This window comes from Pithys albifrons, chromosome 10 (genome assembly GCF_047495875.1).
Source record: "Pithys albifrons albifrons isolate INPA30051 chromosome 10, PitAlb_v1, whole genome shotgun sequence".
NCBI lineage: Eukaryota > Metazoa > Chordata > Aves > Passeriformes > Thamnophilidae > Pithys > Pithys albifrons.
In genome coordinates this window covers 4,614,452-4,686,540 of record NC_092467.1, presented here as the reverse complement: position 1 = coordinate 4,686,540, position 72,089 = coordinate 4,614,452, and positions in this window count along the sequence as shown.

Here is a 72,089-nt window from a genome sequence, read left to right as displayed (position 1 = left end):
GTCAGCCAGTATTTACCCCACAGGGAAAGGCAAACAAGTTAATTTATAAGCAATGCCCATTTTTCCAGAATTCTTTCCTATTTCTCAAGTGCACCTCTCTCTTTTCCTGCTGCCCAGATGGAGAGTCTGGAGGGAAGGTGCACAGGGGCAGGAAGGCTGTGTCAGTGCTCGATGCCCAAGCAAGAGCTGTGTGCACTGGTGAACATAAAAAGACTGTAAAATACAGCTGGATAATGTCAGATACAGATAGCACTCTATTCTAAGAGGCAAGATAACAGAAGACAATGACAGGACTTAAAGGACTTCTAAGAAGGATGTGGAAATCACCCCTTCCAACTGGAAATAATGACTCTCCAGGCAAGAATATCTATGGTCAAACTTCATGAATGCAGATTTGAGCAGGGCTCTCCCCACGTGCCCTTCCAACCTGCGCAGAGAATTGGTTTTTAGGTGAGGCTCAGTGTGCTCAGAACTGGCCCCACTGTTTCAGTCCCAAGGTCCATCTGCCACGGCCGAGCGAGCTTGGACAGTGACAGGGAAGTCCTTGGGACTGTCACAGCCCTGGTTACTGACCAGGCTGACCCTGCTGAGCATCCCAGATCTGATAGGATTGGATGGCAGGGAGGCATTTAATGCCAGGGGATGGTCCCACTGAGACTCACACTCAGGTCCTTGGGATTCAGAGTCCAGAGTGTTCTTCTTTACACCACGGGACGGCCCCATCCAGGCAAGAATAGATGTTTGCTAATGGACAAGGGCTCTTTCAAAAATGTGAAAGATCTCAACGTGCAAAGGTTTGTAAAACCATAACATAAAGTCTTGCCTCCAGTATATCAGGCAGGGCTCAACCCTGTTCCACCTGCTGACATGTAACAATCCTTTCCTCCTGTTGAATTACTCCTTCATCCCCTCCTGGGGAACCAGAGGGAATTGAGTCTGTGCTTAATTTGTAAAGCTGCAGCATCACAGAGATTTCTTCCTTCCCTTGTGCTCCCTCAGCTTCCCACCTGCTGGCATCATTCCTGACAGCTCTTGCCACTGGAATGGCACCTTTTGGCACTCACACAGTACAGGCAACTGCATTAGGAAAGGCATCATTGAGAGAGAAAGGTCCATTTATCCCATTTCCAACTGCTGATTTACTGGACTGTATAACGAAGGAAGCTTTCAACGTGAACAAGTTTAAGGGAAGCTGTGAGTGGAAAGCAATTTCCATAGATTATTTTTCAAAGAAAGAGATTTTAGGCAGCAGGAGGAAATGATGAATCTTGCATGCAATTTACCTTCCTATGCCAGAAATAATGAGAACTAGGACAAGCTGTTCCACAAAAGGATTAGACACTTATCCAAGATTGGAAAACTGTCAGTATCTGTAAACAGCTTCAGAAGTTTACATTACACCTGGGAATCCCACTCTTTTGAGGCAGCTTGGCAGAGATGCTCCTTTTCTTACAAGTTGTTTGAAAAGGTCTAGGAGCTTCTATTTCCATAATTTGTGGGGGTTTTACGAGAAAATTATTAAAATGTTAAAATATGTATCAGCAAATACAATGTGGAGAACAGACGAGAAGATTTCCTTTTACTGACTATAGGGAATGTTAATTATGTCTGGGTAATATTTTCAACAAATGAGGAAGGCAAATGCATTGGGTGTAGATGGCAAGGCTCTGGCAGCAGGGGAGGTGTGTGGGGGGAGAGCTCTGCAGGGATGCCACAGCTGAATCCACCAATGAAACTGGTGGTGCCTTTGGCAAAATACATTTAAGAAAGGGCAAAACTGTGTCCAAGACTGAAAAGCAAGGAAAGAAATGATTGTAAGGATCAGTCCTACAATACCAAGGTTAGACAAGAAGGGAGGAGGTACTCCAGGTGCTGGAGCAGGGATTTTAATTAGCTCAGTTAGTTTTCCTCAAATCAAGTCTGTTTTGCCCATGATGGTAATTGGCAAGTGATGTCCTTGTCTTTATTTTGACCCACAAGTTTTTTTGTATTTTTTTGCCTGCCTGTCCTGCTGAGGAGAAGTAGCTGGAGAGCAGCTGGGTGGGCATCTGGCAGCACATTGAGGTCAACTCCCCATAGCAAGAAATGCTCTTTTCCTAGGGAGTCTTTTTCTTTTGTGGTCCTTCTATATGTGTCACAATGAGCTTTGATTCCTTGGGTATCTTTGCCCATCATTTGTTGTAAGAGCAGAACACACCACAGTGAGCCATAACCTTCCCAGCTCCCATAATAAAGGCAGTACAGAAACATCAGGTTCACCTCTGTGTGTATCACCAGCCAGAATATTAGAGTTCTAGTCCTTAAAAACCAAAATTCTCATTGCAGTATGACACAATTTTCACGATGTTGTTACTAATACTGGTTGTTATTTGCAATTTGCAGAGCAAACCTCACACGCTGAGACTTGTCACGACTCACAGGAGACTTTCACAGGTGCCCACGTATTACGCCTTTTGAAAAGAATGGTAGTTTTGCCAAGAAAACAAACCAAGAATGAGTCTGACCAGAACTCAAAACATCCAAATCTCAGAGCAATTTCTGGCAAAAACGAGCCCTCAAGATGACTATGCCCTCCCTGCCATCCGATCCCGTCAGATCTCGGAAGCTCAGCAGGGTCAGCCCCGGATTAGTACTTGGATGGGAGACCTCCTGGGCAATGCCGGGTGCTGTAGGTTCTAGTCCTGAGGACTTCACTGGCACTGTCCAAGCTCGCTTGGCCATGGCAGATGAACCTCAGGACTGAAACGGTGGGGCCAGTTCTGCGCACGCTGAGTCTCACCTAAAATCCACTGCGCAGGCTGGAAGGGCACGTGGGGACAGCCCTGCCCAAATCTGTGCAGGCTGGAAGGGCACACCCAGGTGGGGACAGCCCTGCCCAAATCTGCATTTGCAAAGCTTGGCCATACAGTAAGCTCCAAGTTTTCCAAACTAGCAGACACAGTTACTGAAAACCAGTATAAAAATCACCATATGAAAGCTCAGCAAACCTGCAATGATCCTTGACAATAACATTGCAACAAAGCTCTGCATAGGCAGAAAAGATTTGCCTTTTCTATTTCTCCTGTTACAGATTTTAGGAGTTCTGTCATTATGCACAGCTTCATCTTACAATAAGAAGACACTCCTCTCTGGAAAAATTGGGAGAATTATTTTGCTGTCCATGGCTTCAGAATATAACCATTTTCAAACTGTTAGGATTTCTAAACCAACCCTATGTTATTTTGCATACAGACTCTTGGGTTTGATGCAGGGTTTTGATTTTATTTTTATTTGAGTAGAAAATCTGTCTGTCTATGAATTTTTAAAGATTTAAGTGTAGCAATTAAAAAGAGATGTTCAAGATAATTTTTTTCTTCTCATTAAAATGTTTAATAATGGTAGCCACAGTAATGGGGAGAGTCAATCTTCTCACAAGTTTCAGTCAGTTGTTTAGTGAAGTGAGACTTGAACAACAAAAGCTGTGACAACATTGTGGGTGGTGAAAAGAAGCTGAGTTTGTAGAGAGGCTGCCTTAATAATTCCAATCCCTGTGGGAAATGCATTCTGCACCTCCTACCTGTGCACACTGACCAGGCTTTGAAAAATTCCACACTAAAAATATAACAACCAATAAAAAGTAGTGGAGAGACTGATTTTCTGGTTCAGGTATCATGAAAATATTTAGGAGGAAAAAGTATAATTCTTAATTTTTTTTTTTTGGGGGGGTGGGCAGGGGACATTGAGAGGCACATGTTCAAAAGTCTTTAGCAGATCTCAGCAAGAGATGGTGATCACTTGCATGCTGGTGCCAGCTCACATGTGGAGAAACTACTCTGTGATTTCTTCTGAATGAATTGCCCCCTGAACTACTGATCATTTGTTACAGGAATCCTGTTGTTCTCACTCAGGAGAAACAGTCAAATGAGTGGCATGAGCTAAATGTCAGTTCTGACAACTCCATTTCACCTGTCAGGTTTCTAGTGCAGTCTGAAATTCATTTATTTGGTTCCTGTGTTCGAGCTCTCTGAAGTGAAATTCATTTATTTGGTTGCTGTATTCAAGCCCTTGGAAGCGACTGCCACTCAGAGCAGGGAGGAGCAATCTGATGTAACTGATGTGCTGGGGTTGTTGCCAAGAGTGTTCTGGTAACCTGGTTTGCATACAAATACAGAGTAGCCTGTGAAATTACTCAGTCTTCACCCAGAAATGAATCCTAGGCAGAGTCAAACTGTGCTTCGAGTTGGAATCATTGTGGGGTTCCAGGAGGATTTAGTCATCCCTGAGATGGGCAGGTGGATATAAATCTCAAAATTTGGACTTGACAATCTTGGAGGGCTTTTCCAACTTTAATGATTCTATGATTCTGTGATCTGTTTTAATGACTTATTTTCTCTCCACTACTTCAGAAACCTTCATCCCAACACTTGACCCAAGTCAAACTTGAAGGACTTGGACCAATGGATTGAAAAATTAGTATTACATAAATCTACAAGTTATTCAGTCAACATTTGTGTCTGCTTTCTTTTCATGTGATGGGCCTGGCTGAGGTGGAATTACTTCTCATCACAGGAGTCCACACAGAGCTCCTTTTTGGTTTTGTGACCAAAGCAGTGCTGAGAACACATCAGAGGTTTAGCATTGCTGGCCACTACTTGCACAAAACAAAAGCCTTCTTTCAATTCCACTCTGCCCCTGCAGGGAGTAGGCTGGGGATGGGCAAGGAACTGGGAGGGGACACAGCCTGGAAGACTGACACAGACTGGCCAAAGGGATATTCCTTACCACAGAATGTCACACTCAGCCAGATTTATTTTTTTGCTGAGAGGAGGTAGATTTGGGGCAGGTGACCATCGCTTAGAGACTGGCAGGACAGCAATACACTTCTAGAACATGGTGATTGCATCATTGTCATCACTTCTGTGTGGGTTTCCTCCTCCTCCTCCTCCTCTTCTCCTATTTCATTTGCTTATTAAACTCTCTTTTTCTCAGCTCCTGAGTTTTCTTGCCTTTGCTCTTCCTGTTCTCTCTCCCATCCCACTGGGAGTGGGGCTGATCATGGAGAACCCACCGCATGTGAGTGTGTGCACATGTGACTCATGTGATCAGTGCCTTCTGACTCAGGGGATGTTTTTCTCTCAGTGTTGCAAAAGGAACTCCAAGAACACTGAAAAAGTGTAAGATGGTGTGAAAATCTCTCCAGGCTTAAAGATTCTCAGCATTTTTGATATCAGTCAGTGGTCACTCTACAAAGCACCATGACATATTTTTATGTATTACAACAGCTTTCCTTTGGAAAAAAAAAAAGAAAATTCCAAGAAAATATAAAACTCTACAATGCCCAAACTTCAGTAGAGCATGTCAGGCATTTTCTGATGGTTATCAACATTCATGATTGTAATACCTTTGCAAACCATTAAAATCCACTCTGAGAAGAACTGAATGAAATTTTCATTTAGAAAGGGCCAAATCCTTTCTCACTTTCTTTTATATGCAAGTCTGTGCTTTCTTCATGTCAGGAACATTTCTTCCATTTCAATTTTATTGCCATTTCCTGGAAGTTCAAACTGGCCCTTTTCACTGGAGCTCAGCTTTTGTATGAACACAGCATGTTGAGAATCTAACAATAAGAAAAGCTTTAGAAGACACTTCCTAAAGCAAAAAGATAGTATGTTGAAGAAGTGAAAGATTGGAGCCAATTATACAGTGGGGCTGCTGTAAAAGTTTTCAAATACAGCATGAAATACACTCTGTTCTGTTCATTTATTCTGTAAGTTTAAAATATGACTCCATACATTAGATACATGAATTACACTTTTTCCTTGATTGGCCCCCTAAAATTTCTGGCAATTCCTGCATTAATGTAAGGAGAACTATTAAGCAAAGAGGTAGAGAAAGGCACTCACAGCAACCTCTGATGAAGCCTTCAGAGTGACAAAGGCATCCAAGATTCAAAGATGTTGCCCATTTCCTTTGGAGACACAAAGCCCTCCTGAATTCTCCTTACACAAGTTGGAATCAAAGGACAAAAATGAATTTGGAGTTACCTGCTTAGAAGGTCGGCACTTTCTGTTATACTTGGCAAGAGAAAATAGATCATTCAAAGGGATATATCAGCAGAAGAAAGGGTTGAAAGTGCTTCAGGAAAACCACAAAGAAATAGAAGTTGCACAAAAGAACCTTTTACATCACGATGGGCCCAGCATACACTGGAGCAAAGCTGAGTAATATGACTTCCATTTTACCATCAACCTTTTATTTTCCCGGTTTTATTTAGGGTGGGGACAGATCTCTTGTCTGTAAAAATAAGTAAGTCTTTGCTAAAGAGGTGGAGATGCCTCTCAGTCACATTCCACATTTCAGCTTGAGCTGGAGACCTGGGTGAGCACATTTTTCTAATCACTTAAACCTAATCTTTGTCCCCTGATTCTCTAAGATCACATTGAAAGAGAACTTGAGCAGAGCCAGCCCTTCCAGACAAACAGGGAGGGGCAGCAGCCCCTGATTTCCTCCAGCATATACAATTGCCTGGCATATCTTCATCAATATTACATGTAGGATTCTCAGCAGCCTTCATGAAGGTGACCACAAAGCATTACAGGAATTCCCAAGACAGGATGTTGTTTTTGGAAGACAAATTTGCAACACCTTCTGCAGCTCTAGAAGGGTTTCATGCTAATTGTGGATTAGTATCAAAAACCTATGGAATTGTACTTTTTGTCTGTGGGTAGGAAGAAAAGAAGGAGGCAGGAGCAGTATGATAGGGATAAAAAGACTGAGAGAAACATTGATTTAGGCTTTCTGCCAAGTCTTAAACCCCCATTGTTTTAAATTACACCAGGGCTCTCATATGCTCAGGTTATGTGCTATGGATTGGTGTCCTCACTCAAAATATTCTCCCAAATGCAGTTTTCAGTCATGAGTAATTCTGTCATCTGGTAGTCAATTGAAATGTGGCATTAATTATACTGTCAACTGCTAATATTTTAGATTATTGTGCAAATAACTAACGACTGCCTCGTAAAAAGAGAATGAAAGCATAAAATATTTATCAATCCTTTTTCTGCTGTTATCATTTCACGCTCACATATGAATGGGTAGCAAATGGTAACATTTTCTTCCTTCCTTCTTTCTTGTGGCTGGTGCCACTCTGCAGTGCCTTACACCATGATGCAGAATTAGTGGAAGTGGTCACGTTAGGTTTAACAATTTTGACAGAAATCTCTCAGCTCAACTCAGTATTGTCTTTCAAAACACTTTTTAAACTGAATTATGTTTCTCATGCACGGGCTTTTCATTCACATACATTTCCTCAACTGCACTTAAATCAGAATTCATCACATTAAGGTCGTGACACTCCCCCAGTTCAGTTTTCCAGAAGCAGCTTTCATTACCAACAGGGTGATGCCCTTAGCTTTGAGTTTTCTGGTTTTGTCACTTCGTGCTACAATTTTAATGAGATTTAAACCCAGGCTTTTCAGCACTACATTCTTTAAACAGTGTTCTTAACAGCTGCAATTTCCTCTGTGCAGTACATTTACAGTTCCTAACCCTTTCCTTCTGAACAGGGGAAAGACATTCCTTCAGCTCTCTGAAAGGCTTTCTGAGATGTGGCCATGGATGTTTCTGTGCCAGTGATGACACTGAGTTTGATCAATCACTGCAGAGAGGTTTCTCAGCCTTGGAGGGAAGGATGTGCAGGAAGCAAACGTAGCAGCCATAACCCGAAAGTCCCCACTGAGCACCATAAGGGAACACACTGCCACTGTCTGTAATCATTTCACTCCTTGTTTACCCAGTGCTGTTCTACAACTCCCTGGTTTGTGTAAAGAGGAGCTTATGTTTAGGTGTGAGAGCAGATGGAACCTAAAGGTTTAGTAACTCTGCCTTTTTAATGTGCAGAAGACCAAACCTTGTGTGATGTCAGAAGCAGATGGAAACCATGACTTGCCTATCACAAGACAGATATTACTAATTTCCTCTGGTAGAAATCTGGCAGGACTACACACAAAGTTTTTTAGAAATATCCAGCTATCAAAGCCCATGGGACTCTGTTTTATTTGTGAAGTATAAAACATCAACCAAAATAATGAAAAAAACCAACTTTCTGTAACCTGGAAAAATCTTTTATCAAGTCTAAATAGAGATTTTTCTATGCATTTGGATCACCCCTTAGGAAAAAACAGTTAGATCAGAAAGACCCACTCTGATGGGATAAATCAGAGCACATCCTTCACTAACAGGGAAAAAAAGCTGGCAAAGTGTAATCAATTTGTAGACAAACGAAAGGATCAATACCTATTTTTTATCAAATGCTGAGAAAGACTCTACTTAAAAAAAAAAAAAGAGAACACTGTACTTTGAAGAAAGTTATTTTAGATGAAAGCTTTTAACAATCAAATGAAAAATCCAGCCTCTAAATTAAAAATCCAGCCTCTAAATGCTTACAAAATTTGCCCCCACATTAATGGCAATAAATTATTAAATAAATTTTTTTAGAACAAAAATGTCTTTTCTGTTCACTACTAGAAAAGTAATTGACAATGTGAATGAAAGGGACAAGTGTCTCCTTCATTTTTTGTGTTATGCTCAATTTAGGTATTTGAAATCTCTAAATCTACCTCGTCTACTCTGCTTTCACTTCTCCCTAAAGTACTCAATTAACATCCAATCTGGAATCAGATAATTTAATTGAAATTAATCTTCAACAAAGCACAGGCCAACCTATTTTTGTGATTGCAAGAGCCTCTGTATTTTCTGTTTTTCTCCTTTTTTTTTTTCCATTGCTTTTTCATAGTTCTTCTTGAGTTATATACAGTGCAAGCCTAAAACAACCTTTACATAAAGTAAAACTCACAGGCTGCATGTCCTGCCTTTAACTGTGACAGCTGACAGAAATATGGCTTGCAAGTGGCATCCACTCGAACACAGGCATCTTGTCCATAAGTTAAACTAAAAATAACCCTTCTTTTTCACCTTCCATGAGTTATTTGCAGCACTGTTCCAGCCAAAGCACGCTCAACTTGGGGAATTTAGGTTAATTTATTGCCAATTAACATAAACATTCAACTACAGACTTGGGTGTTGAGAAGCAAGGAAGACAAACATTTAAACACAGAGGGCAAGCTGCTTTCTGCTCCCTTTGCCAGGCTTCAGGTTTCCCCAGAGCCCCCATTGCCCACTCCCTGCCCCACTCCTCTCCTCACAGCCCCTGGCACATTCCATCCCCTGGCATGCTCCATCCATGCCTGGGGGCAGCACACCAGGGTTTGCCTCTGCCACTCCTTGCTCCTCACTTTTTATTTCTCCTCGTTTCCTCCACTCTGAAGGAGCCCATGCAGGTGCCACAGTCCCTTTGGGGTGGTACAAGCTCGCTGGTGGAGCCCCTCCTACAGATCTGGCCTCACTGCTGCCCTTTTTTTCTCTCATCATTTTGCCTTTTCTTAAACACATTTCCCCAGAGGTGCCACCAGTGTGTGCCAGGCTCAGCTGAGCCCTGTGGGGGCTCATGGCAGGGCCAGCTGGAGTTGGGATGGCACAGCCCCACAGCTCCTGGCACAGAGCTGAAATAATGCCACCCACACCCAATACCATTCCTGGGGGAACATGCACAAACCAAACAAGTGAGAAGTGCAACACTGCAAAAGGAAGACAAATCTGAACACCTTAAAAGAGTAGGATTGAGATTTGTAATATTTCCAAGTTAGGAAATTCTAAGCAACTTCAAGCACGTTATTTATACATATTGGTGATGACACCATCAAACTATAGGGCTTGGTGTGTTTCTGAGATAGGAATTGTGAGCATCCCCCTGGTCACACCCCACTGACTGTCACCTGGGGATCCAGCAGGGGTGGAAATGTCTGTGCTCACACAGCTCACCTCCTGGAAAGGATGTAGTGAAAGAGTGAAAGGACTGCAGAAATCACACTGAAATTCCACAGTTGCTGGAAATTGTATTTCTGCCAAATATGGAGGCTCCAGGTCACAGAAGAGACAAACTCTTGAGAAGAAAATTCAACAATCCTTGCAAAGGCAGTTCATCAGTCCTTGAACAAAACCTGCCAGGTTCCCAAATGCTGCATAACCAAAAACTGCAGGTGACATCAGTGGGAAATGCAGATGCCCTTTAGAACACAGGATGAATAAGGAATAAACATTGCAAAGAGACCCCCAGTGTTAATGTCTCCATTCATCCCCATGCAACAGAAAGAGTTACAACATTATTATCTTACACAGATGTTCTGTGAAAGAAGCATTCATGTCTTGGAAAAGGCAGGGAAGACATTAATTTCACCCTGTTCAAGAAATGTTGTAAAGGACTAAATCTAGTCATGGACAGAGGCTGAGCAATTAAAGTAAAATATAAAATATCTGTTGCGCTGGACCACGGAATTTTGAATTTGTCATGATAATCTCTGGGAGAAACCACAAATATCCACAAAGTCCCTTCACATCTTGACCTGTGTCACTTTGGCATTTCACAACTACAAAGTCCTTCAAAGCCCATCTGTGGGTGCAAGCTTGGCCCTGAGCAACTCCTGCAAACCCAGTTAAAGGCACCAATGGGAAAAAAACCCCCAGGTTGATATGAATCCTGAGCCTAAAAATTCCTCATCATCCCACAAGAGAATCGTTCTACTGTCCATGGATCTGAAAAATGAACACTTGAAGGAGTGGTTCTTCAGTGTTTACATTGAAAAATCCTTCTATTAAACAAGAGTTCTCTGTGTAATTTCAGTGATTTCTGCAGAAATGAAGTGGAGGAGGCACTGCCTGTGAGCACTACTGAACTTCTGACAGAACACATGAAGTTCTCTTTAGCCCTTAGAAACATTGCTGATTGTCAGGAGATTCAGAAACCAATTTTAAATCTCAGTATGTTACCCATCATCCTTCATTACCCTTGAAGGGCTAATCACTTTTCAAATTATGAACACAAGGAAATGCAGATGAAACGAACTGGCTGGGAATTTTCTAACCCAACCGGTTTTGAATGAAATCAAACTTTGTCAGAAAAACCATCAGGATAGAAGTTTTTCAAATCTCCACACACAAGGCTGGAGTGAGAAAAAGGGATATGCACTTTAGAAGTCCTGAAGTGACAGCAAACTCTAAACACACATTCACAGAGCCCAAAGGGACAAAATGCACCTTGTCAGAGGAGCAATAGGAAACAACCATGCAAAAATCCTGCTCTGAACCTTCATCAACTCTGCTTTGCCCATGATGGTCAAACCCCTACAACCTACTTTGTTTTTGTGAAAACAGCTCACTCTTGAAACAAACACTAAAGGCAACAGCTTTTTTTTTTCCTTAATAAAACTATCAATTCTTCAAGGATAATGGGGTTCAGTAGCTGAAATATTGTTCCAGGAAAAAAATTATTGCCATTAAAACATCCTTGTGAACATAAGCACAGTGCAGAAATGAGTGATGCTTCAGACTATTCTCCTAAACTGAACACCAGCAGCAATAGTTTCAAGAGCAACTCTAGAATACTCCTCATTTTTATTCTTTAGCTGGCTAAAAATCAGGCTGGATGGTCAGCAGAGCTGAGGTCTAATTGCTGTCAGAGGTATCTGTCCATGATAGATACGCTTGTTCAGCCCAAACATGAAACTACAAATCAGAAGAGTCTCTAAAAACTACTTTTTAAGGTTTTAGCCTGCATGTACTGGCCTTCCATTCTAATGAGTATAGAAATTATTCTGCAGTTATTCTGTAATTTATCTTCTTACCATTAATATGATAAAACTGAACAAGTAACAATGACTCTTGGATTCACACAAAGGCTTTCAGTCAAGAGACTCCCAATATACCTCTTTCCAGTGCACAGAATGACATTTAGAAATAAAAATATTGATGGCTATCATCAGAAGTGAGTCATATGTACAAATATATATATACATCAAATTAAACCTTATTGAGCTGCAGACTTTGTGTGCAGCAGGTTTGTCCAAAACATCTCTTCTTATGTCCCTTTATTGCTTTAATGATGTCGCACTTCTGAATTTGAAGTTTAGCAGATTGAAAATCACTGCAGACAGCCCAGAAGCAGCAGCTCTGAGGCTTCACCTGTATTTCAGAACAAAGCTTTCCATTCACCTCACTTTAAAGCTTGTGATGAAAAGTGGTGAGTACATCAGAGGACCTTCTGTTCTGAGAAGGATGAAAGCTCAGGAAAATTACGCAAGTGGGGAAAAAAAGAAGCGATAAAAATTATTCTCAGTGAGATGCTCTGGACTGAAGTAAAATGTAGGATAAACCCCATAAAGTTTTATCTTTTTGAAACAGAATCATGATTCCTCAAGACATGAAGGTTACTTGAGCACTTTGTGTTTTTTTCAGCAAACTTGCTGCAGTCAAGCATTTGCAGGTGAGTGTTTTTCCTTTGATCTGCTGTTGATTGACTGTCAAATCCTGCTAAGATTTAACTCCACTGGCTGTCACATACAGTTAACTGGGGATCCATTATCTCTCAGGATGTATTTGACACACAGACAACAGTGGTCTCGGGTGTCTGCACTGGGTCTTCTGACATCACCTGCTCAGTCAGGTCATAACATGGTTCAACACAGCCCAGAAGAAAATGTTTCAGATCCATTATGTTCTGGTAAGGGGATGTTGCTCGTGCGTGAAGGGATCAAATTCAGAACTTCTCCTGCCCCATGAATTAAAAATAACACTTATACATAAAATATATTAATGATCAGCTTGGATTTGTATCAGTCAGGAAAAGCTTGCTCACTCTTAGATTAGTAGAAAATGATCTGTTCCACCTCCTAAAGTGAAACTGCTGCTGTAAGTAGTGCTGTAACTGTTGTAATCCACAGATTCCTTCAGCCACTGTAGGGAAGAGGTAAATGGAGTTCTGTGGGAATGTCTGGAGGAAGACAAATATGAAGTGGCCTACAACTGCATGTTGCCTGAGACAGCAGTAGAATAAAAAGCAGGCAGAACATAAACCCAAAGTATTCTGCATTTCTGACCATCACAGAGTTCATTTCCAAAGCAGAAGAGACATTTAATAACCCAACCACTTTTATGTAACCACTGGGTCAAGTGACAGAGAAAGATGGACTTGGAGCAAGGAATACAATTTGAATTCAGAAGAGCTCCACCTCTCAGCCATTAACTATGTGCTGCTGACAGTTTACTACTGGTGCAGACATAAGGAAAAGAATAAAACATAAGTTATTTTTATGCCTATGTGAGGACTGGCAGTTCTACTACACTTCTAAAAATGAAGATCAAACAGAGATTAAGTTATAAGCCTGGAATGTAAGATTAAGTCATAAAGACTAAGACATTAAGACATTAGATTTAACAAAATGTTAGATTAAGATGTAAAGCCACCCTAAAGTTTCAAGGAGATGTGATAAGCAGGATTGAGCTGCAGACTGAGTCAGGGTAGGATTTATACACAATGCCATTTCTTGCTGGGTTTTCCCCTGAATAGTCCTTTAGTACAAAAATATCCAAATCATGAGGTCTCATTACATTCTGGGATTAAATTATGAAGAGAAGAGATAATTAAATGCCTTTGTGCTTTTCTGTGACGCACAGAAAGGAATGTTTTTGAAGTGTATTTTCAAATGGAATCACTGTTCTTTAGAAGACAACCTACATTTCATGAGGGACAGTTCTGTGTTTAACTGCTGTTGCATTCCAAGCTCTGTTGGTTCATTTGGAAAAGGATGTTCCCACAACAGAGGAAGCATCTGTAGTCCTGCATTTATAACACTTGTAATGAAATTCTTCAGTGTTGTGAAAATTAACTACACTTACTATTTTAACATTACAATATATTCTATTTTCTCCCTTCCCTTCCCTTCCCTTCCCTTCCCTTCCCTTCCCTTCCCTTCCCTTCCCTTCCCTTCCCTTCCCTTCCCTTCCCTTCCCTTCCCTTCCCTTCCCTTCCCTTCCCTTCCCTTCCCTTCCCTTCCCTTCCCTTCCCTTCCCTTCCCTTCCCTTCCCTTCCCTTCCCTTCCCTTCCCTTCCCTTCCCTTCCCTTCCCTTCCCTTCCCTTCCCTTCCCTTCCCTTCCCTTCCCTTCCCTTCCCTTCCCTTCCCTTCCCTTCCCTTCCCTTCCCTTCCCTTCCCTTCTCTCATTTAAACCTTCCTGTTTACACCATAAAAACCTAAACAAAGACTTGAACACAGTACAGGCAGCAATTCCTCTCCCCAACCCCACGCTGCTCCTCCACCCCAAATTCACACAATAATATTAAAGTCCAAATAATTGTCCTCACTCTGGATTTTGCTTTAAGTTTCTTCCTTCTGCTGCAGTTGGAGCAAAATGACACGAAGCTGCTAAAGGTACATATTGTTACTTAGCTCATGTCAAGTTGGGACTTTACATACACAGAAATCAAATAGTTATTTACATGTTGTGTGTGATGAGGTGCAGCCATGGTAGTAAGGACATGCAGCTGGAAATTTATTCAACACAGGGTGATAGAAGCAAGGGTGGTAGTCAATCATTTGATAAATCTGGAGAATCTAGTTCTGAGGAAAGGATGCATTGGTCAAACTGTCCAAATTAGTAAGAGTGATGGAGAAATTAAGGAAGCCACTTAGTGAAATGAAATGCTTTGAGCAGGATTAAAATAAGAAGATAACAGGGAACCTCTTACAATCTAAATGCATCAAAATATCTGGAATATACAGTGGTGGAGGCACCATCCCTGGAAGTGTTCAGAAAATCTCTGGAGAGGGCACTTGAGGAGGTGGTTTAGTGGTGAACATGGTGGTGTCCTCTCCATTACCCACCTAAAATGCTGCACGTGCCATGTCCTCTATTTGCATAACTACAATTTGAATTTATTTTCTCCTTCAGCTTAGAATTTGAGTACCTATAATTTAGTGGTAAACATGCAATTAAACCACAAACAATTGCATGGAGACAGAGAGAGTCTGCCATTAGCATGAGCATGCAGATGCTTTCTGTTTCTGTGATGGTGGTGCTGCCATCAGACACCCCTAATTAGAGCCTGTGCCCTGGTGGTCCTGCACTGCTCCCCGTGAACCTCCAACTGAACCTCCACTTTCTGCACCAGGTGCCCTCTCGTGCAGTGCTCTGGCTTTATTTGAAAGTATCCCTACATACAGCAACAACAGTATTTTTGAATGTGATAGCCCTTTGCCTTCAAAAAGAAAGCAATAAATATAAAGAAAAAACAGTCCTGAACTGAGCAGAAGGTATTTAGCTGTTTACAAGTGGAAACAAAGCAAAACAAAGAAAGATTATAATTTTAATGTCAGCAATGATGAGTTTCTCCAGAATGCATTTTCTCAAAATGGAGACAAATGCAAAGGACTTTGCTGAAGCAATTTAGCTACTTCAAAGGATGGGAAATTATAAGGTACAATTCAGTGCAAGGCTAAGCTTGACAAAAGGAAAAGGAAAACTGTACTCCTGGAGCAGTTCAGGAGTTCATTATTTAACAAGCAAGTACCACCAGCTTGACTAATTATTGATTAAGATTCACATTTTCTCCTCCTTGACTGAAAAGCAAAATGGTAATAAGGGAGAGAGTGTAGTCATTTATGAATAAAAACACTTTTGAAAATCTTTGTCCCTTTTCATTGCTATCTTCATATCTCAATCAATTAATTTAAGAAATGAGTGTGGGATCGAGTGCACTCTCAGCAGTTGTGCAGGTGACACCAAGCTGAGTCATGCATTGATTCCCTCAGGGGAGGGAATGCCATCCAGAGGGAACCTGACAGGCTTGAGGTGGGGGAAAAACTCATCCAGTTCAACAGGGCCAAGAACAAGGTCCTGCACCTGGGTCAGGTAGCACAGACTGGGGGGCAAATGCATTGAGAGCAACCTTGTAGAGAAGGGCTGGGGGTGCTGGTGGTTAAAAGACTGGGCATGACCCAACAATGGCCAGTTACAGCCCAGAGGGTTGATGGTGTCCTGGCCTGCATGAAGGGCAGAGAGAGGTGATTCTGCCCCTGTGAGAGCCCCACCTGCACTGCTGCCTCCAGCTCTGGGTTCCTGGGGCAAGAAAGACATGGACCTGTGGAAGGTGTTCCAGAGGAGGATCACAAAAGCAGGTCAGAGGACTGGGACAGCTCTGAACTGAAGAAACACTGAGAGAGGTGGGGTTGTCGAGGCTGGAGAATGGAAGGCTCCAGGGAGAACCTGTTGCAGCCTTACAATGTTTAAAAGGCACCGACAAGAGAGATGGAGAGGGACTTCTTATTAGGGCCTGCAGTGACAGGACAAAAGGCAGCATTTAAAAATAGGGTACATTTACAATGTACATGAGAAAACAGGTTGCCCAGAGAAGCTGTGGCTGCCCCATCCCTGGAAGTGTCCAAGGCCAGATTGGATGGGGCTTGGAGCAACCTGGGATGGTGAAAGGTCCCTTCCAAAGCAAATCTTTCTATGATTCTGTGAAATTAAAAAAAGAATCCCAGTAATAAAATACAAGTTAGGTGAATGAGCTTGCCTTAATTTTTATAATTTTTCTGTTCATGAAAAGCAAAAACTGCTGCAGTAATAAGAAAAATAACATATGTCATTTAAAGACCAACATAGAAAAGGTATAAAAAGACTTTAAATATTGGTATGAAGAGATCAAATTATCATCAGCAATAGAATTGTTTCTAAAGTTGCATTCTTACAACATTCTTTTTTTGTGTTTCTTCTTCATAGTCTCTTTAAGCTGTCGATTCAGTTCTGGTTTTTCAACAGCACAAACTAGATATCTTCAGAGCTTTGAAAAAGAATGGTGAGATTTTTCAAAGTTTGTGGATCAGATGTCTATTTAGCAGCCAAAATGGATGGGAAATATCTGAATTCCTTGGGGTGTTTTCAATGCAACAACATAGATCTCTTACTGGGCTTGGAATTGTCAGTAGTTTAACTTTGTAAGGTCTGAGGGGTATAAACTTCCACATCTGCAATTGTGGGAGATGCCATCTTCCTGTTTATGCTTTTTAAATGCCCTCCCCAAATTCCATGGAGTTAAGACAGTCCTAACATCCCCTCTTGATAAAATTCTCCTTCTCTGATGCTACAGATACAGCTGTGCTCTCTTCTCCCACACTTCAGCAATTAGGTCTCCACAGATAAAAATGGACTATTAGTTTTGATGACATTTGGTGTTGACTTCCTATCTCACTACTTCTTTAAAAAGAGGCCTTTTTGAAGCCTTTTCGTGAATTCAGCTCTAGAGCACCAAAATTTACTGATGACTTAGAGGAGGAATGCACAGACTCCTCAACTGATGGAGTCAAAGAATCCCTGGAAGTATTCAAGGTCAGAGGTGCTTGGAGCAACCTGGTCTAGAGGAATTCTGCTTTAAGGATGAGCTATAAAGGTCCCTCCCAAGCCCAGAAATCATAGAATCACAGAATCATAGAATGGATTGGGTTGGAAAACACCTCCGAGATCATCAAGTCCAACCCTTGGTCCAACTCCAGTCCCTTTACCAGATCATGGCACTCAGTGCCACGGCCAATCTCAGCTGAAAAACCTCCAGGGATGGGGAATCCACCCCCTCTCTGGGCAGCCCATTCCAATGCCTGAGCACTCTCTCTGCAAAGAAGTTTTTTCTGCTCTCCAACTTCAATTTCCCCTGGCAGAGCTTGAGCCCATCGTGCCCCCTTGTCCTATTGCTGAGTGCCTGGGAGAAGAGACCAACCCCCACCTGGCCACAACTTCCCTTCAGGCAGTTCCAGACAGTGCTGAGGTCACCTCTGAGCCTCCTCTTCTCCAGGCTGAACACCCCCAGCTCCCTCAGCCTCTCCCCACAGCACTTGTGCTCCAGTCCCTTCTCCAGCCTCGTTGCTCTTCTCTGGCCCCGCTCCAGCCCCTCAATCTCTTGCCTCAACTGAGGGGCCCAGAACTGAACACAACACTCAAGGTGTGGCCTCCCCAAGGCAGAGTCCAGGGGAAGGGTCACTGCCCTGGGCCTGCTGGCCACGCTACTTTGGATCCAGGCCAGGATCCCCTTGGCCTTCTTGGCCACCTGGGCACACTGGTGGCTCCTGTTGAGCTTCCTGTCCCTCAGTCCCCCCAGGTCCCTCTGCCTGGCTGCTCTCCAGCCACTCTGTGCCCAGCCTGGAGCGCTGCAGGGGGTTGGGGTGGCCAATGCTATGATTCATTCTCTGACGTTTATCCTGAGAGCTTTAACGAGGGCAGACAATGGTCTAGAGAGAAACTGTGTGCTCCTGTTACTGGAACACCTGCAGGGCCAGTCTTTGTTCAGCTGCTCACTTAGTGAACCCCAAAATGCAGGTTCTGGAATTTTTTATGCTGCATTGAACGTGCACGAGACATGAATGACTCACAGTGCAGTAAGAAAGTCATGTTTGAAATAACTTTCCTATACGTTCATAGTGTCTAAAAATTGCTTTGCCTTTTGAAATCTCATACACACAGTCATCGAATTTACATTTTATTTGTGTTAATTCATATCTGCACCTGCTTTTCCTGCTAAGATTTTAAGCCAAACAGAAGAGCTGAATAATTACTCACACTCCTAAACTTAGCCAAAATGATTAAAACCATCTTTCTTTTACAAGCACAATGTGGAAGTTAAAAAAAAAAATCATGGCACAGAAATCCATACACTGCAAAACCTGAATTCAGTCCAGTGAAAAAGCAGCATCTCCCCAAACTATTCCCTGCTTTTTTAATTCCTGGTCTAGTGAAGCTGTCCCTGCCCATGGTAGAGGTTTGGAAGGAGATGAACTTTAAGGTCTCTTCCAACTCAAGGCTTTCATGATTCCATGATGATTTTATGATTCTATTTATTCTGAAGAAATAACTTATTTCTGAAAACCATGAGAAGGATAAAAAGAGGTTTTTTCCAGCTTAAGCTGCGTGTTTTCAAAATCAGCATTTCCCAGAGTGGAATGAAACGAAAAGATAAATTTGGTGCGAGGAGAATTTAACCTGTACATGCTGAAAATACTGAAAATTGTCTTGTTTAAAAACAAAAAGCCCATGCCCTGTACATTTCAAACTGTTCTTTGTTGTCATTGTTGCTGTTTGTTTAACTTTGGTGTTGTTTCTAGAAACTGTTACATTCTAATGAGTGTGGAAGGCTTTTCATTTGTTTTCATATATGGCATCTCAATGTTTTGCTCACAGAGCAACAATTTAAGAATTCCACTGGCACTGGAATTCTGACTTAGAATGATGGCTGCTTTATGTCTTTGTTAACTCAGCTGTTTTTGACACCTTTTGTTAGTTTTTTGCCAACTTAAAACATTGGCAGCACAATTTATATTCATCTGCTTGATGAACTGTGCAGTTATTTCATAGATCTTCCTTTAAATAATACTGAATGTCACTTAAGTGCTCCATCTTACCACTCTTTGTGCATGTTTCTTTCCTTGGCAATAAGAGTGAAGGGATATAAATAAAAAAATGTATTTTTAATGGTGGAGAGTCCTCCCAAATTGCTATTACCACTTCCAGTTAATGAGCCCTTCTCCTACTGGCAGAAGGAGGGGATGGCAATGGACTGAATTAGTTACTCAGCTTTGTATCCCAACACAAAGCACAGCACGGACTCTGGTCAAGGGCTGAAGGGGCACAAATCCCTTCAATTGCTTTTTGGCACTTCTAATTCTAGAAAAACCTTTTTTCAGTGACTTTTGAGGTTTGTTTGAGGTGCTACTGACACAGGATGAGGTTTCTTGCTTGGACTCCATTATTGTAGATCTAAAATCAATGGGATAAATACTAAATTAAATATTCAAATTTATCTCTGTAGCCTGAGGAAGGGATCATCCTCAAAAAAAAAAAAAAAACCAAACCAAAAAAAAACCCCAAAACCAAAACCTGGCATTTTGCAAAACAGGACAAGAAGATTTCCCTGTAGAAATTGAAGATTATACATTCACAGTAACTAAACCAGAACAGACTATTAGAAAACATTTGTTATTTTCAATATCATTTATATCAAATGAACTTTATTATAATTTTTTAGTACTTTCTCTATATTGAAGTTGCTACAACTTTACTTTCAATGTTTCCGTACTGGCTTATTGTGTTATTGAAGAAATCCATCAAACAGAAGTTCAGCATAGCATGGACTCACAGAGTAACCAGTTCAAGTCTCAGTTTCTGAATTTTGGTTGTTTGAGCTCCTAAACGTGTCACATCTATTTCCAAACTGAATTAATGGGGTTTGTACCCTCATAGATTTTCCACTTTCTCAGCTGCTTAATTTTATTTTAATCAAAGTACTTTTTTGTCTTTCTTTTTTTTCTTAATGAATAAGTAGATGTCCTACAAATAAATAGATATTGCACAGTGTTGCATAAGGTGAGTAAAATGGCATATCAGAATATCAAGAAAGGCTTAAGACAATTAAGTCTTATTTTCAGAATATAAGTGGTGCACTGGTTTTGCATCAGCTCCATAAATGGGTTGAACTCCAGTCAAAGGAAACTCCATTGTTACACAAGGTTTTGCATCAGGTTTAGTCATCTGTCCTCCAGCTTGGCTCATTTATTGATTTTCATAGTTAATTGTTCATACCATAAACTTCCCTTCTGCATTTACTGCAAAACAAGTTTAGAAAGTGGATTCTTGGATTAACGAAGTACCACAAAACCTTCTCCAGCACACACAGAGAAGAAAGTCCCCTAAAGTTCTGGATGAAAAGGTTCTGAACTTACCAACAAGGCCCCTGATGTGTGAACACATTTCAACAGGACTCTGAGTCACAGTTTCATATCAAAATTAAAAATAACTACCAGGTAACCTGGATTGTGTGACAGAACTTTCCCATAGTTTACCCCCAGTCTTTCATCCAGGCATGAAGCTTTTCTCTGTCTTGCTGCTTCCCCTTTTCACCCCAGGTCTCTGCTTTAAGAAAAGTCCTCTCTGCCCTCCCTCGGAAGGAATAATCAAGAGACTCTTTGCTCTCCCCCTTCCCCCAGTGAGGCTCCTGTCTGATGCCTCTGCAGAGATTCCATGAACATCTGAGAGCTTCTGACAAGCCCCTGAGCTCCTGAAGCTGCAGGGTTTGAAAGGAAGACCAAAAAAAGGCACAGTGCACTGTGGGTCCATGGGAGACACAGCACTAACGAGCAGAAGCCTTCACTGATTATGCTCTTGCTGTAAAAATCTCTGTGAACTCGGGCAAACCAGAGTACAAGTGAAGAGAGGAAAGACATTCTGCACTCCCTTTGTTGGCCAGGTTGTAGAAAAATTGGCCAAGATGGATGAAATTCTGGTATCTCGAGCCCTCAGGGATATCCTGGGACCTCAAATCCATATCCAATCCCATGCAAACTGTGACAGCAAGCTGCTGGAGCACTGCAGGAAGGCTGGATTTGTTCAAATTCCTTGATTGGGGATGGAACAAGAAGAACTTTAAGGTCCTTTCCAACCTAAACTGCTCTGTAATTCTGTGATATTTTGGGATGCACAGTTATCCTGACAGCTTAGGCACCTCCCTGAGGTGAGCAGAGTTACTCTGCTGTGCCCTGCACTGGGCACAGATGCAGGTGCTGTACCCAAAGACATTTTTGTTTCTACATCAGGGCAATTGCAACCTCGTTTCAGCTGCACATTCAGTGCCCTCCCGTGGTCCTGTGATGTTTGCACAGGGGGTTTGGGAACACCAGTCCTGCCTCCCAAAGGACTGAGCTGAGTCCAACATGGAACTGATGATTTACTTCTATCAGACATCTGGCTATCAAGATAGAGAACTTATGATAAATATCAGGGCGAGCCTTTAGTGCTGTTTTACTTCTTTACATAGAAATAAGGCTTATATTAGTTAATGAACTCGTACAGAAATCTTAATCCCACAACTTCATTCATCTTTGACTTAGTGGTTGTCCAAAGGAGAAGAGCATGATGTTTGAAAAAACAAAGTAACCTTCTTCTGTTGTTGTTAATTTAATCAATTTTTAATAATTTCTGCATAATCTGGAAAAAGGTTCCTCACTGTGACCCTGCTCTTCATGCACTGCTTCCTTTTTTTCAAGGCTTTACATTTTAGTGCAGCAATATATGGGTTTGCATAATAATTTCCTTCTAAGAATTCCCAGAACTGGAAATTGGCTTCAGGTTGATGCTGAAAAAAACCAAATTTGCTTCAAATGAGCTGAACATTGCCACACTCAGTGTGCCCATGATGTCCACACACAGTGGGGTCAATGGTCAAAGCTAAACAATAAAATAAAAGGAACACACATTAGCACACATTTCCAGTGGGAAAAAAATGCTACAAACCATACATGGCCTTTTGGATATACATTCTCTATATCTCAACATTTATCCAGAAGGTATTGAAAAATCTGCCCTTCTTCAAACCTAATTAAGGGTATTCAAGGAGAAATAAATCTACATGAATGTACACTTCCACATTCTCTCTAATAACCTTGCAAAACCTAAGCCTAAGGGGATGTAATAAGAATTAATTAAAATAATTCTGCACAAATACTTTACTGAGAGGATCTTTTGAAAACTGGAGAGTTGCTGTAATTTATTGCTTAGAATAGAATTAAATATGTTTTCTAGGAAAGTCCCCATTAATTTTAATAGTCTCATATTGTTGCCATTGTTATATAAATACCTTTTCCTCTGGATTCTTGTTTTTTTTTCTCCTTAGTATTGAACAAATGGAAAGAAAGATCAGATTTTCCTGAATCCCAAAAGAGAATCTCAGCCCTCAAGTAAATCCTAAGTCAAATATTCACTACTTATGTTTCAAAGTCAGAAATTGTCCTCCCAAATTGAAACATTTCTGCCCTTTGTACTCCACCTGCCAGAATTTCAAGTCCCAGCTGCCTTTTTCCCTTTGAATCTTTATTATTAAGTTATTTTGCCTTGTCCCCAGCCAACCAACTACTGGACCAGCTTCTCCCTCCTCTGAGTTTTCTTGACCTAATCCTGCTTTTCCTTTGCCTGTCTCTTTTCCTCCAGTTTCCCCATTTATTGCCACCTCTGCATCCACATCACCCAACTTCTTTAATTGTTTGTCCATATTCAAAGTGAAGCAAGGGATTTTTTTCTGTTTAATCTTGGTAAGGATTAAACCATATCAAATTTTATATAAAAATTAAGAGGCACAAGTGCTTCTCCACCATGAAATTTTAACCATATGCACTGAAGTCTTAATAAGAAATGGGACCAACAGAAATTTAAATAATGGGGAACAGTTTACTTTTATTGCTTTTAGTAACACTGGAAAAAAATGGCACTAAGTCAAAAAATTTAAAACATCATCAAGGCACAAAGAATTGAAAAAAGGGTAGAACTTTCTGAAACACATGAAAATAAGTTTGCTCCACTGACACCAGTGCAAGGCAATTTGCATTTCCAGTTCTTGAAATACTTTTAGGAACAAAAAAAAAGGAGCAACCACTTTCTTTCCAGCAGTGGCTGGGAATTCAGGGAGCCAAGCAAGGCTTTCTTCCCTGGATATGAAATAAATCTTGGTTCTCCATGGATTTTTACTGACCTGGCAGTTGATTTACTGATAGTTGGAAAGCAGAAATCCTGTCCTTCAGTGGATGAAGCTTTTTATGGTTTGCATTTATTTAAAAGAATACAATTCCAAGGACAAATCAAGGAGCCACTCTGGTTCATCTTCATTTAGGAAAGGGGGATCTTTCTTCAATTTAGGAACAGAGCAGCTGCTCACATTGGTAGAACCAACTTGTTCTGTGAGAAGCCAGACAGCAAAATGTCCATTAAAAGGGGACCCACTCACTTAACTTTGGCTGGAAAAAGAGAGTCAGATGCTGGAAAAAGGGAGTAAGACTCTGGAAAACTTCTGTAAGCCAAACTGGTAATTATCCCTCTCCAAAACTAAATTTATTGCCTTTTGAGCTAGGAAGGGATTTTAAAATTTGATCTATCATTTCTGTGCTCTGACATTGGACACCCTGGCAGAACACTGGTTTAAAAACTGCCCTGAACAACCTGACAGTGGATGTGTTACCCCAGCACTACATATTGATCAAACAAGGGCTCACTAACTGGAATTGCAAGTGTTTCATCAGAGGAAGACAGCACTGAGTGAGCTCAATTGATCCACCTGTGCACTAATGATAATAAAGTGGAATTCCAAACGGCCACTGTGATCAGATCCCTAATCCATCCCCCAAAATCTCACTCATTTACAAGAATCAGCCTTTCAGTACAGACAGTAAAGCTTTCTGAGGTATTTTATACCTTAAATTACACAGCAACCCTGTCAACACAGTGTAAGTCTTTAAAAAGAACCTGCTGTGATGAAATGTGATGGAACAGTCACACATGTTGCTACTAAGATAACACCTAAAATGTAGCCTCTTACTAAGCACTCACACTTTCATTTCTTTTTTCACCAGAATATATATTTGCAAGGTAGAATATAACACATAAATATATTTCCTGGTTGGAAGTACAACCAGGTATACACTTATTTTAAAGCAGTACAATGCTTTAGGTGCACATTTTATGTTGTTGAGCTTTGCTGTAAACCAGGTTCAGGACTGGGGGCTTTTTGCAACCAGAGAGGGGGCCTGTTTTGAAGGCAGAAATTACTGAGCAGAGGAAATGCCTGCCAGGCTGGGAACCAGGCTTGGGAACCAGGAACATCCTGGAAAAGTGCCCTGGAAACTTAATTTAGGAAGCCTTTCTCTGAGAAAATCTCTTCAGGTTATGAAAACAATCCATGTGGGCACAGAGCCACACAGACCGACACAGACAAATGTCTTAAAATCTCTTTTTCAATGCTTAAATGATGAGGGAATAAGTAATTGCATTGAAATTTCTCCTAAAGAGGTTTTGGAATTATAACAATATTGGGTGAACAAAATGGCAAGGACTGTTTCTGGCATTTTTTGAACCTTGGATCATGTGAAACCATTAAATACTGTTAGCTATGTACAGGTTTTTTTCAACAGAGGTGATGGAATACACTCATAGAATCACAGAATCATAGAATGGATTGGGTTGGAAAAGACCTCCGAGATCATCAAGTCCAACCCTTGGTCCAACTCCAGTCCCTTTACCAGATCATGGCACTCAGTGCCACGGCCAAGCTCAGCTGAAAAACCTCCAGGGATGGGGAATCCACCCCCTCTCTGGGCAGCCCATTCCAATGCCTGAGCACTCTCTCTGCAAAGAGAAGTTTTTTCTGCTCTCCAACTTCAATTTCCCCTGGCAGAGCTTGAGCCCATCGTGCCCCCTTGTCCTATTGCTGAGTGCCTGGGAGAAGAGACCAACCCCCACCTGGCCAGAACTTCCCTTCAGGCAGTTCCAGACAGTGCTGAGGTCACCTCTGAGCCTCCTCTTCTCCAGGCTGAACACCCCCAGCTCCCTCAGCCTCTCCCCACAGCACTTGTGCTCCAGTCCCTTCTCCAGCCTCGTTGCTCTTCTCTGGCCCCGCTCCAGCCCCTCAAATCTCTTTCCTCAACTGAGGGGCCAGAACTGAACACAAGACTCAAGGTGTGGCCTCCCCAAGGCAGAGTCCAGGGGAAGGGTCACTGCCCTGGGCCTGCTGACCACGCTAGTTTGGATCCAGGCCAGGATCCCCTTGGCCTTCTTGGCCACCTGGGCACACTGGTGGCTCCTGTTGAGCTTCCTGTCCCTCAGTCCCCCCAGGTCCCTCTGCCTGGCTGCTCTCCAGCCACTCTGTGCCCAGCCTGGAGCGCTGCAGGGGGTTGGGGTGGCCAAAGGGCAGGATCTGCACTTGGCCTTGTTGAACTCCATCCCATTGCAATCAGCCCATCCCTCCAGTCTCTTCAGATCCCTCTGCAGAGCCCTCCTGCCTTCCAGCAGCTCGACACTCCCTCCCAACTTGGTGTCATCAGCAAATTTGCTGCTGATGGACTCAATCCCCTCATCTAAATCATCACTAAAGATGTTAAACAGGACTGGACCCAACACAGACCCCTGGGGAACACCACTGGTGATTTTATCTAAGATGGGCAACCACATATATTTCTGAGTTCTTACTAAAAATGTCCTCATTGTGGGATTGTGGTGTACAACATAAGAGCAATATTAGTTAAACACATACTTTGGAACTATTTCCATAAATATAGTTCGAAATGCTGCAGGGGCATATCTAAGCAATATTGTGGAAGACTCACAGTGTCAATAAAAACAATAACCCAAATTCCTGCTGATTCTGAGCTTGAATCACTGAGCCCCCTAGTGGAAGCCTCAAAATCACCTGCTCCTCACGCTCTGCGGGAGAACAGAAATCCTGCTCTGTGTGACAAGTGGTATGAAATCATCATGTCCTTATTCAGGCTGGCTGCAAATAGCTTGCTTTTATTTAAACAGGCAGACAGGCAGCATTCAGAGAAAATGGTCAATGAATTTTTAATCACTTCTCTGTATTCTGGGAATTAGACTGTTTTAAATGTTTGCCTGGTTATCAAAAAAAAAAAAAAGAGTCAAGATGAAGACAAAATATGCATTTTTGTTAACCACATTACTCCCTCCTTTATACCTTTGTCATAAAAATAGGTTACATTGACTTGTATCTGTGGGCCACTACAGGTTATAAGTCTTAAGGAGAAATTAATTTTTAAACCCAAACACTAACAAAAAAAGCTGATCCAGGGATTCCAGCACAATCAAGTTCTTAATAAATCTGGGGTCACAGTGGAAGGTTGGACTGGATGATCTTAAAGGTCTTTTCCAACACTGATGAATCTATGAGTCTATTTGTTTTCAGGAAACATGTTGCATATCTTACAAATTGAAAGTCTGTGTTATGAAAACAGAGCCCAGAATTCAGGGTGAATATTTCTAATGACCATTTCCTTATGGCTTTGGCATACTGGAGTATCACAAAGTACTATGGTCTTCTACAGCAAGAGCCTTGACGATACACCTGCTTAGAGTGACATGAATAAGACACTAAAAATACACATTCAGGACCTGAATTGTTATATTCCCCTTCTATCAATGTCTTAAAATCTCCACTGAGATTTGCCTTTTAGTGATTTTCATCACATAGCACACATCATAAATAATTGGAAAGAATTTAGTAAAGCAATATGCTTCCAGTATATAATAATATAGTTGGCAGTGTTGGGTCAAGCAATTAGTAATATATAACCCTGGCTGGGTATAAAGAGATGCATTAAAGTAATAGAAAAAGTAAGTTAAATGCATCTGATATTAAAATGGTTCATTTAGTGAACAATTTACTGAGGTATTAAAGTGGTTGTAATCTGTGTGAGGACATTGAATGATCAGTTGATAGCAAGGGTCAAATTTAACTGAGATTTCCTTCAATTGACAGAGTCAGATTTCTACTTAAATGACTTGCATGTCATCATATCAAATGGTAGAACTCTAAAGCCAGTGCTGAGAGCCAGAACTGAAAGGAGATCTGGAGAGCAGAACACAGTTACTCTTTGGATGTGCAATTTTTCAATATGAGGTATCACCAAAAACTTTAAACATGGCAAGAGAACTGCTTATATTGGTATTTGGAGACACAACTGAAAATTTCACAAGGAGACTCATAGAAACAGGGCCCAACAGCTCCTTAAACCTCTCCACAGCATCCCCCTGGGTGAGATTTGACAGGGTGAAGAACTGTGCACTTTTAGAAGCACGCCTGTTTAAATATTAAATTTATGTCTTGTGAATTTTTGCTGTCTATAAATATCAGTTCTACTTTGGCACTCACTATATTCTGAATATTTCTGTCAAGCAAAATTGTCTGAAATAGGAAGGGCCATTAACCAAGCAGCTTGATTTCAGGATATGTTGCTTGTATTATATTACAGTGACTCCTTGTAGATCTTTCATTAGATTCAATACAAATCACTTTTAAGATAAAGTGCCCTGCACAAGTCTAACATTGGAAAGCCACTTGAAACTGCTTGTAAATGATCACACCACGGAATACATAAGCTCCTTTTTATATAGATCTGCAAAGTTTACACGTGAAGAATAAAACTTTTATTCAGAAGAGAGTATCTTCTTGAGGTTAAATGAATATACAACTGATTTTTTTTGCATTATAGTCTTAGTTTAGCTTAATTTTCACTTCTAGCATAGTCATGAGGAGCAAACTGAAGTAACCTGAGCAGAAGTTTCAGGAGTGTTGTGCCTCCTGTGACACAGCTTGCCATTAAATTTTTATGACAGTGTATAATAATCTAAAGCATTGAACAGACAGAGGAGGCAGAGCTTGGTGTGTTTTGTAGCTCACAATTGAACAAGAGGACCCAGGAGTATAAACAGTATTGGATAGTACAACTAAGAAGAAAAATGTCTGCATCTTTCTCTGGCCACAGGAATCAAACCAAAATTCAGTGCTAGGTGTTTCTCCAAGAAATCCCAGTTGTCATGAGTTCCCCTCAAGGCACACTGGGCAGAAATGGTAAACTTTTTTTTAATTTCATGTTAACTTGAAATCAATTAAAATTCCCTTAATGGACATTTTTTTGCCAGCGACACAAGGCCATGACAAGGTGGGTGTTTCCAGCCCAAACCCTCTGCTGGGCACACAGGCAGCAATGCCCCCCCAGCCAGCAGCCCACCCTTGCACTCTGTGAGATACATTGTGCTTGATGCCAGGCACTCAGCAATAGGACAAGGGGGCACGATGGGCTCAAGCTCTGCCAGGGGAAAGTGAAGTTGGAGAGCAGAAAAAACTTGTTTGCAGAGAGAGTGCTCAGGGATTGGAATGGGCTGCCCAGAGAGGGGGTGGATTCCCCATCCCTGGAGGTTTTTCAACTGAGCTTGGCCGTGGCCCTGAGTGCCATGATCTGGTAACGGGACTGGAGTTGGACCAAGGGTTGGACTTGCTGATCTTGGAGGTCTTTTCCAACCCAATCCATTCTATGATTCTGTGATTCTATGGATGTGGCACTGAGTGAGAATCCACCATGTCTTGATCCAACCCCACTGTGATCACCAGCCCAGGGCACAGAGTGCCCTGGGCTGGTGATCACAGTGGGGTTGGATCAAGGGTTGGACTTGATGATCTCGGAGGTCTTTTCCAACCCAATCCATTCTATGATTCTGTGATTCTATTCCCCTTCCCAGGGATGCCCAGGGAATGCTGCATCTCTCCTGTCTTTGATCACAAACTCCAGCCCAAGGAATAAAGCAAAATAAACAGCAATGCAAGACATCACTCCAAAACATTGAGCTTTTCATACAAAAAGAAAAAAGGTACAAAGTAACAGATGTTTTCATGATGACCTTTAAAACATTTTGCTGATCTCTAAGGGCACAGTCAAACCCGATGGTCTGAGTTAGGACAATTACATCTATGAAATCTATTAAAAATAAATGTGTCTGCAGACAGTTAAAGCACCATATGAAGAGGAAGATGAGTTTCTGTTTAGTACAGCAGCATCCTTTCAAGTTTGGGTCATCTTTTCAAGATATTTGGCAGCTCAGAGGCCAGAACATTCCAGAAAAAGAAGTTTTGTTTCTGAAAAAGGACTGTGCTTAGATTAGTTCTGGCATCAAACATTGTACGAAAGTTTACACATGCAAACCTGCATGAATCCAAACACCAACCACCTTGGGAATGATAAGATAAAATGTACTTTGATGTTCTATTCATTAGATCCATTGGCAAGAAGAAGGTAGATTTATGAGGAAAATATATTCAAATAATAACTAAGGCTTCAAAGACACAGCAGGAAAGGTAATTGTTCAAGTATTTTATCTGGTCTCTGATTTTCTTTTTTTAAAGGCTAGAATTCAAAAGAGAAATAATAATGTTAAAGTCCATTTTCTGAGGGCAAAAGTAAAACATCTTTTGTACAGACAATTTTACATAACAATGGCCATGATACAGAGAGGAGCAAAACTCCGTGTTTGATGTTGTCAAATATTGGCTGACATGAAGCAAGAACAGAAATAGAATGTCAGCAAAAAAGGCAGACACAGCTTTAAATGAAAATATATTTCTGAAATTCATTCAGCCCTTTATAGAGTGATCTAAATGAGTGTTGTTGAATTTTCATTAGTTGATAGAACCCTTAAGCCATGGGAGAAGTGCCACATTTCCAGCAACGGATTTCAGAGCAGCTCTTCTGCTCGTGTCATTAGTGCCATGTATCATTTATGTTTATGCCTCCAAATTAAACCTTTTTTATTCTTAAATTTTCCTCATTTAATAAGCAAACTTACATGTTCCCTTACTTATAAGTTCACCCTTCCAACAGGCTCAATGAAGCACATTTTTCAGGAGTCAGCTGGGGTGGATTTCCAGTCTCCAGCCCTCTCTTAGGTTGTCCTTTGCAAGAAGTGAATTCTTTCAGCTCTGCTTTTATCGTGTTGCTGCTCACCCTTGTGGCCAGAGCCGAGGCACAGCCTGCAAGGATTGTTACATCATCTCTTTCACCTCTATTGCTGCAACATTTCACTGTGCCCTGGAAAACGTCTGTGCTTTTTACCTGGTAGAAATCCACTTTTCATACCTCACATTAGTCAAATCTGGCAATCCTGTCCCCCCACCATTGCTCTCAAAGGGCTATTTACTTGAAAATACTGCTAAGGTGTTAAATTTTCCTTAGGAGTTTCGAGGCAAATATATATATTTATGGAGGAAAAATCCAATCATGCAGTAGTTCCCTATAAAGAGCTGTGAATACTGAATAGTAGAAGCTTGTGCTTTTTGTAAGGCTGATCTTGTGACAGAGAAGGAGAGGTAAAAACCAAGGTAAAGAACTAAACTCATGTAGAATTCAGTGTTTCATCTGAGAACTAATTTTTTTAAAAATAATATAATAATAATAATAATAATAATAATAATAATAATAATATAATGATAATAATGATGATTATGATGATAATAATAATAATAATAAGAATAAGAATAAGAATAAGAATAAGAAGAGGAGGAAGAAGAAGAAGAAGAAGAAGAAGAAGAAGAAGAAGAAGAAGAAGAAGAAGAAGAAGAAGAAGAAGAAGAAGAAGAAGAAGAAGAAGAAGAAGAAGAAGAAGAAACTTCACTACCTGTGTGTTTAAAAAATACAATAAACATCCACAATGCTGCTCTGTAGCTCTAGTTGCATCTTGGTTTGTACTCCTTCTTTCAAACTAAACTTCCCCTATCTTATTTCCAGCATGATTTTTGTTAGAGCTGAGCCTCTGCCTCGCTGGATTCCTGGGGACAGCAGCCCAAGTGATTCTGAATGTGTATCCTTGCATGGTAAAACCAGGGATGTTTTTAAAAACCAAACCAAACCGCCTTTCAGCCTAAGTTGGGGTTGAAAGATTTATCTCCCTTTGTTTCCCTGTCCTCAGTGTCCCAGAAAAAACCTGTAGCCTGGTGGTGAAATTGTGCTGATCATCTCATTTACAGGAGCTTAAAGCTGTTTTCCTACAAGCAACACTGGTAAGTTTAGGCTAATTGTTGTTGTGGAAATTTTCCTTTATCTCGTTCTCATTCTTTGCCTAATGGATACAGCAAAAACACTGAAAAAAATCTGCCCATCTATTATTACAGTATTAATAACCCCTAATAAAATAGGAATGAGAATTTCAGGACACTGAAACCCACTGTCAGGAACAATGCCTTGGGTTTTACCCTCTGATTTTTGGGTAGCTTTTCAGAACCAGTATCAATAATATTCCATCATTAAAAATGCCATTTACCAGGGATTTTAATTGCATTTGATGCAACTACAGAGCAGGTGGGGAATATGAACCAAATACTGCAGACTTTGGCTAAAATCCGAGTTACAAACAAGCCCAACTTGTACAGTTCTTTCCACTGCAGCTGTTCCAAAGCAGCCCCAAGGAAGATGCTGTCAAAGCAAGGTCAGCATAGTTTGATCAACAGGGCACCGAGGAGGCAGAGCTCCTGCACAGCAAGTTTGAAACAAACCCCACATGTTTTAGGCAAACTACACTGAAACAAGGAACCAGTGGGTGGTTTCTGACTGTTGTATTTATCCTTCTGGGATTTAAAATACCACAGAAGTGTCCTCTTATTTGAACAAGCCTGAAAGGAGTTGCTTCAGATAAGGCTTGATCAAAGGCAAAACCATCATGACACAGATAAGACACATCAGTCTTTTAAAATGATGGAATAAATAAGGTTCTAAGTATCTGGGATGTTGAATAGTAACAAGGAGTGAAGAAAGTGCAAGATTTAGGTTAGATATGACTTGTGTAAAACTGTATAATGATCAGTGAGGGCTGTGCCACTTCTCTTCCAAGCTTTGATGAACACCACCTTGAATACAATATTTAAAAAATACCTAGATTAATTCACTCCTGCAGCCTATGCATACTTGCCATGGAAGGAAAAGAAATAAATAGGTATTGGTAAAAGATACATTTCAGGCTTTTTAGGCAGTTTTTGAATTAGAGTATAATTTTTCCTTTATTTTGGGTGTGTGTGTAGGTGTAAATGAGATGATGAGGCACCCTGACCTCTCATATATGACTTACAAAAGCTAAGCTGTCAAGGGCATAAGAGAGAAAGGGATTTAGTAGAATAAATTTTGAGCAAGAAAATATTGTTGAGGGAAAGTTTTGCATTTAGAGCTACGTCCCTTTAGTTGCAGTTATGACTAACACAAAATTCTGAGGACTTTTATAAACAGCACATCTCTATACAAAACTTGCACCTGCAGTTTTTTGCCTTTCTTCTTTCAGCTGACAGGTTGAAACCCGAGGATCTTAATCATATGAGTTTCTTTATTTTATAGCTTTCAAATATAAAAAATACAGAATTATGTCAGTGTCTACGATTTAGGGGACAAAAAAAACCAAAATAAAGGAACAGGAAATTAACATTATATGTGGGGCGTCAGGAAGGTAACTGGAAATCAAGAGAGAGATATTTCAAGTCTCACTGAGACTTGTTTTCACCAAATCTCTGCAAATGAAAGTTGGATGGAAAGTGTTATGGAGACTATAATTTGCCCAGTATCCATTTGAAAAATCCAAATATTTATTCTCTAATAACTCAACAGCACCCATTGCTATCTTTTGTTTTGAACTATGTAATAAAATGACCTTACCACAAACTGATAACACAAATACAACCCTTTTATTAATGATTAATCCAAGCCTGCCATTTCATGGACTCATCATTAGAAGGCTTTTAATCTACTAAAACCTCATGGATTTTTTTATTATTAATTGCTGATGCATCTCCCCTTAATTTCAAGTTGCACACATACATTTTAAGGAGTGAATGAGCAGTAGGAAGCCCAGTGAAGCCAAGTCTCTGGAGAAGGAGTGGTTCTAGTGTGAGGCTTCCACTGATGTCAGGCTATCCCCTGGAAAAGGAAGGCACTGCCTTCAGCTGACAGGCTCTGCTTTGACAGACACAGCAGAGAGAAGTGAGATCAGGAGTGTGAACTCACAGTCCACACAAAATGGTTAGAACACCCTCCACACACAGATCTACACCTGTGGCAACTGCTGATGTCCCAGTCATTTCCTCATTTATAAACACACAAACCAAATTAAATTATTTAGATGAGGGGATTGAGTCCATCAGCAGCAAATTTGCTGATGACACCAAGTTGGGAGGGAGTGTCGAGCTGCTGGAAGGCAGGAGGGCTCTGCAGAGGGATCTGGAGAGACTGGAGAGATGGGCTGATTGCAATGGGATGGAGTTCAACAAGGCCAAGTGCAGGTCCTGCCCTTTGGCCACCCCAACCCCATGCAGCGCTCCAGGCTGGGCACAGAGTGGCTGGAGAGCAGCCAGGCAGAGGGACCTGGGGGGACTGAGGGACAGGAAGCTCAACAGGAGCCACCAGTGTGCCCAGGTGGCCAAGAAGGCCAAGGGGATCCTGGCCTGGATCCAAAGTAGCGTGGCCAGCAGGCCCAGGGCAGTGACCCTTCCCCTGGACTCTGCCTTGGGGAGGCCACACCTTGAGTGTTGTGTTCAGTTCTGGGCCCCTCAGTTGAGGCAAGAGATTGAGGGGCTGGAGCGGGGCCAGAGAAGAGCAACGAGGCTGGAGAAGGGACTGGAGCACAAGGGCTGTGGGGAGAGGCTGAGGGAGCTGGGGGTGTTTAGCTGGAGAAGAGGAGGCTCAGAGGTGACCTCAGCACTGTCTGGAACTGCCTGAAGGGAAGTTGTGGCCAGGTGGGGGTTGGTCTCTTCTCCCAGGCACTCAGCAATAGGACAAGGGGGCACGATGGGCTCAAGCTCTGCCAGGGGAAATTGAAGTTGGAGAGCAGAAAGAAATTCTTTGCAGAGAGAGAGTGCTCAGGCATTGGAATGGGCTGCCCAGAGAGGGGGTGGATTCCCCATCCCTGGAGGTTTTTCAGCTGAGCTTGGCCGTGGCACTGAGTGCCATGATCTGGTAAAGGGACTGGAGTTGGACCAGGGGTTGGACTTGATGATCTCGGAGGTCTTTTCCAACCCAAACTATTCTATGATTCTATGATTAAACTCTGCACCTCCCTCTTTCTGCCTTGCTCAAGCCATTACCTTATTTACATGATCAATTTGCTCTGTGACCTCTTCTCCATTCTTTCTAATATTTTAGAGGTGCAAAGCAGCATATTAAAAAGAATATATAATTGTCTCACTGAAGCAATATCTAGGAGGAATATTATTCCATTCTTTAATAAAACAAAAAATATTAAATCATAAATTATAATTCTTTATTCATTACATTACAATATAATAAATAGCATAATTATGATAAATCATATAAAAAACTGAATTTTTAACCCCTCGCCATTATTTCAAGTTGTGTTCCCTGTTAGAGCTGCAGGATGGGAAAAACTTGACTTAAGCAGGAAAAAGATAATTGCAAAAATACATTCCAAGAATTGGCTATGACAGGAGGCAGAAATTTTTGTTTTACCAAGTAAAGAAGGGGTTTTTTTTTGTTATGTGGGGTTTTTTTTCAATTGCTTTACCTTGTACCCTCCAGTCACAGTATATAACCAGCCACCATAAATGAACCTGTTCTTTACATCTCTGGGTGTTCTCAGGGCTTTTTAGTATTTTGTATATTTAGAGTCTTTATGTATTTTATATATCAAAGTAAAGTATTTATTCATATTGTTAAGTTCTTTAGGTAGTATATTTATATTTCACTAATCTCTTATATTTCTATTTTGCTTAATTTTTATATTTATAAGGTTATTGCATGCATAAATAACTCTAACATGGCATTCTTGTCATCTGAAACAAATCAGTTCTCCATCAATAACTGTTCCACCAGCTTTTCTTTGGACTAAACAAAACTTCCCAAACTGGAAGTGTGATGCTTAAATAGGGTCTGCAGCTGAAATTCAGCCTAATCCTCTCTCCTTGCTGGAATATTTAGAGCTGATTTCAAAGAACTGCAGCTCAGGTTAAATCTTCATTTTTTTTATTGGCCTCCCCATTCCTCAAAATCCTTAATTAAAACCTACTGAAGTAATTAACAAAATGAGGCAAGAACAACCTCTGGTTGGAATAGGATGTTGAACAAGTGGTGAGTTCAGCATGGAAATCATGATAATAACGAGGTTTTCCTCCAGTCTAGAATAATAAGAAAAGTGCATTCCAATAAAAGTCTAGCCAAAATATAGAGCTTTAATAAGGGATTTGTGGAAAACAAACCCCAGAGTTAATGGGAACTAAGAACAGAGGCAAAAGAGATGATTATTTAGTCTGTCCTTCCACGATTTTCCCCAGAGATTGCTGAGATCTGGAGGAAGTTATCACAGCAGTGCAACTTCACTGATTTGTTCCTAAGGTTTTGTTTTCCTCTCTCAGGAACTCTCTGAAACTCTGAATCTCAGATCTTTATTAAAGCATAACACAAAGCCTGAAAAGAAATTAAAGCCAAACAGATTATTTTTTTTTTCCTTCGCTGGGATTTTATTTTCTTCATTTCTTATTTTGTTATTTGGTTTACTGTGAAACTCTATGAGCTGTTTCATTTCTACTTAAAGTTTTGAGCCACACAGAAGCTTGGATTGGATTTCCCCTCCTTCTAGCAATTTTCTGTCTTATTATTCTTCCTTCAGCTGGCCTGGTTTTCCCACTAAGTGAAGTGTGACACTGTTTAGGACCAATGATGCCAAATTTACAGGTTACTCCCTCTTTTATATTCTATTTTCTGCCCCAGGGCAAGCTGTATCATTTATCTGTTATTAAAGTAGGTGCACTGATAGTTGTAAACAGCAGCAAGACACACAACAGGCAGGATATATTTGTGAAACTTCAGCTGATTGTGGAGCCTTTTAACTTTTGCCACTTTGCACCTGGGAGTTACCAATTTGAGAAGACACAGCTCCTGGTTGTGTCTGAGTGCTGATTAAGAAATGATTCCAGTGATCAGCCACCTCTGAGAAACTTAGAAATTACTTTAAAGGCTTGCACTCATTATTAGTGATGAAAGGAGGTACATCCTGCATATATAAATTAAATTTCTGAATCCCTAACTGATTCTCTATTTGCATAAACTTAAATATCTTCGAGTTCAGAAGCAACAACTCAGTTTGCACTCGCTGGAGTTCAAGCCATAAATTTATGGCTTGGAAGTGATCTAAGTTAGAAGGGTGCTATTAAGTGTAGGGGCAAAAATCAGTGAGGCGAAGAAATCTTTCTGCCAAATACTGACTGATTTCAGCTCCCACTAAAGGAGATATTTTTTGTCTGTAATTCTCCTCATCATGCAACAACAGCTGTGCCTTAATTTTCACAGGATGCTCACAGAAACTCAAGTAATCATTTAAGATATGTACACATTGGAATGTAAATACTCTGCTGGTTTGTTCCTCTTCTTGTTTATGCAATTAGAGTATCAGGCTGGCCAGCAAGTTTTGACAGAGAATTACACGTGTTCTTTTCATACATAAACCTCATGTCCTAAGCAAATATTTTGGTAATCATTTTATCAGATTTTAAATCATAAGAACTTTGGAAACTCATTCTTAGGTATGCCCTTTATTACTTCATGTGTCCTTCCTTGAAAACTGCTATGGATTATGCAGATCAAAATAAGAATATAGAGCAACTATTTAATAACCAATATTTTATTTAAACCTTAATGGTGAAAGACCAAACCTAAACTGCAGTTACAGAGAACAGGAGAAGGGAAAAATAGAGGGCACACACTGCTGAACCATAAGAAACTTAGACTAGTGAATAGATGCAAAGTATGTGCTCAGATAAGTCAACTTTATCTCTTAATATAGCAGGAAATTAATATTATGGGAGAGTGGTTTGGGATTTTGTTTGGGTTTTACTGGCCTGGCCGTGCCCAGTCTCAGATGGATTCATGCAAGTCCTGACATTAGAATTGAAATCACAATTTCAACAATCAGAGTAGCAAAACAATGGTGTAATAAGTGTATATTTTGAACAAACAGTTTTGGAAGGATTGTGATTTAAATAATATCAGAATCATGGAATCGTGGAGTGGTCTGGGTTGGAAGGGACCTTAAAGCCCACCCAGTGCCACCCCTGCCATGGGCAGGGACACCTCCCACCAGCCCAGGGTGCTCCAAGCCCTGTCCAGCCTGGCCTTGGATGCAGCCTGGGCTTCACTATATTAAGCTGGGAAAGTAACTTCCAATTATTTGCTAAGTTACACTTTTCTCAAAACTCAGGAATGTCAAGCACATCATGAATTACAACTGTTAATTTTCCTGTGGAATGTTTTATACAGCAAGAGTTCCCAAGAACATCTGTGTCTTAATAACAAGCTTGAAGACATTAATAATATTATATCAGCACCTCTAAATCACTTGCTATCTAAGGACTGAACTGTAGTTTAACAGCCTAGGGCAAAGTCATGGACCATTAAAATGTTCTCAGAGATGTTTAATTATTCATTAGCATTAACTCACACCAATTGTTCTATCAAAACACTAAGTTTTTCATGTAAATGCTGGAATTTCTGTTCATTTCACTATTGTAATGTATATTTGGAAATGTAATGAGTTTTTGACATTTAAGTCTGAAAATATTCTGAAGCAAAAATGTAATACATTGTTAAAACCTGTTAAAACAGTGAGTTTTTTCATCCTTCTGGCAGTTCCCAGAACGATGATCTCAAAGTTTTTCCTGCAGAATAGTCTCTACATATTGCTATGACAGAAGCAGGAATACCCCTATCATTATGTTTTATTCCAGGTATCACGGGAAAACGAGTTTCTTTCCTTTGCTCACATCTCCTGTCATATTCTCTATGCTCCTTTTAGAATGTGACCAGTCTCTTGTCAGGTCTTTTCTATTTTGTCCCCAAACTGGTAATCTTTCCAACCTTTCTGAAGCAATTGTTGTTTTCCCCCACAGTGTATCATTGATCTACTTGACATTTTCCTATTGTCTCTTACAATTCAATGGATTCTGCCTTTTTCCTCATGCTCTACTTTTCATGAATTCAGATTTATTTTTCTTTACTGAGTACTACAACTTGTTTTATAAACTTCCCTCAGAGTCACACTGTCTTCCATGACATGTTTATTGTGTTCTCCCTCTGTTTACCTGGTTTGTCATGATTTTTAGTGCTAGATTTTGTATTAACTCCTGTATAGGAGAAACTCCATGGTCATCATCTATTGCTTTAGGCACAGGCACGAGACAAGAAAGATACTAAACCATGTTATATAAAAAACCAAATCAACCAACCAACCAACCAACCAAACCTGAGAAGAATGACCCTGGGGTTTTTTTTTATTATTATTATTATTATTATTATTATTATTATTATTATTATTATTATTATTATTATTATTATTATTATTATTATTATATTAATTTTATTATTATTGTTGTTGTTGTTTGTTGTTGGTTTGTTGTTGTTGTTCTTATTGTTCTTATTGTTCTTATTGTTGTTATTATTATTATAATATTAATTTTATTATTATTGTTGTTGTTTGTTGTTGGTTTGTTATTGTTGTTCTTATTGTTATTGTTATTATTGTTATTATTATTGTTGTTATTATAATTATTATTATATTAATTTTATTATTATTGTTGTTGTTTGTTGTTGGTTTGTTGTTATTATTATTATTATTATTATTATATTGATTTTATTATTATTGTTGTTGTTGTTTGTTGTTGGTTTGTTGTTGTTGTTCTTATTGTTCTTATTGTTCTTATTATTGTTGTTATTATTATTATTATATTAATTTTATTATTATTGTTGTTGTTTGTTGTTGGTTTGTTGTTGTTGTTCTTATTGTTCTTATTGTTATTATTATTGTTGTTATTATAATTATTATTATATTAATTTTATTATTGTTGTTGTTGTTGTTTGTTGTTGGTTTGTTGTTGTTGTTCTTATTGTTGTTATTGTTATAATTATTGTTGTTGTTATTATTATTATTATTATTATTATTATTATTATTATTATTATTATTATTATTATTATTAATTTTTAAATCCTATTTGTTTTTTTAAACCAAAATAAAGCAGCTTCTGTGACAGATGTGCAGATGTGAATTATACCCATGGATTGTGTGCTGATGTAATTGAGAGGGAATAAACAGAAATACAGAAAAATCACACTCAGAAGGTTTTCCACTATTTTGCTTATGTTTCCTCTCAGCCTTCTTGTACTCTGTTTTCCCCAGAACCAAGATCAAAACTCTCTTTTCACAGGATTAATAACTTAAATTCAAAACTTCAAATGTCCCAACCCCAAAGGGAATATTGACCAGCAAACACCATCCATCAAGGAAGAGGCTGTTTGCTCCCTGCTGGCTGTTCTGCAAGGACCTTTAGGCTTCCTATTCATTACACATGAACTGAAGTCCACCAAGACTTGGATTCACAACAGGATATCCCAAAAGCTGCCTGAAATTTCTGGTATGGAAAAGCTGCCAGAAATTCAGGCAGAATTCCCTCAATAAATCAGAAATCCCACTCTCACAAGTAGGTACAAAACATGACAACAAAACATGATTGAAAAATGGGGGTTTCATAATTTTTCGTTTGTTTATTTTAAGGAATTCTCTTTTCCTAACTAAAAAGAGCATGGGAAAAATTTCAGGATTCTGTGTCCCCTGGTCTAGCTAACAATCTCTGACAGAATTATTAACATTATAATACCCTACTGTAGTTAGGTTGGAGCAGGAACACGATGACATCTTCTACACATGATGGATTCCACAAACACGGAGTAAAAAAATCCCCAAACCCAAGAAACAGCCACAACCCAACCAAAACAGGTGTTTGGGGGAATGACTGGAAAACCTAAGAATAAATATCTGGTGCTACAACGAAAAAGCAAAAGGGCTCTACTGGATAAAGACAGAAAAACAAAATTAGAAAGTTTTAAGAAAAGTAGGTTTTAGGTTTTCTAACTGCTGTCTAGGTCTTTATTGCCAAGTGTCCATCTGATACCAAGTACCAATTATCTCTCTAGTTAAAGGAAGAAGTTACATTCCAAAATATCTGGGCAGGTGCTTTTTTTTGGTTTCAGCAGATTTATTTTTTCACACTGTAAATGTGAGCTAAATATGGGTATGAACTAAAGTCTATCACTCCCATTGATATTCAAAGCACAGTTTATTACAAATACAGCTCCCTGGTAAATGGATATTAATGTCTTTTGCCTTCCAAGGCACTGTTAAAACCTCCTGGAAAACATCAAGCTCTATGTTACACATTCATTAACAGAGTTTGACTCTTCTCAATCACTGTGTTCCAGATGTTATTTGAGCTTCTTCCCCATGTTGCTCTTAGCTATTATGCCCCATCTTAAATTTTTCCTACAGAAATCCAGCTAGTTTTTTTATATAATTCATTAGAGTGTCCCAAAGGACTTGGCCCTTTTCCAGGCCTTTGTTTTGCTTCTATACTTTCAGTGAAAGAAATAAAAAGGGGAAAATTTAGGCTGGGAGAATGCCAAGAGTAGCCCATTCAATCAAAATCATGTCTTGGTGCAGAGAACATTAGTCAGTCATATCCACATTCTATCTAAATAATTAACTTGTAACACAGAAAATCTAAATTATTGGAATGTCCTTGAATTGGTCAAAGGGCTTGCTGCTCATATTGACTGGAATATGTTTCCTTATCACACTGATGGGAAAAAACCTCCTATTTATAAAACTCTTATTTTAAAAAATTCTAATGATACTGCACCAAAATCACAAATGTAAGTCCCGCTCTCAGTAATTCTGTATGCAGTGCAGTAAGGAAAGCTGACATGAGCTCCATCTTTCCAATACACAAATTGCAAAGGCCCTGATCCAGGCCGAGATTTCCCTCATTGTAGTTTCCAGCCCTAAAGCAGTCCAGGTTTCCCCCCATTCCAGTTTCTGTCTGTGATCCAGTCCGGGTTTTCCCCCATTCCAATTTATGGCCATGATCCGGTCCAGGTTTTCCCCCATTCCAGTTTCCGTCTGTGATCCAGTCCGGGTTTTCCTCCATTCCAGTTTATGGCCATGATCCGGTCCAGGTTTTCCCCCATTCCAGTTTCCGTCTGTGATCCAGTCCGGGTTTTCCTCCATTCCAGTTTATGGCCATAATCTGGCACAGGTTTTCCCTCATTCCAGTTTCCAGCCCTGATCTGGTTTGGGTTATCCTCCATTCCACTTTCCGGTCGTGATCCGGTCCGGGTTTTCCCCTATTCCAGTTTCTGTCTGTGATCCTGTCCGGGTTTTCCCCCATTCCAATTTCTGTCCGTGATCCTGTCCGGGTTTTCCCCCATTCCAGTTTCCAGTCATGATCCTGTCCGGGTTTTCCCCCATTCCAGTTTCCAGTTGTGATCCTGTCCGGGTTATCCTCCATTCCAGTTTCCAGTCATGATCCTGTCCGGATTTTCCCCCATTCCAGTTTCTGTCCGCGATCCTGTCCGGGTTTTCCCCCATTCCAGTTTCCAGTCATGATCCTGTCCGGGTTTTCCCCCATTCCAGTTTCCAGTCATGATCCTGTCCGGGTTTTCCCCCATTCCAGTTTCCAGTCGTGATCCTGTCCGGGTTTTCCCCCATTCCAGTTTCTGTCCGCGATCCTGTCCGGGTTTTCCCCCATTCCAGTTTCTGTCCGCGATCCTGTCCGGGTTTTCCCCCATTCCATTTTTCGGCTTTGATCCGGTCCAGGATTTCCCCTCTTCCATTTTCCAGCCCTGGGAGGTCTCAAACTGAAGTTGTACAAGCTAGAGGAAAACATTAGTTTTTTTATCTAAAACATTTTCAATTTCAGGATGTAAAATTTAGCCAAAACATTGTGACAAGTCTCCAAGTCAACAAGAGCCTTACAACAGATTTGTCTAAGCCCTGACCATAACCTTACAGAACTGAGGGCCTTTCAGTCAAAATCCTTTAAGAACATATTGTCTGGAATAATAAATTTTATATGAACTCAAGCTTTTTGCCACATACAACAGAAAATAAAGAAGATTTATGCCCTGCTCTGCAGCAGAGAGAATGCAAAGATGTGGTCAACCCTGTCCTTGCTGTTCTGGCTTTCAGGTTGAATTGCAGTTGAATTCTTCCTTCCAGATCTAATTTCCATCACTCAGCAATCTTCTGAGTGCTCATGAATGATTCCCATTCCTTGCTGGGCTTTGGGAACTCCTTTCCATTGCCCCTAAGGCCTGGATGACACTTGATGGCAATATGATACCATCTCTGCTCATAGAATCCCAGAATCCCAGAATCATTAAGATTGGAATCGACCTCCAAGATTATCAAGTCCAATCTTTGACTGAACACCATCATGTCAACTAAACCCGAGCACTATGTCCAGTCATGTCTTAAACACTTCACCACTCCACCACTTTTCCTGCAATTTTTCATGCTCTGTTGCTCCTCCACCAGATCCAATCATCCTACTTGACAGAACGTAACACAAACCTAATCACAAAACAAAGGCTAGATATACAGTCCATCAAAATTTATCATTTTTTGTTACACATAAGAAAACAACATTATGTAAATGAAGCAGATTTTTTTTCCTCCTGTCATTCCTTTTCACCTGCCCTTAACAAATGCACAACTCTGTGGCCGAAGGCGGGAGGGAAACTCCCATGGACCAGAGAACCCCAGGCTAGAGCAGAGGTAGTAGAGGTTCTTTCTTAAAGGCATTTACAGCACAATGGGTATGTAATCCCCTGAAGAATTTCCTCTCCCAGGCAGTTAAAAATCTTAATGTAAAGTAATCTCAAAGGTTAATGATCAATTAGACCTGGGGGCAAATATTAACTAGAGGGTTTGAAGGAATTTGTCCTGTGGGTTTTTCATTTTTTGAGATGCTCCATCAAGCCAAACCTTCAGATTTTCACTGAAGTGCATTACTCATTCAGTGTTTCTCCTCACATATAATTTTGTCCCTGGGGGTAAAAACAAGTGAAGCAGCAGAAATAGATTTCCAACACTCAGAAAAAAATTACATATACTTAAAACATCTCCCTGGGTGATAAATGTATATTTTTCCCTGCAAGAGTTTAGTAAGGATAAAAATGCAAACACCTACAAGTAGTCAGGAGAGCTATGACTGGCAATGTTATTATTTATAACATTTATATGTTATGTTACATATGTTTATATGTTATTATTTATAACCTCATGGGTTATAGCCCAATCCTGAATGAAAACTCCAGTGTGTTTTACACACAACACCCCTTTATCTCTCACCCAGCTTTTGTTCAATGCTTTTTAAACACAAAATAAAACTTTAGTCACTTCAGTTTTTTAGAAAGGCCTTGCCGTCCTGAAAGGACCCCCAGACAGAGGAACAGTCTGTGTGATCTCTGTGCGTTTCCTATATTGGCAACACCTGCTCCCTGAGCTTTCAGAACAAGAGCATGGCTCTGCTGTGCTGAATGCATGGAAAGGATGCACTGAGCTCCATCTTCCTAAGGTGTCCAGGAATACTGGGTTGAATCAGAGAGGATGTAGTCAATGAAGCATAGACTTGTAGAATCATAGAATTGTTTAGGTTGAAAAAGACCTTTGAGTTCATTGAGCACTGCCAAGGCCACCACTGACCCATGTCCCCAGGTGCCACATCCACATGGCTTTGAAATCCTTCCAGGGATGGGGACTCCACCACTGCCCTGGGCAGCTGTGCCAGGGCTCAACAGCCCTTTCCATGATGAAATGTTTCTGAATATCCAGTCCAAACCTCCCCTGGCACAGCTTGAGGCCATTCCCTCTCCTCCTGTCCCTGTGCCCTGGAGCAGAGCCCGACGCTCCCGGCTGCCCCTCCTGGCAGGGATTGCAGAGCCAGAAGGTGCCCCCTGAACCTCCTTTGCTCCAGGCTGAGCCCCCCCAGCTCCCTCAGCCCCTTCTGCTGCTCCAGCAACTTCCCAGCTCCGTTCCCTGCCCTGCACACTCTCCAGCCCCTTAGTGTCTCTTCCAGGAGCGCCCAGAACTGGGCACAGCTCTCAAGGTGTCCCAGCAGTTCCAGCACAGGGACAGGCAGTGCCCTGGGACTGTGACACCCCATGGCTGGCACAGCCCAGAGGCCACTGGCCTCCTGCCCCCCTGGGCACACCCGGGCTCATGTCCAGCTGCTGTCAGCACCCCTAGTCCTTTCCCACCAGGTAGATTTCCAGGTGCTCTGCCCCAGCCTGGAGCACTGATGGGGCTGTGGTGACCCAAGGGCAGGACCCAGCACTTGGCCTCGTTGACTCTCACACAGCACTTTGTTGCCTCTTTGCCCTGGCTAGGAGGTCCACAACAGACTCCCACCTCGCTGTCTGCCTTGCCAGCCTTGCCCCTGATCCTCATCTATTCTTGTCCCAGGAAGAGAGTGAGGAGAAACCCTGATTCTAATGATGGTGAGCCATGTAACTGCTGAGCTCTCAGAGCATCATTAGGTAAGTCCTAACTTCTCTTCCCAAAGCATTAACAAGTTCTATGTTAGGGCTGCAATTTCACTGCACCTTTTTTTTTTTTTAACAGAATGTCCAACAGTGCTTCCATAATCCCACACAGGGTACAACATGAAGAAAATTAGCACTTATTGTAAACCCTGACATAGGGAAGAGGAATTTGACACTAGATGGACATCTGTCAGAAATGCCAATATTTCATTCCTTGCTTGTTGCATTTTTGTGAGAATAGTTGTGGCTACACCAGCATTTTCAGCTAATTTTGAGGAGAGGCTCTGCCACCATGATGGAACTACAAACCTGTTGTGTGAAGCTCAGACTACTTAGGATAAAACTGTAGTATCCAATAGTTCATTGTAGGGAACTGCTCAGCAGGATTTATTTGGAGTTATTTTGGGTAACAGAAGAAGATTCTGTGTTGAGTGTGGAGTTCAGAAGACTAATATGCTTGTTCTTCTCCATGGGTCTCTTAAACTGCCATAAGCACGGGTTATGTATTAGAATAGAAAAAAACCAGCAAATTAGTTCATGCTGAGATCCACACTCAGTGGGGAGGCTGCACCATGGGGATGTCCTTAGAAACATAAAGCACCTTGCAAAACTTCTTGGGAAGGTGTAGTTTTCCTCACTCAGAATCCTGCTGGTTAACTGTTAAACCTCATTGGCTTCGCCTCTGTTTTTCATAAAGCATATTCTTAAGGACATAAACCATCTGAGATTATAAGATATCTAGTTCTCCACATTTGCAGCATCTGCAGCAGAAGTAACCTGATTTATAGTGGGCTGTGGAAAAAGTCTGGAGGGATAACCATAAAAATCCCAGGGTTAGGATGCTCATCTGTTCCCATCCTGGAACTTATTGTAATGCAGTGAAGAACACAATTAATTCAAAAGCCTTTGACTGCTTTCTGTGCACTAGAGGCTTGAGTCTATTAAACCTACATAAGTACTGGTCATTTATTAGGAATGAATTTCAAAATTGTACAAATCCATTTTTTATATAAATAGCAGAAAGCACCAGAGCAGATTAATGACTAAGGAATTGTCTGCCAAATTTCTTATTTAATTAAAACTTTGTCTTTTTCACTCTAAAAATGAGATGAAAACTACCAGAAATTACTTAAAAACTGTTCTCACGTTATGCAAAAACTGTTGGGCCTTATTATGAATGAAGCTTTTCTGGTTTATATGTAAATTAGTTTAAAAGGTAGATTGTGCAATAGAATTTAAGACTCATATTCCATCACCAAAAAAAAAAAAACCCAAACAAACCCAAAACCCAAAAAATGTCCATTCACTGAAATATGCAAGATATATAAATTATTATTACATCTTTAAAATAAGTCATTATTTTATGATTATTTGTTGAGGCCAGACCAGGGTCTCAGTGTTCCAGCAGCTATGGACAGACATCTGAAAATGCAACACTGTCCTAACAATTTGAGCATCTAAACTGATGCATGTTCCATGTTTCAAAGTCAAAGGCACTCAACTGCAACATCAACTATTCAACTACTCATCCTCTACTCACTGCCAAGCCTTGGCAAGTATCTTTAAGGCTCCCCTTCAACATTAAATCCCAGATCTTTAGTTTGATTCATTATAAATGTTTCAAAAAGATCAGGCCTCATTTCTAATGACCTTTCAGTATTTGTTGCATCAGGGAATTATTATCTGCCACCTGTGTTTACCTTCCTGCATCTCCTATGGTTTAATTTCAGTCATTCTGGTGTATCATTCTTGTATATCAAGGAACAACATACAACTGAGAGACTTCATTACACAAAACACTCCAAACTCCTCTGCTCTGAACAGCTACACTTGATGTTGTGATTATCTTGTTTTATTACATCACCTTTCTCTCCATCACCTCTCCCCTATTTTCAGATAATCACCGAGGCTGGAAGAGACCACAGAAGGTCTCTGGTGCAGTTCAGATGAGGTTGCTCAAGGTTTTGTCTAGTCAGGGCTCAAAAACCTCCAAGGATGGAGACAGCAGAGCCTCTCTGTGCAATCTGTTCTGCTCTTTGCCTGTCCTATTTTCAAGCACTGTGCCTCTGAAAAAAGTCCAAAGCTGCTGCTTGCAGGATGCACAGAAGTGGTAACAAACCAGCAGTGGAAGCATTTAAGGGCAAAAGTAATCATGCATACAATTGCCAGATATTTACCTATGAAAATACACAGAGAATCTGTTGAGGATGACTAGAGAGGGAAACAGAATCTCTTTCAATGCCTGTTTTTCCTGCCCTTCCAAAAGTTCACATTTTTATAACAGAGCACGTTCTGAGGATGATTCAGGAGTCCCTAATGGCAAATGGAATGAGAAGTCTGAGATTGGAGGGGGCCACAGTCTAAGAGGTGGCAAACACACCACTCTGCAGAGAAGGGTGTGCATGTCTGCACATCTCCATGTGCACTTCTGGTCATCTGCTCCTGACACACACTGCACACAACAACATACAGCCCCTCTGAGCTGCACAAAGGCAAGGCAAGCCTGTTGGGGAACCCACCCCAACTATTATAACACACATTATGTGACAATTTCAAAAATTCTGCAGCCAAGACAACCTCTGATTGCTGCCTCCTGACATCCCCACTGCATTTTGCCTGCCATTAATCCTCTCTGCAGTTTTGCTTTACTCAAGGGGTTCAGTGACTTCAAAAAATTGATAAAAGATGGTTAAGGCTCCTGTGCCTGTTTGCTCATTCATACATTGGATAATGAGTCAGCACAGATTCAACATGTCTGAAATTCACACAACAAGCAACTAAACTTGCTTGCTGGACCAGAGATATTTCATTATACAGCATCTCTGTGCTAGCAAAGTATTCAGGGATGTGCTGCTGCTGTTTAAGTCAGGATTTTCTGTCCAGGATCAGCTCCACGTATTACTAGTGTTTGGCATAAATCTCACAGTAGTTGGTATCAGAGATACAGAAACATTAATGCAATGACTTTTTTCCTATCACTGAAATATTTTTAAAGAAATAAGCTAATAGCTAAATAATGAATTAAGGTTGCTTGGTAATGAGCCTTAGAAGAATTCCAGTATGAATACATGTAGAAATTCTGAATCTGTTGTCTCAATGCTCTAAAAATACACAATCTGTAAGTTGTGTGTTTTTGTAGTGGGAAAAAAATGAACTGGAGGGAACTTGGAAGCTCAAAGCATTTAAAATTTGTAGATATATATATATATACACTCAATGTAGTAGTATGACATATTTATTTTGATCAGTCTGTTTACTTTCTGTGAGATTTACAGAGACAGCTGGGGTTTGAAAACAAGGTATACAGGAAATAACTGCCTGCTGTAAATTTCACATTAACTATAAATTGCAGTCTTGGAAAATGCAAAACGGAGCCTAAAAGGTGACTGGAGAATTGGTTTGACTTGTCTGTTAAGAATCAATAGTTATGTGGAAACACATCACATTAGAAATACTGAGAAATACACTAGACAGAGCTTGGACTGCAGTATCTGAAACAGCATAATTAATTAATTAGTACCCACTGATGTGTGGAGCAGCTCTAAGCAGTCCCATTCCATTGCATCCCTAATATTGGATATTACAAAAGATGTATAAACCTTCACTGAGATCATAAGCAACAATGTGTGGATGTACTTTTATATGCCAGACAAAACAACTTTGTGCATCACACAGAGGTCTGTTTTTAAAAGAATATACATTTCCTTTCCCCAACCAAAACTAAAAATCTCTATTCAGGCTCACAATTGCAAGGCCACCTACACTCAAGAGCACACAACCTGGTGTCAGGCTCATAGACTTTAGGGAAACTTCTTAAAAAAGCTGGATATCCTGACCTCTAGCCTTCATATCCTGAACTACAGACTTCATGGCTCAGACTCTCAATTCTGTGATTCTCTTCCCCTCCCTTTCTTTAGCACATTCAGCCTGAAGTTACCAAAGACAGTTTCCTAACAGAGTGATTTTAACTGACGAGTCATTTCCCGAGGGAAGGAACAGAAGGCTGGTACTAAAGCTATTGGAAACCAGCCATGGCAAAATCCTGGCACACATAATTTAAGGAAGGCTCCTGCACGGCTCCCAAGGGATCAGTAGGTGTTCTGTGAAATTACTGCACTCTGTGAATAGACATGACACAATTTAGTGCCATTAGCCAAGGGAAAGAGACTTCTGCTTTGGACAGAGAGAGGAATTTAACCCACTCTGGGCTGATTCCAATGGGATGAAGTTCAACAAGGCCAAGTGCAGGTCCTGCCCTTTGGCCACCCCAACCCCCTGCAGCGCTCCAGGCTGGGCACAGAGTGGCTGGAGAGCAGCCAGGCAGAGGGACCTGGGGGGACTGAGGGACAGGAAGCTCAACAGGAGCCACCAGTGTGCCCAGGTGGCCAAGAAGGCCAAGGGGATCCTGTCCTGTACCAAAAATACAGTGACCAGCAGGCCCAGGGCAGTGACCCTTCCCCTGTACTCTGCTTTGGTGAGGCCACACCTTGAGTGTTGTGTTCAGTTCTGGGCCCCTCAGTTCAGAAAGGATATTGAGGTGCTGGAGCGGGTCCAGAGAAGAGCAACAAGGCTGGTGAAGGGACTGGAGCACAAGTGCTGTGGGGAGAGGCTGAGGGAGCTGGGGGTGTTCAGCCTGGAGAAGAGGAGGCTCAGAGGTGACCTCAGCACTGTCTGGAACTACCTGAAGGGAAGTTGTGGCCAGGTGGGGGCTGGTCTCTTCTCCCAGGCACTCAGCAATAGGACAAGGGGGCACGATGGGCTCAAGCTCTGCCAGGGGAAATTTAAGTTGGATATCAGAAAAAAATTTTTTACAGAGAGAGTGCTCAGGCATTGGAATGGCTGCCCAGAGAGGTGGTGGATTCACCATCCCTAGAGATTTTTAAACACAGATTGGCCGTGGCACTGAGTGCCATGATCTGGTAAAGGGACTGGAGTTGGACCAAGGGTTGGACTCAATGATCTCGGAGGTCTTTTCCAACCCAATCGATTCTATGATTCTATGATTCTATGATTATGTCCAAAAGATGTAAAATCCTGTTAATGATCGATTATTACAATGTCTTCTGGCATTCTGGGGCTTCAAGGCTAAAGTTCCATCATGGTGAGGAAGAGACCTGACATGTCTTTTATTTTTTTCTGCAAATTCTTTGCACACACAGATATATACACACACTGGGTACTCTGCATAGATGTACATCATACATACACACACAGAAAACTCAGTTTGCCATGCAGCCTGAATATGAAGCTGATAGGGACTTGTTATTAAATTCTACATCCTGAAAGAATCCTTTTAACCTTTTTCTTGAGGCAAATGATTTGTAAAGATGTCTCAGGGCTGGTGCCTTCCCCTATACCACCTAGTGTATATACTTTGATGTTTTGGCTTGTGCCAGGAGAGAAGACCTGACAAATCCCTTTCATTCCATCTTTAAAGAAACCCAACCCACCTGATTGGCTGCAGTTTATGCTAAAAGGAGGAGGGAAAACTTGTTACATCATTTTGATTTCTGCATTATATCGTTATTAACCACCATCTCAGCTTTCTCTGAAAATATGCATTGGATTGGTTTTGGGAAATCTTGCTTAAAATGTTCATTCCTTTTTTTTTATTTATTTTTTTAAAGACACAAAAGAGAAGAGGTCAGAGTCTAATTAATCCAAGTGACATCCAGGTTGTATGTACCTTTTCAAAAGCAACTATCAGTTTTCCCCAAAATAAGAAGAGAAGAGAAAGAACATTTAATCCTAATGACATCCAAGGTTCAGCAATATTTTTCTGGACTGTGGTACTTAACAGAGATAGATGATGTTATTTTACCTTCTAATGGAAAACTGCAGAAAGATAAAAGGCAATTGGGAAAACAAAATTCTTTTCAGGAAGTGATGAATTTAAGTCTCTCCAAAATGCAGATAATTCTCTTAGTAAGTCCTTAAGAGCAATGATCATGTTTTCTGCTGCACTGACAATGGAAGGTAATCCTAGGAGATTATATTTTAGCAAATCATTAATTACATAGTTCAATATCTTAAACTGTATGGTAAACACAAAAGATGAGCCAAACAACCCAAATCTGTCACTGCTTAGTTGCATTGGAAAGCCAACTTTGTTTTTTTACCCCAGGATAGATTAATGGGTTTTTTTCAGCTGTTTATTCTGAGGTTGTGATATCTGAAATCAATAGCAAGCAGACAAATTTAAGGGTGTTCCAGTGGACTTTTCTGCAGTTCAAGAGCAGTAACAAGAATCTGCATCAAATATGCTCTTACGTGACACGTGTAACACTTCAGCAACATATGAAAAGGAATCAGAGAGTCACAGAATATCCTGATTTGGAGTGACACACAAGGACCATCCAGTCCAACCCCCAGACCTGCACAGACACCCCAACAATCCCACCCTGTGCCCCAGAGCATCATCCAAACACTCCTGGAGCTCTGGCAGCCTTGGGGCTGTGCCCACTGCCCTGGGGAGCCTGGTCAGTGCCCACCACCCTCTGGGGGAAGGACCTTTCTCTGAGATCCAACCCATCCCTGCCCTGGCACAGCTTGAGGCCATTTCAGGAATTGGAAAGTGTATATGCCTTTTTTGATAAGGAGGGTCTACTTGCCCCATCCCAGTGGCACACTGAAGGGTTGATAAGTGGACGAAGATCCGTAAAATGTCACATTTACAGGCATGAACCCAACAGAAAAAATACTAAAAGGGAGACAGCACAAGGACACTAAATATGAAGGTGTGTCATATGTCTCAATGACTTCACTGAGATGATTTGTACAGAAATATAACAAGATGAAATAAGAAATTGGCAGAATGATTTAATATGTCTGATTGGAGGCCAAACAAACCCAGGTGTACTGCTCTACCTGTTTTCTCAAGGTGTGCAATCGTAGGGCTACAGTCTTGTTGGGATCGTGGAGACACGGTAGGATGGCTCCCATGATCAGTACTGCAATGAAGGGAACAGTCTCTTTAGGAATCCCAGGATGGAGAGAGGGGGAAGAGGACTTGCTCTTCATGTGAGAGAGCAGTTGGAGTGCATGGAGCTCTTCCTGGGGGTGGGTGAGGAGCCAACAGAGAGTTTGTGGGTAAGGATTAAAGGAGGACAAGTAAAGGTTTGCTACGGGCTGCTTGGCCAGGAAGAACAAGTAGATGAGAACTTCTATAAACAGATGGGATCAGCCCTGGTCCTCATGGGGATGTTTGACCACCCTCTGGAGGGACAACACAGCAGGGCATAAGCAATCCAGGAGGTTGCTGGAGAGCATCAAAGACAATTTCCTCACCCAAATGGTAGAGGAGACAAGGACACATATTCTCTAGGGCTTCATACTAACCACCAACGAGGACGACTTTCTTCAGATATGAAGGTCAATGGCATCTTGGCTGCAGTGCCCATGAGATGGTAAATGGAAGAATAAACAAAAGGAGAAAGAAGCTTCCCCAAAGGTTGCAGAGCTATTGTGTAAGACATTAAGAGTGCTGATGTCATAGAATCATAGAATCAATTGGGTTGGAAAAGACCTCTGAGATCGTAAAATCCAACCCTTGGTCCAACTCCAGTCCCTTTACCAGATCATGGCACTCAGGGCCACGGCAAAGCTCAGTTGAAAAATCTCCAGGGATGGGGAATCCACCCCCTCTCTGGGCAGCCTATTCCAATCCCTGAGCACTCTCTCTGCAAAGAAGCTTTTTCTGCTCTCCAACTTCAATTTCCCCTGGCAGAGCTTGAGCCCATCGTGCCCCCTTGTCCTATTGCTGAGTGCCTGGGAGAAGAGACCAACCCCCACCTGGCCAGAACTTCCCTTCAGGCAGTTCCAGACAGTGCTGAGGTCACCTCTGAGCCTCCTCTTCTCCAGGCTGAACACCCCCAGCTCCCTCAGCCTCTCCCCACAGCACTTGTGCTCCAGTCCCTTCTCCAGCCTTGTTGCTCTTCTCTATATTGGTGATGATGTTTTCCTGATTTGATTGCTTTGCCCATCCTGCCAATTCCTTGGCAAGTGAAGGCCAGGGTGTTGGCTGACACTGGAACCTATCTTGCCATTCCCATGAAATTGCAGCCCCTTTGGAAGCAGGAAACTCTGCCTGCAGCCAGTTGCCCATTTGATAGTTGACTATTTCTGTAAACAGAAGCAGCAACATGTTCAGCAGTCCCCACAAAGCCAGGTCCATCCCTAGGAAAGGAGCAGCTCCTGCCTTGCATGACCAACATGTGGATTCAATACCATCTTGACAAGGATATTGTCCTCCATTTTCTTGCCATATCCAAGAGCAGAAAGAGAGGGAGCCTCAGATCTGGATGGAAGGATGAGGAAGAGTTCACCCCTGTCCTGCAGATGGGGGTTGCAGACCACAAAAGTGATAAAGACATTGGCAAATGTGTATGGGGACTGAAGGCACGGTAGGGGTAGAACTGGGAGTGCCATCATTTACTCACCTGTGCAGTTAAAGGTGAGGGATCATAAGTTTTAAAATATACTTTATCTTTGGCATCCAATAATTTTTCCACATTTTGGCTGGAAATGAAGCTTTGCCTCCCCCAGCCATTGCCCGTACCCCTGTCTCCTTAGTCCTACTCTCCTGTCCCTGAAATGCAACCAGGGACCTCTCGAAAACTTCCATTACATGTACAAATGCTGTTGTTATATTTTTAAAGGAAAAAGCAGTTTAAGTATGTTAATTTTTGAGCTGTAAAGAGGTTCTTTGCAGCACAGAATAGGTAGATTAAGTCAAAGCTTAAGGAAAACACAGAAATGGCAGAATACATCTTTGATTTCTTTAATCCTCCAGATTGATAATGATAATCAAATACTAGAAATGAAAAAGTACTAAAGAAACCTCAAGAAATTCGATATGCAAACAGACTAGACCTTTTTATAAATCACAAGGAATAAGGCACTAGATGTCTAAATTAGCCAGAGCATCATATAATTCCAGTAAGGCATGGGAGAATTTTAATTTACAGTGTGTCTAAATATGACTGAGAATTCCTGGAAAGCCCTAATGTTTCTGTTATTCTTCAGTTTCCCTTTCAGAAAACCAAATTCTAAAGTTCATACAGAAGATGAGAGCTTGCAAAAATCCAAAGTTTAAAAATAAGCCTTTTTAATTTCTAGTTCTTCACAATTAATTGATGCTTTCAAGCTCTGAATAATTTATAATAATAGCAATCAGAAGCAGCTGAAATGAACTTTTGTGATTAGGCAAATAGTGATATATTGATGGTTCTGTATGTTTATTTGTGGGGTTTTTTTGTAACTGCCAGACTTACACAAAACTTGGGTCTGAGAACCAATTCTCCCCAGAGAAACTGTGGATGTTCCATTCCTAGAAGTGTTCAAGGCCAGGTTGGATGAGGCTTGGAGTAATCTGGTCTAGTGGAAGGTTTTTATAAGCTTAAATGTAACAGGATAATTTGTGAGTTCTGACTCCACCCAGAGCAAAGAGTCAAAACCCTGAGGTGTCATGTCTGGTTCCACCTGGATCTCTACAGGTTTGCTTTGGGAATAGCAAACCCAAACCTCCACACTTTGCTGTGGCCTTGGGTATAGCCCAACTCACATTACCAAACTACCCTCAGCGTTCTCTGTTCTCTTCCTGTTGTTACCATGTCAGGTAGTAAAAAGAAGCAATTTGAGGTCAGCAGCAAACCCCAGATACAGATGAGCAGAAGATCTCTGAAAAATAAGTAGGTATGACTGTTAGATGGGAACCTTGTGTTTCAGTACCTGGCTGTTTTCTGCAGGATTTCAGCGAGGACATGGCAGGCAGAACTGGACTAGAAGCCCAGCAGACCCATTATCCTCCAGCAGTAGACCCTCTGGCCTAAATCAGAGGTGCAGAGTCATCTGTTGCCAGGCTTATTTTGAGGATTCACTGAATCGCCTCAGGGCCTTTTCTCCTTTTAAGAATATATAGAGAGAAGTTCCCTAATCAGTTTCTGCTGCATTTGAGCCACTTAACAGATGCACAGACTGTCCTGGCTCCAGATCTTATCATTAATTCCCCCTCTCCCCTAAAGAGAGGACAAGCACCTTATTTCAGCCTGCATTAGTGACCATGTCACAGTCATTACTTCTCCCAGTTTGTCAGCAGTCCAGATGGTTCCCTTCTGACTTGCTACTCTTCCCATTTAGTTTTGGATGAGTTTCCTTCACTTTTCTAATTCTTAATGAATTATGCTGACAATTGTATATATATGTGAACAAAATAATGCATACGGGAATTAGAGGTAAACCATATGCCAAATTCTGGCTATAATTCTTCAGTACTGCACAGGGGATGATACTCAGTCCCTTCTCCTGCCATTTAATACACTGCCTGATTTACTTTTCTTCACTGTTTGGGATAAAGAAAAAAGCATCTTAAATGGAAGGTGGATAGAGAAAGCAGTTTCAAATTTATGACTTTAAAAGTGTACTATTCACCCTCTAATATGACAGCTGCAAAAGAAAGGAATTAATTTCTCTTTTTGCTCCAGGCAATTTTAGCTCTTGCAGGTGTATTTTCATGTTATAGACTGTATTCTATAAGGTGGCATTCCTTTATGGAACATGGAACATCAAAGCTGGAGTGTGGAATAAGGTCACAAAAAGACAAGATTGATTAAAATCACACCTATGCACTATCAGTAAGAGATGGCAATGATGAGCAGCACTGTCATATTTGGTCTAGAAAAAAATATTTGGCCCTTAGTTCTCTGTGGGAGCTAAAAACTGGTAAATTCAGCTTATGGTAAACTGAAAATAAACCATCTACCCAGCATAAACCACTTGTACTCCTTTAACTGGGCCTATTTGGTTCCTAGAAAATCACTTTTCTGCACAGTATTAAAAACAAATAAAAATCATTAGAGTGGTAGTGCTAATACTTCAGCTCTGAGTCTTTTCCTGATCACAATCCAAAGGGAAAAAAAAACCCTTTGTCAGAGAAAGGAGTGGTAAGGGACACCCTAAAGGGCTGTGGTTCAATATTAGATGGTTCCAGCCCCAAATAATTCCACTTGCTACCTGATGGGTGAATAAAGAGCTGGTTGAGCTCTTGCACTGGGAGGGAGAGGTCACAATTAACAGGAAGGGATAGGAAACCAATTGACCATTTATTCGCTCTTGCATGGACACACACCTGGAATTAGAGGGTTTCCTTAGTCACAATAAAGCTGCAATTCCCTGAATGTTTTTGACATGACTGTTTCTGAATACAACCCTGAAAAAGAACACCAGATCATTTAAAAAAAAAAGTCAAATCTGGATCTAAACTTTCTATCTCAGGTATATTATTAGATTAACAAGTCCATATTTGAAAATTATAAAAACCCCTCAGACTGATCCATCTTAAGTAAAGTAACCCAAACAGGTGACATATTGCACCATTGGTTGATATATTACTAAAAAGCAGCTACGGTTTTCTCAAAGGAAGATTTATACTCAAAGCCACAGAATAGGGAGACATAATAAAGTTTTTAATAGAATTACTGGATGCCTTGTGATTTGGAGTTCTTTAAAGCCACAATGAAAACGGCATTTAAAAATAAATCAATATTCAGCTCTCTGTCATCTTCCATAATCTTTAATATGGCCAATGGAAATAATAAATTATCTAAAAATTTAGAAGTAGAATAGATAATAAAATTTATCTTTGAAGTGCATAAGGGCCTGAGTTGTAAAACCAACATCTACAGTGGGACCTTCATGCAGCTGTTGAAACCTTTGCTAGTTTTAGTTTTATTTCTGAAGTCAAAGTCAGCCACAAAGGCCCCAACCATACAAACCACACAGGCACATCTGAACTGATAAATATGAACATTCTTGGAACTTCAACGTGGCTGATAATCAAAAATTAACTTTTTATTAGACTGAAGTCTGATTTCATCTTGAAGGCACTATTGCAAATTTGTTAGGAGTTTTTGGTCTTGAGCCATTTCTTTCTTAACAGCTCAAAGCTTAATCCAACATTGTCCACTTCCCACAACAATAAGCAAAGGTTAAAAATGTTCAAAAATCTGTGTCCATAGTACAAATTATCACAAAATTGCCTGTGACACTGATCTAATTAGCAGACACAGTGATCATCTTGAGCATATTAATCTGATTTGCCTCACAATTTCACAATCCTTCTAGATTAATCTGATTACAGGTTTGGCTTTTTTTAAATATTCATATCTATTATTTTATGATCATGTGTTGCTAAGCTACATTTGGGGATTTAGTAAACTATTTCTGTTTAGAACAAGATTAACATCTCTGCTGCAACTTACTTTATTAATGTATTTTTGGGGGTTGCGTCAGTCTCATGATCACTGCATGTTTTTGTCTTAGGACTTTTCTCAAAGGAAATGATAGCAAAGATATTGAACTGACTAAATGACTATTTCAGTTCACCATTACCTTGTAAAAATAGTATCTGATAAAATCTGTTTCTTCAATTCAGGTAGAAAATGTAAACCTTTGTAGCAAATCTGAGTGTGAGAGATTGGGGAAATAATTTTAAAAGCATAAATATACTAAAATACCTTTCAGACCAAGGAATTTGTGGACAGTACATTTCAAAGAATTCTTCATGACCTAAGAAAGGGATGAAGTTTTCCAAAGTGCCTGAAGTATTTGGATGAATCATATTCATGGCCCTTCTCTAGTCCCATTTGAACAGGTCCGTATGTCTCTTGTACCAGAGACCCCAGAGCTGGAGGCAGCTCTGCAGGTGGGCTCTCACCTGGGAGGGGCAGAATTTCCCCCTCCCCTGTGCCCACACTGGGAGATCAGCTCAGGACACAGTTGTTTTCTGGGATGTGTGTGCACATAGGGAGTATGTCCAGTTTTTCATCCACCAAGATCTCCTCTTTAAGGCAATGGTTTAATTAATTCATAGAATCATAGAATCAGTTGAGTTGGAAGAGACCTCTCAGATCATCAAGTCCAACTCTTAATCCAACTCGACTTTGATTACAAGATCGTGGCACTCAGTGCCACGTCCAGTCTCATCTTAAAAACCTCCAGGGATGGAGAATCCACCCCCTCTCTGGGCAGCCCATTCCAATGCCTGATTACTCTTTCTGTAAAGCATTTCTTTCTGATATCCAACCTGAACTTCCTCTGGCAGAGCTTAAGCCTGTGCCCTCTTGTCCTACTGCTGGTTGTCTGAGAGAAGAGACCAATCCCCACCTGGCTACAACATCCTTTCAGGGAGTTGTAGAGAGTGATAAGGTCTCCCCTGAGCCTCCTCTTCTCCAGCTCCCTCAGCCTCTCCCCACAGCACTTGTGCTCCAGTCCCTTCTCCAGCCTCGTTGCTCTTCTCTGGCCCTGCTCCAGCCCCTCAATCTCTTTCCTCAACTGAGGGGCCCAGAACTGAACACAACACTCAAGGTGTGGCCTCCCCAGCCCTGGGTTCAGGGGAAGGGTCACTGCCCTGGGCCTGCTGCCACATTGTTCTTGATACAGGCAATTCATTTACTAAAGAACAAAATCACAATCAAAACAAGAGACTTTTGTCATCAGCTGCTGCATTTCCCAGGGGTTGCAGTGCTGGAGGAGTTGATGGAAGCAGCTTTGGCAGGTTACTGAGTTAGCAACAAGCAGCTGCAGTTACCTGTTCTCAGACCTTTGGTGTCTGAGTGACGTGGCCATTGGTATTCCAATATAACCTGGCCAACTGCAGTCTGTCCCTGGGACAGATCTGCACTCAGTCTGTGCTCCAAGAATTAATGTCAGCTCTAACAAGAGACCAAATCAAACATGGACAGCTTCCAGGAAAGCTATTTCCTGTTTCCATATAGTGGGCATTATTTACAGCTCCAACATGTAATACACAATTAGAGGAGTAAATCTATTTATTCACTGAAAGAATAATGAGTGCCAAGTAAATAGGAAAACTTATGGGCAAGAATTATATAAGCATTACTTTTGCTTGGAACATTGTTAGATATTAGCAAACATGTTCTAACCAACTGAAAAATATCCAGAGGCTTAAGTGCTAAATCTGCATAAAACCCAGCTGGTTTCAGTTCCTTCTGTTTTAATTGTATGCTGCTTTCAAAGGATGGAGCCACAGTGGTAGTGGGGTAGAGTGGCCTTTTGTTAACACCACATTTGGGTTCTATGTGCAATTGTTTCATTTCTTCCTTTTATCCAGTTTGCAACCTCATTATTTCTTACCTTAGAAAAAAAATCCTGGAAGAGTTGAGGCTGAGAGGGACCTTGTTGGAGATCATCCAGTCACCTTCAATTAAGCAGGTTGCTCAGGGCCTTGGCCTGAAATAAAATTAAAGGAAATTTAAACTACAAAATTATAAGAATTGTTCTCTTCTTTTCCCCTCTCTCCCCTCCTCTTTTTGGAGGAGCGGCTGAAAACAAGAGATGGTAAATACTGTGAGGTCTGCACATGTGTCTGTACCTATTATTTCTAGATTTTCCTTTCATTCTAAAAGCAGGGAAAAAGCCATCCTACCCAAGGCTGGTAAAGAGCTTCTTTGCAGAATTCAATTTCCTTTGTTTTTTTGGTTTTGTTGGAACTGAATAAACAAATTCAGTTTTATTAAGCTCAACTGCCAACACAGCTGAACTTTATCCTGTCTCTGGGTAAGACTGAAAAGTGTACAAAGGGCTCTTTCAAACCAATCTCTTTACAGCTACCATGTTGTAGGTTTTCCAGTGCAGCTTTCAGATCAGCTAATAAAATAAAAATGCACTGTTGATGCTGAGGAATTCTTCTCCCCACCCTACAACAAGCAACATGTTCATTTGTTGGTCTCTTCTCCCAGGCACTCAGCAATAGGACAAGGGGGCACGATGGGCTCAAGCTCTGCCAGGGGAGGTTTAAGTTGGAGAGCAGAAAAAGCTTCTTTGCAGAGAGAGTGCTCAGGCATTGGAATGGGCTGCCCAGAGAGGGGGTGGATTCCCCATCCCTGGAGGTTTTTCAGCTGAGCTTGGCCGTGGCACTGAGTGCCATGATCTGGTAAAGGGACTGGAGTTGGCCCAAGGGTTGGACTTGATGATCTCTGAGGGTTTTTCCAACCCAATCAATTCTATGATTCTATAATTTACTCTTGACTGAAACAAAGACATTTGGCAAAATAATTCAGGAGCAGATCAGTGTTGTCCATAGAGGAAAGGCCTGAGTCCAGGCAATCAGGTGTCTCAGGTTTTTGCTTGGTGACTGAGAAAGGTAATAATGCCTTTGTTATCAAATACAGCGTTCTCAGCAAGGTCCAGCTTTATTCTATATAGTATTTACATGCTATTTCAGAGAAAAATAACAAGAAAATAGAATATTTATAATTCCTTACCTTTCCTAATCCTCCTCTTCCCTTCTAATTACCATATCTAATTACCATATTTGCCATATCTCAGAACATCATCAAAAAACCAGTCTGAAGATCAAGAGTAATAAAGTTGATTTTGCACCAAGTAGCACACAGTCCATTCATTAGATATAATTTTTAATCCTTTTTCCTGCCAACATTTCTGGTGGTTCCTGCTTAATTTTAACTTTAATAATCAGAGATCCCATAATGACTTTTTTTTACAGTTTAGAGTTACAACTCATCCAAAGAAAATCTACCTGTTGCCCACCAAGGTTTTATTTTGTATCAGATTATGAAAAATAAAAGAACCAAACCACTACCAGAAAAAAAAAAGATTTTTTTTTTAAATCATAAAACTTTCCACTTTATGTAACCTTTAAGAAAATGTTCCCAAAATAGGTTGGTCACCACTAACATATGAGTTCAATGCCAAACTGAGTTCAGTGCCTCTTCTCTGCTTTTTCTCCTCAAACCCAAACCAGCTCTGATTCAAGTGTTCCTACAGCTTTCACTTTTCAATTTACTTAAAAGAAAAGAAAAAAGAAAGTAGATCCTACTCAAGAGGAAAGCCAATTATGTGTTTTGATGGCGAATCTCCACAAATGTTTGCTATTTATAATTTTCACAATTTCTAGAGTTCAGAGTTCAGCACAAAACCCATTAATCAGCCCTTAACTTTTAGTGTAAGGATAATGAAGTTCTCCTTTGTAAACTTCTGAAGAAAAGCAAAATACAACTGTGAAATAAGCAACAGATGCTCAAGGCCAGAGCTTTAGCTTTGTGTTTCCTCAGGTACAAAAATGAGTGATTCTTAAAGAATTGTGGCAATCACACTGTGTTTCAAGGTGATTTCAGCAAAAGCACCTTGTGACTGGAGTTGCGATTTAAGCTGCCATTGTAAGTACAAATAGACCAAGTGTAGTTAAAGAGCACAATTCCAAATTCAACAGAAAAGCAAATTGCAAGCCTGATTTTACACATATCCACAAAAACTCACATAACCAAACTTGGCTGAAAGAAAATCACATTAGAGAGGTAAGAAATGGATCAGGGAGAGATCTCAAGAAATCACCACACTGCATTCTTGGCCCCAAATAGGATTTGTATATAAAATACAGTTAATAAATATTTGTCCCATTTTAATACATAAAGGACAAAGGTTCTAACATCAAAAATTTTTCAAGTTGTAAAAAGGCCTAATCAATAAAGTCTGCCACTCTACTGCAGCATGCCATTTTTCATCTACTTAATAATTCAGCACTGTAATATATCAAAACCCAACCAGAAAAAACAATCTTAAAACAATGAACATGAGAAAAACACTAAAATATTAAAATACCCCAGAGTTTCCTGAGTTCTTGAGCTCTTTCTTATTAAAGGGCAAATAGAATGCCACTTCCAAAAATCTTGCATAACCATTGACATTATTTCCCTTGATATTTGATTTTATGGATCTACAGCCACGGGCTCACCTGAACTTTAATAAAATATCAGCTTCAGTTGTGTGTAAATTGTTGGGGTGCAAAGCTGAACTCTTGAGAACTCTACGGGCACTACTTGTTCTCTGCAAGTAAAACTCAGTCCTGTTTCACTCACATAAAATGTTTAGTTGCAGAGACACCACGTCATTCATTCTGTTTACACTGCAAAGAGACTGTCAATGCACATTAACAGTTGTGCCCTCCAAACATGAAACAGATATAAAGGCAAGAAAAAATAACATAAGCAATAGGTGTTCCATCGTCCACCCCTCCCTGGAGCGCTGGATTAACTCTTGTATCTTGATCTCAGCCTATTGATTTGGAGCAGTGGTGGGCAAGGTGAACCATTTGCTGAACCTGCTGCCCTGGTGCTTCCTCAGACACAAGCACTGACCTGCAATCAGTAATTTTTATCATCAGGGGTGGTCAATTATATACGATTATTAAATGGTAAACTGCTGTGGATGTTGATTCTTTCTCATCCTCCTCCCTCCCTCCCTGTCTCCTTTTTGCCCTCCTTCCCCCTTGCTACAGATAATCTCATTTTAATGAAATAAAAAGCAATTAATTTTCAGAAAATAGAAACTGTATCTTCTATCAGGTACTTAGACCAGAAAGCTCTTACAAGTGACTGACTTCCAGGGAGAGGATGACTGTGAATTAATACTACATATGCAATATTTTAATCTCTTCTTTCTGCCTGCCACAGAGCAAGCAGAATTACAAGATTATATTGCAGCAAATTTCCTTTCAATTAAGAAGGAGTGAAGCTTGAGTTCATCTGTAGTATTCAAATCTATCACTTGGATCCATAACAAAGAGGATACTAGAACTTTTAAGATTATGTGTCATTATTCAATCAGTAGAAAGATACAGTCTCTGTATTCAGAACTCAATTCTCCACTCATTTCACTCATCTGGAGTATCACTTTCCCAAAGAGCAGTAAAATATGAGAAAAAAAAATCAAGATATTTCAAGCAAATCAGCTGAGAAATTTCTTTCCAATTCCACATGACTTGCCTCCAGCATAGGTTTGTTGCAGCTGAAGACAACTGAGCAGCAACCTGTCCTGGGCAAGCTGCTCTATGGGGGCTCCTTGAGAAGAGGAGGTGGCAGCAGCATCTGAAGAGGTCCCTTCCCACCTCAGCCCTTCCCTGGTTCCATGAATGGATCCATACAGCAGTTAGAGAATTAGAGATCAGCGGGATAGAAGTGCTTAAAAGATTGATAAACAGACTTTCCAGAAGAAAGGATTTTACTGGACTGATGCTCAGGAACAACACACAGAGCCCTAAGGCTGGTTCTTACTCAGTAAAGCTCAGCATTTACATGTTAAACATTGAGTGACAACGAGCCTGCCTTGCTCTGCAAATGCAGGGGGACGATGTTATCGGTCAGTCTACAGCCTTGGCTTGCATCTTGCTGGTTTTAGTCCTCTCAGGTGACTTCCCGAATGCCATTTGTGTAATCGTGTATCAGGTCTTTGACCTCCTGCAGTTCCAGGTTATTTACACGTTTATGGCTGGCTGTGTTACAAAATGCCCGCTGATGTCCCTGTTATTAGCAAAGTCACAACATTACACAGTACTGCCCCTGGTTATGCTGTTTTGTTGGATTTGTTTGGTTTGGTTTGGTTGTTGGTTATACTGTTTTGCTGGATTTGTTTGGTTTGGTTTGGTTGCTGGTTTGTTTGTTTTTTTTCAGTGGAAGGACGGTTAGTTCCATTGTAGTCTATATAATTCGAGCAAATACCCTGTAAATCTTCGAGGCTACCCATGTGAACAATGAAGGCCCAGACTTTTCTTCCATTAGTTTTTCCAAAGGTGTATCATTAACTGGATATTATATATGTCAAAATTTACAGCCTACAGTATTCAAGCACAAGTAGAAATCAATTATTGTTTCCTATTAATGTAGGAGTTACGGATTATTAAGCAATATCTCAAATGGACCCAGGTTATTACTGGAAAAAAATAATGGAAAACATTCTAACTCGATATGCTCAGGAGCTCTCATAGAAAGGCCCTTAATCGCCAGTATTTCAAAATGATGTAGCATTACTAATCAATACAGAGGGAAGGGAGACCAGCAGGTTCTGTCAGACCTCTGTGCAATGAAAACTAATGAAGGTTATGGACAAGTGACACATGTTCACAGGCTTGCAGACAAGCTGCAATAAATGAATTTGCTGCACAATAATGTGTAATTAACTTGCAAATCCCTGCCTACATTGCACAGCTTGGCTGCTTCTGTCCAATGCCCTTGGTGGGGTCTCCAGTGCTCTCCAACCACCGATGGAGCTTTCCAAGAAAAGGCAGAGCTTACAAATGGGAGTGGTCACTTAGCACATTTTCAACTCTCAAGGCAATACAGATGAAAGCTAATTTAAATTAAATTTTCAGTTAACATTTTGAGGCTTAGTAAAAGAACTATTCCTAATATTCAAATATAATGAATATACTACACTTACTTTATCCACTAAATATAACTTTTTAAAAATAAAATTAGGTTTGTTCATATAAATATACCAATGCTGTAATTATTCTTTCAGTTTTAATCCAAATTCCACTTAAGGCAAATGAAAATTTCCTGATGTCTTTGATGGAACAGGATCAGGCTCTTCCGTTTTTAAATTTAGTTTTTCCTGGGAAAGAACATCGATATCTACTAAATGATGGGAAAATAAATAACTTCTGCTTAACTTAAATCTATAAAGCCTTTATCTGTGTAGAATATTGCATATACAGTTCATGTACAGGTAATTGCAGGGAGATAAGAAAAAGCTGAAATTTTCTTACAAAATGTCGACTTGACCTGTGTTCAAAGATCTGCCTCCATTAGACGTGTTAAAAGAAGTTACTACACTCCCTAGTTAAACACTCCTCTTACATTCCTTCCATCAGTCAGTGGAGGACAGAAATCAGAAAACCACATCACCTTTCACTCCAAAAGGGAACAAAATGATTCTTTTAGTGAGCAAAGCAGAAGAAATTAGGAAAAAAGGAATAAAATTTGCAAGGACAACGTAGTCCTCTTTTAACCTGTGAGCTGCAGTGTTCCAATACTGGCAGAAGGTACCCTTGGAAAGACATACCTTTAGCAAACTGAAAATTCTTTGTCCTAAAGTCCCAGCTTGTAATTCAGAGGAGGGACAGATGAGGACACAGAAAGCCTGTCTGTCCCCAACACCTACCAAACAGTGGCTACACGAACTCTCAGTGCACTGACACGTCCTTTCTTTGCAGAGAGTGCTCGGGCATTGGAATGGGCTGCCCAGAGAGGGGGTGGATTCCCCATCCCTGGAGGTTTTTCAACTGAGCTTGGCCGTGGCACTGAGTGCCATGATCTGGTAAAGGGACTGGAGTTGGACCAAGGGTTGGACTTGATGATCTCGGAGGTCTTTTCCAACCCAAACCATTCTGTGATTCTATGGATGTGGCACTGCGTGAGAATCCACCATGTCTTGATCCAACCCTACTGTGATCACCAGCCCAGGGCTGATGATCACAGTAGGGTTGGATCAAGGGTTGGACTTGATGATCTTAGAGGTCTTTTCTAACCCAAACCATTCTGTGATTCTCTGATGATGGATTCCCCATCCCTGGAGGTGTTTAAGGTGACACTGGACATGGCACTGAGTCCCATGATCTGGTAAAGGGACTGGAGTTGGACCAAGGGTTGGACTTGATGATCTCAGAGGTCTTTTCCAACCTAATCCATTCTATGATTCTGTGATTCTCACTCCTTCCCCCCTCTTTCTAAGACCTTCTATCCCAGGGCACTGTAAAGGACTCCCACATTGCAGACGTGCATTGACTGCCTCAATTTTGCCAGGTCTGTAAGATATTAAAATCAGGTACTTGTATAATTATGTAGTTATAAACTCATGTAAGTGCATAATTATAGTGTAACTGTCCACTGTTTTAAGAGTTCTCCTCACTAGTTAGGAAACTAGATCTTCAGAGCAATTTAAAGAAATTAGATGTTAACTCCTTCCAATGGAACAAATGGGGCCTGACAGGAGACCTGTGGGATTCTCCAGCCACACATTCCACACCCACACTCACATGGAGCCCTTCCAACAACACTAGTCAAGTGCTTAAAATTATTTTCCCCTTTTAAATGCAAAGATTACGAGAGGAGAAGGAAACACAGGCGTAGTAATGTTTCATGGTGTGGAAAAATTGTAAGTGCACGGGCTGTTTGTTCTACGGGGGTGACAAAGGCCCAGCAAAACAAAACAAACAAACAAGAAAACAAACAAACAAACAAACAAAGTTAAATCCACTTTGCAGTTTCAACAAAATAATTCAGTCAATCCTTCTCAGGCCAAACTAGTAGGCCAAACCTTGTTATTTTGAAGTTTCTGTGGGCCCAAGAGTTCATGGCAAACACAGAGCACAGCCCGGCCTTTCCCCCTCACAGATTTCCACTTCTGAGGAGAGAAATGGGAGCTCGTGCAGGTCACTCTGGGCTTGATTTTCCCCCTCAGGAGCTTCATCCTGCTGAAACCAATGGCTGTTTTATGGGCTCTGTAAGTCACCCACAGCTTCCAGCACCAAGAACAAACCATCCTGCTTAGAACTTCCTTTCTTTCGAGTTATCCCTTTCAAAAAAAACCCAAAAAACTCTGACCAAACAAAACATTCAAAGAAAACCAGCGTGAAAATCCCTGCACTTTTACTCTTTGTTTTTTCTTTTCAAACGTTTGTAACTGTCTCTATACCACACCCAAACAAAACATCAACCGGGAAGATAAACTGCAAACATTTCTTTCAAAGCTTTTTGTGATAGTTGATTTAGGAAACAACTTTAAACTGGCCTAGACACTCAAGGCAAATGTTTAAAGAAAAAAGAGCGAACTTGACTACCTTTCTCTACCTTCCCACTGCCTTGATTTTTAATTTCAATAAAAATATCTTGGTGTTTGACACTTTTTGTCATGCTGGGAAGTTACACGGAGGTGTCTGAACAAAAAGAAATGTGGGGAGTGACTAATTGTTTGTAAAATGTTTGGTCTTTGTGACTGGAGTGGTTTTGTTCCCTCAGGGTTTCCTCTGTGTGGCTCAGTCACACCCAGAACAGCCGCGATTGCATTTGCTCTATGAAGACGTGGATTGTTACGGCAGAAATCACGGAATCACAGGAAGGTTTGGGTTGGAAGGGACCTGATGAGAAACAGCGTCTCAATCTCGCAGGTTTTCAATTCAAGTTTATTATATGATAAATTTCAGCATGCTGGGTATGATGGACACCAGCATTGCTCACAATCACACACGGGACACGGTGTAATTCTAACATTTCTTTAGACTCTACAAACATATTCATTCGACTTCATGCATAAACATTCTAAGTCCATTGTTAAGCAGTTTAACATTTACTACTCTAGCTAAGTTACTTTTATAACCCCAGTGATAACCCCACCATAAATTCTGTTCCCCTTAGATGTGGGAAAGTTTTAACTCTTTAACCTTCCTGTTACAATTCATGTAGTCCTTGACAAAGTTATAGGAGATAAAGTGATTTAACACTATCTTCTTTATCTCTCCATGCGGGTGTAAGGTGGAATTTTTGTTTAATTGTCTGGCCATATTTTTTTTCTCATGTCACTATAGGAGCCCAATAACCCATTTATTTTTACCAACACGAATCACACTCAGGCTTCTCACACCTCCATATTTCTGTCCTGGATAAATGCCAAGCTGAGTTCCTGCTGGAAACACCTGGGATCAAATCTCACCCATCCAATCCATTTTCTGTCCAGCACAGAGCAGACCATCAGATGTCACATAGTCCAAGGAAGTCTTGCCAGTTTCTGCCAGCTGAGGTTATTTCTTAGTAAAAGTTCAAGATGCCAAGTGCAAGGGTCTTGTTGTGCATAAAGGGATGAAACAGAGATCACATGAAAAAGGCAGGAATTGCACACTGATGTAGAAGAATCATCTCATGTTCTGGCCTCATCTAATCCCATTTAATATCAAATTAAGTAAATAATGCAGAGCTGTATTACATTTTCAGATTCCTCTGCATAATACTTAAAGTTTTCTTACCTAAATGTGCTGTTGTTGGGGAAAAACCCCAGATGAAAAGCAGTTTAACAAGTGTACATGCAAAATGCTACACTGCAGGCAGACTGCAACAGAAATACTGAAAAGAGGATGACTGAAAATTCTGCAAAGAAGGACCTGGGTTTGAGAGTCTTACAAACGTGCACAGATCAGGAGTACATTTCTGCAATAAACAGAATCAAATGTACGACATGTGCTAAGGAATAGCACGTATCAAAATTGTAAAACAATCCTTGCATGCTGTTCAGCCCCACTCCACTGAAGATCAAACATCTTCTCTGGGGCTGGCAGGAAATTTCCAGAGCAATACAGTTCAATGTAGTTTTTAAGCTGTCTGAGGCTTTCCCTAAGTGTCTCGAGAAACTGTATGCTCTAATCTTGATAACCTGCTAATTAGGTGCCATCAGCGTCTGCCATCCATCTATATCTCGTCCTTGCTAGACGGAGCCGGTGTTTTCACACACCTAAACTCTCATTCAACCTGTCTTCATGCCAGTCTTAATATTTCTACTGCAAATCTCAGCAGAGAAACTGGGCACGCACATGTAGAATTGTTTGTGTCTCAGCTTGTCATAGATCTACAATGCTACAGGTTGATTTATTGTGCAAAGAAGCAGGTGGAGGTAAAGAGGCATGGACAGACAAATAAAGATTTACTATAAACACTTCACAGGCTATTAAAAGGGTGTACTTACACTCATGAGTGAAGACTGTTGCATGTGCCTCATATGACAGAAGACTTGCAGTCTCTAAGAGGGAATAATTTGAATTTCATTAGAAATGTTCTATTTTAATGCTGAACATTTACCTTGATTTTAAACTCTTGAAATGAGTATCTTTGCTGGGGTTTTGTAGCAATCACTAGAAGTCATAGATGGGAATGCACAACACTGACTCTTCAGAAGAAAAAGGCAACGCTTCATGTTTTTATGAGAAATAAAATTGAAGAGATGATCTGATCTGAAACCATTTTGATTTGTGCCTGCTGAGGATATGAATTGGAATTCATAGAGTAATTCACTGGTTAAAAATAGGCAGATTTATCAATCCATATATCCTGACTTACACTGCAGTTGTAAAAGTATAATTTCAACTCGAATAAATTAGTCTCTAAGCAATGCAGCAAAGCCACAGTTTCTTCAGTGGAACTGAAATCTGAATCTCCCCTGCTAACTCTTAAGAGAATCAGAGTGGTTTGACTTGGAAGGGACCTCAAAGATACCTCATTCCACCTTCCACTAGCCCAGGTTGCTCCTGGTCCCATCCTCACCTCATCTGTGCCAGTGTGTGAATATCTCCTCTGAAAGGGACTTTGTCTTTTACAGGTCTAGTAGATTTTGATTAAAAAAACACACCTCTAAAAAAACCCCAAACAAAACAAAACTGCAAACCAAACCAACCAACAAAAAATCAAAACAAAAACCCTCAACAAAAATATTTCTATTTGTCCAGTTATTTTTCTTTCTATGTTTTAACAAAACCATTTTCACTGAAGCTGAAAGTTGGTTCTGCTTCTCTAAAATGCAAAAAATCCTCATTAAACACATTAAAACAGAACTGAATTAAAAATTGGTGTCTTCATTCATTTTTACCCTCTTTAACACTTCACTATATTTACAAGAATATGGGAAAATTATAAAATGGAAGTAATATTTTCATGCTGTAAATAGCCACCCTAAATTAATAATTAGTTTACTGTCAGAAAAGGTTCTCACATACCTATAGCTTATTATTCTTTAAAATCAAGCAACTCACACCACCCAGGTACCTCTCCAGGCTGCCCTTATGGGAGGGGTTAATCCTCGGGACCCACACCAAGAGACAACCCATTGAACAAACCGAGTGTTCTGACAACTCAAGGGCAGAGTTTTTCAGGGACTTTTTCAAGGCCATGGAGTGACAGGACAAGGAGCAGTGGCTTTAAGCTGGAGGAGGGCAGGCTTACATTAGGTATTAGGAAGAAATCCTTCCCTGTGAGGGTGGGCAGGCCCTGGCACAGGTTGGGCAAAGAAACTGTGGCTGCCCCATCCCTGGGAGTGTCCAAGGGCAGGTTGGACAGGACTTGGAGCACCCTGGGCTGGTGGGAGGTGTCCCTGTCCATGGCAGGGATGGAATGAGATGGTGTTTGAGGTCCCTTACAACCCAAACATTCCATGATTCTATGATATTATGAATCTAACTCATAAATAATTGTTTTATCTATAATTATTCTGAATTGTGTTGAAAAGGAGCAACAAAGGGGTAGAAAAAAGCAAAATTAATTTAATTTTATGCGAACCCAAGAAGAATCAAAAATTGTTCTTTATGTCTTTTCTAGGAAGAAAAAGCACATTTGCTCCTAAAAGCTGTTGCCATTTTTTTATTCTGGTATCCAGAGTTCTGGTGTGTTTAAGCCCCAGTCTGGAGGCCTAAGCAAAGGCTGCCTCCCTGCAGTATTTCAAAGAAGCAATGGCTAATCACTCACAAACAGAAAGCAGAGCATTCACTGCAGAGCTCTTGCTGCTGTGTGATGATGTACAGGGTTCATACTGGCTAATTCAAGAGACAAACTTGAGGGGAAAAAGCCCCTCTAATGTGGAGAGAAAATAAAAAGATGGAACTATCTGGAATTGTCCAAGGCCAGGTTGGACAGGGCTTGGAGCAACCTGGGCTGGTGAGAGGTGTCCCTGCCCATGGCAGGGAGTGGAATGAGGTGGGCTTTGAGGTCCCTTCCAACCCAAACCAGTCTGTGAATCTCTGATTCTGTGAATCACAAGTGTGAAAACACCACTTGGGACAGGGTTGTGTATATTTGTCACTAGCCTAAAAAAGGAATGTTTTCTTGGGTGTGCATCCACCTCTTGCATGCCCTGGGGTCATGAGGAGGAAGGAAGGAGCAGCAAAAAGAAAATATGACCCACGGGCAAGAGCCAGAGTAGGAGAGAGACACCAATATCAAGTGCACAGGAAAATAAACACTGCCTAAATCCTACTTGTGTCATGCAAGGATAGAGGATCTCTGAGAAGCACCTCAGAGATAAACATTTCTCCAGCCCAAGGCACTCGGTTTAAGGCACAACACAACCAAAAATATATTATTTACAGCATAAAATCTCTTGAAATTGACTTTCATGAAGCTGATTATCTCCACTGAATTTTAAATTATCCTCAAAAATTTCCTGCCTAATTTATCCTTTTCATCTTTAGATTCCCAGGTTGGAAAGAAACTGTGTCTCTCCATGAGTCTGAACAAAAAAAAATTCTAGACTGTATTTTTAGATATCACTGGAATTTTGTCTCATCTTAATTAGTTATGAAAATCAGTGTATACAAGTCCTTGTTCTGCAGGAAACAGATTTCTGGGGAAAATGGCTGTGGTGGGTCTCTGAGAAGGAGGGATTTCCTTTTTATATTTTTTAATGGTTAAACCAAAATAAATCACTGAATTGGGCACCTGCAGCTAAATATGAAATATTAATTCAGTACAGTATTAAATACAATAACACCACTCTCAGTGGCCCTAATTAGAAATAAACCTCAACAATCTTCTAACACCACTTGTTATGCTTCACTAATGTGACTCATTTGAAAAACAGTCTATTTTCATAAAAAGCAACTGAAGCAATGAACTATTTATCCACTTCTGAAGCAAAAAAAAAAAAATAAAATCCACTCAGCACAGAGTATATAACCCCTTTTATTTATTCATTTTAAATTAACACAGAAAACACAGTCTCAGTAATCACAGAATTGAAGGGAAAAGAAGGAAACCAAAGGCAAGTCTGCTGACTGCCCATGTGTTAAAGGGAGCTCAGCTTAATTCTGTGTCTCCTTTACTGTTCCTGTGATTCTGCAGGTAACTCACAGCCATCAGCAGCCTGTAGGAGCTTAGAACAGGCACAGCTTTTCCCAGCGTTAGGGTTTCCCAGGAAAAGAGCAGCACCCTGCAGGGCCTCTGATAAATGGCCCTAAAATGCCTCTCCTTGCCCTTGCCCCATCCTGCCATGCTCCCTGCTCTGAAAAACAGGGGCTAAAGGCAGCTGGCAGGAAATGTTAGTCCTGTTTTTACCCAAGACTGCAAGAAGTTCTAAGTTAATGTCTCCTTGTGTTGGTCCAAGGACTCAAACGATGGAAAGCTGAGACATGAATGATTATGGAACAAGTGGAGCTGCGTCAAGGCAAAAGAAATTCATCTTACAAGGTATGTTTTTAGTGGGACTTCTGGAAGTGTGTTTAGTGGGGATTCTTTAATTGTAATACATTACTTAAAACAACATTATAAAATTATATTACTTAAGACAAAAAAACCCAAATGATTTAGACGAAGTCAATTTGAATTAAACAGCCCATGGATTTATGTTTAATTGGTTTACTCTGCTCTAGATGTAGACACACAGAATAAAATTCAGGGAGCATCCATGCAGCCCATTCCTTGTGCAGAAATCTCTGCCAGCTTCCAGAGGCAAAAGTATTTGGGGACACTGTAGTTTCTGTCTTCAGACACATGATGGTTCTGTAGAATCATCTGGTTCAGATAATTAAGTTTTACTGACATACTTTCTCCTCCTGTTGCTGAACAACAGGACCTTAAATTGGTAGAGAGTAGGTTTGGATTG